Source organism: Homo sapiens, chromosome 15 (genome assembly GCF_000001405.40).
Source record: "Homo sapiens chromosome 15, GRCh38.p14 Primary Assembly".
Lineage (NCBI taxonomy): Eukaryota > Metazoa > Chordata > Mammalia > Primates > Hominidae > Homo > Homo sapiens.
This window is the reverse complement of record NC_000015.10, coordinates 23,616,266-23,688,354: the sequence shown is the minus strand read 5'-3', so window position 1 is coordinate 23,688,354 and position 72,089 is coordinate 23,616,266. Positions and strand designations below refer to the sequence as shown.

The window sequence follows — 72,089 nt, the reverse complement described above, 5'->3', positions numbered from 1 at the left end:
CCTGGTTTCAGATGCTCAGGCAATGACCCTTTTTTTCATGGAGAGCCTGTAGGAGTGACAGTTTTGTCTTTGCCCACTGGGAATCTGTTTTCCATACCTGGAAAACAGGGTTACCTATGTTTCCCCTGCTACCCTTTGGTCATCTCAGAGACACTACCAGATATTACCCATGGGACCTATTTTTTTTTTAAATCTCAGGAAAGACTTGGGTGTGGCTTCCAACGTGGAGGACTCAGTAGCTTCAGAGAGGGTCCTGAGAGAAGGTGAATTGAAGAATGAGGGTGCTGGGCAGAGGGAAAAGACATTATCATACAAGTTTGTGCTAAAAGATATAGCAATCCTTCTGCTATGGACTAAGTATGGAAAAAAATAAAATGGAATCAAAGTTACCCAAAGGAAGTGTAAAACCCAAATTTATGCCCGTTAAAGCATTAATGATGCTCTAAGTCCACTGCCTACTTAAAAAGTTCATAGTTCACATGGGTTGATAGGAAATTACGTTAACGACACACTGCATTTCCCCTTTTCTTATAGCCTATCTGATTTGGTAGGGAGTCGATCATTTTTTATTGGAATTTCTCAGGATTCCAACCTCAGACATCCACTTTACAGTTTACACATTTTCTTGGACAAGCCCGACTGTTCCTCTCACTGGTTCGCATAAAGCTCATGTTTACAAAGCCGCCCAGACCTTTCTCTGGGACTCTCATATTTAACTTAATTCTGGATATACCCAGGTAAGCGTTTCCCAAGAAACTTGACCCCAACATCCCAAAAACTTAAGGTATCTTTCCCTTAAACTGGCCCCTTCTCCAGTACGCATCCATCTCACTTCTCTCCTGCCCTAGATCTTCTCAGCCCAAACAGGAAACCCCGGGATCGCTCTCCCAGCAGGTGAAGCCTCGCCATGGACCCTCCCCGTCGGGGCCCCGCGCTGCCCCGCCCGCCCCCAGCCGCTGGCCAAGGCCGCGGTCGCGCAGGCGCAGTGCCGCGTCCCGCCGCCGCCCCGCCCTGCCCGTCGCTGCGGAAGGCGCCGCGCGCAGCAACGCGCACTTCCTCTCCAGGAATCCGCGGAGGGAGCGCAGGCTCGAAGAGCTCCTGGACGCAGAGGCCCTGCCCTTGCCAGACGGCGCAGACATGTCAGAACAAAGTAAGGATCTGAGCGACCCTAACTTTGCAGCCGAGGCCCCCAACTCCGAGGTGCACAGCAGCCCTGGGGTTTCGGAGGGGGTTCCTCCGTCCGCGACCCTGGCAGAGCCGCAGAGCCCTCCTCTAGGCCCGACGGCCGCTCCGCAGGCCGCGCCGCCTCCCCAGGCCCCGAACGACGAGGGCGACCCGAAGGCCCTGCAGCAGGCTGCGGAGGAGGGCCGCGCCCACCAGGCCCCGAGCGCGGCCCAGCCGGGCCCGGCACCGCCAGCCCCGGCGCAGCTGGTGCAGAAGGCGCACGAGCTCATGTGGTACGTGCTGGTCAAGGACCAGAAGAAGATGATCATCTGGTTTCCAGACATGGTGAAAGATGTCATCGGCAGCTACAAGAAGTGGTGCAGGAGCATCCTCCGGCGCACCAGCCTCATCCTCGCCCGGGTGTTCGGGCTGCACCTGAGGCTAACCAGCCTGCACACCATGGAGTTTGCGCTGGTCAAAGCGCTGGAGCCCGAGGAGCTGGACAGGGTGGCGCTGAGCAACCGCATGCCCATGACAGGCCTCCTGCTCATGATCCTGAGCCTCATCTACGTGAAGGGCCGCGGCGCCAGAGAGAGCGCCGTCTGGAACGTGCTGCGCATCCTGGGGCTGCGGCCCTGGAAGAAGCACTCCACCTTCGGGGACGTGCGGAAGCTCATCACTGAGGAGTTCGTCCAAATGAATTACCTGAAGTACCAGCGCGTCCCATACGTGGAGCCGCCCGAATACGAGTTCTTTTGGGGCTCCCGGGCCAGCCGCGAAATCACCAAGATGCAAATCATGGAGTTCCTGGCCAGGGTCTTTAAGAAAGACCCCCAGGCCTGGCCCTCCCGATACAGAGAAGCTCTGGAGGAGGCCAGAGCTCTGCGGGAGGCTAATCCCACTGCCCACTACCCTCGCAGCAGTGTCTCTGAGGACTAGCAAAGTCTGGAGGCAGATGAATGGTTTCTGACCCTCACCAGGGCTGTGGAAGGGTGGGGGTGGGTCATTATAGTATTCAGGATTTACAGTGCAGTATTCACGTGTAACTTTTAAGTTTTCAGTACAGTGCTTTTATACCTTTAATGCAATGTTGTATTCATTTGGGTACTATTGTGTAGTATTTAGGATGTATGCATGTTTGTTTATATGTAAGCTTGGTTGGTGCTTTCGCTTTTGTGCTACCTTTCTTGGATTTTTGTACCAGAGATGTGCTAAACTGATGAAATACATTGAGAAAGTTTCCATCTTATTCTTTTATATGGGACTGATGATGTGTGTTGGGGTAGACTGCTCCTGCAGAGTTTGGAAGAAGTCACCAGCAAAGCCGGCCTAACCAAGAAAAGTCAAGGCCCTTCATGACCTTGCTGGGCACAGAAAACACCCTCGTGGAGTACACTAATTTGAACTGGACTGGTCTCAGTGTGAGCACTTGGCACACTTTACTAAACACATATACAACCCCACCGTGAGTCAACTTTAAAGTAAACATTAAAGATTCTTGTGATACAATCATTTTTGGAAAAGTGTACTTTATCATTTTAACAAAGCAGTATGGTTGGGAATGAGACAATTCTCTATTTTACAGTGTATACAGATACAACTATTTCCCCTAATAGGGTGGGAAAAATCGCTACTCATGATTACTCCTAAATTTGTGAAGTTTATAGTTCTATTGTCTTTAAATGTAACTCATGTTTATTTCAAAAACATTCACAAATATAGAAAAGTATACAAAACAAAACAGTAAGATTGTCTGTAATCACATCATATGGGAATAAAAAACAAAAATAATTTCCTTCCCTTAAGTTTCTACATTTTATCAAAATTAATAGATGTCTTGTGACATCTATTAATATACATATAACATATTTATAATATAAAAGAGTGAGACATTGTGCTAAGCCCTAACATGTATTTTTCTCCTTTAATCCTTGCAACAGGCCTGTCAGGCAGGCACCTACTGCCTCTGCACCATGGAGGAAACACAGGAATAATGTAGGTAATGAACTTTCCATAGCTCATAAAGGTTAATAAGAGAAGGAGCTAGGACTTGAACTCAGAATGAATCCAGAGCCCACATTTGTCTCCACCTGCCTACGACTGCCCTATACCCCGTGGCTTTTAGGTTATTTATTTTTAAATTTATTTTTACATTTTATGTGGGAGCCTACAATCACATGGGTTCATGGGCCACACATACAAAAAGGCTAGGAATTTTATTTTTCTAATTCTCATGATATTTTGGAGAAAGCAATATCATTCTGATTGTGCAAATTAAGAAACTTACTTTTGGAGAGGTTAATTAACCTAACAAAGTGATATTCCTATTTAGCAGTGAAGCTAGGATTTGAAACAATCTCTCCTGAGGGTTGGAGGTGAAGGCACCTTCTCTGACAAACACACAAGACACCTGAGAGAGGGAGGTGGGTTGTCCATCAGGATGTCTGTGGCCTTGCAGCCCTTCAGTTGCGGTGAGCCACTAGGTAATCCTCAGAGGATGGGGTGGGCTGCGGGTGGGCATTAGGGGCAATGCCTGAAGAAAAATCTCACTGTGAATTTTTAGTCCTGCAAGGGGTAGCGGGGAGAAAGGGGGCTTTAATAAGACTAGAAGTCCTTTAAACTACAAAAGAGTGGGAAAGACCATTTGGCCAAAGCCAGAAACTTTTCTGTGGAAGATGGATAATGAAGAGGACACATGTCACATAACACCCCAAAGAAGTAAACTGGGAGTCCTATTAGGGTGAGGGAATTATAATTTGGAATTGCCAACACTTACTGGCATTACTTAACAGGTGGGGGCAGGTGCTGGAAATGCTTAGGAAGCCCCTGTTCATGCTGAGATGAAATCCATCCCGGTTTAAAAGCTTCCTGTGAAGATTTTCAAGGGGGTTCTGCAGAGAAAGGGGGACATTTCTGCAATCACCCAGGCAGGGGTGACCTGGCTTTGATGGCACCTCTTACACAAAACCAATGTGAGTGTCTCACCTGTTCAGAAGTGTTAGGATTGTTTGGAAATCTTACCTCCCCACAACCCATCGAAAAGTTTCTCCAGAATCAAAATAAACCTGCCCGTTATCATTTAAAATTGTGGGGATATCCAGGATGTTTCATTTCTGGAGTAGGACTGTGGGCTGTTGTTCCTGCCACACATGGTGCTGGTCATCTTCTCTAATGCCTTAATACTTCCCTCACTGCTGGATTGATGCCTTGCAGGAGCAGTAACCCCTGTGCGCTTCTTGCAGTCAAGCCCAGAAATCACCAGGCAAACAGTCTCCTTACATCCCCGTTTAACTCCTTATGTTGTGTCCACTTTCCTCTCTGCTGTCAGAGGCAGGGAGAACCACCCTTTCCAAAGCTGTCCCAAGCTCACTCACACAGGCACCCTAGCCAGGCCATAGAGGACCTAGCCCTTGCAGGAGAAACAGAATGTGAGAATGTGAGAATGTGAGAAAGGAGTAAGGCATGGGGCAGAGCGACTCGTCCCTAATGCTGCCTAGGAGGCAGCCAGACCTAGAGAAAGAGGCTTCCAGATGTGAAATGAGTTTACTTCATGACACCTGATCCTGCAGAGATAGCAGCTTGGGGCATGGGGAGAGAGAACCCAGCAGCTCTCTTGGGTTTTCATGCTGGGCTCTAAATAGAAAGACTGGAGGGTTTGTCAAATATTTACCAAAAGATTCACCTACAAGGTCCTGGGATAGGTCAATCAGGAAGGGGTCAGCTGGTCCTCAGTGTTGCAGTCCAACATGACAGTGTGCTGAAGCCCAGACTGCTGTGGGTGGGAGAGACTTTCCTAAATCCCCATAACATGTCAACTTTTACCTGCCAACTGGAACCTCATTTCTTCACAAACACCTGCAAACATATTTTGATTTGTTAATTTCATTTTATGAAAGGAAGGGAAAAGGGATCTTTATAAATTTAATATAAAATATAAAGACACCTGGTGTAAGTTGTCCTGAGAGGAAATAAATAACTTTAAGCAGTATCATTATTAAATAGAAATGTTTTAAGTGAACTTCTTATGCAGTTAAATATTTCCTCTGCTTGAAAACCCTTTTATGTCCTTCTCCAACCTGAGTCTTACCTGACCAACTCATGAACACTATTTCCTGGGAGAACACACTCCCTAACCTCTAAGCACAGCCATGTTCTAAATGCACCCAAAATACACCTGCTGTTTATAATTATGTGCCTTTTATTTCTCTCCTCCTGGATTGTTACATACTTAAGGGTTAGAATTGTCTTTATCCTGTTCATTATTTGCTTGACACTTGAGGTAAGGATGGGGCATAAGGGCTGCACTTGATACATATTTGTTATATAAGTTAAGTAACTCAACATATTAGAAAAGACCTACCCATCCACACAAGAAAACAAAACCATATGTGGCTGACAAAAATTAGCCAATTTAAAGGGCGCGGTGGCTCATGCCTGTAATCCCAGCACTTTGGGAGGCCGAGGCAGGCAGATCACGAGGTCAGGAGATGAGACCATCCTGGCTAACATGGTGAAACCCCGTCTCTACTGAAAATACAAAAAAATTAGCCGGACGTGGTTGCGGGTGCCTGTAGTCCCAGCTACTCGGGAGGCTGAGGCAGGAAAATAGTGTGAACCCGGGAGGCGGAGCTTGCAGTGAGCTGAGATCCCGCCACTGCACTCCAGCCTGGGGCGACAGAGCCAGACTCCATCTCAAAAAATAAATAATAATAATAATAATAAAATAGAGGTAACGTAGGACGGGCGCGATGGCTCATGTCTGTAATCTCACCACTTTGGGAGGCCGAGATGGGCGGATCACTTGAGGTCAGAAGTTCAAGGCGAGGCTGGACAACATGGTGAAACCCTGTCTCTACTAAAAACACAAAAATTAGCTGGGCGTGGTGGCACGTGCCTGTAGTACCAGCTACTCAGGAGGCTAAGGCAGGAGAATCCCTCGAACCCGGGAGGCGGAGGTTGCAGTGAGACGAGATCATGCCACTAAACTCTAGCCTGGGTGACAGAGCAAGACACCGTCTCCAAAAAAAAAAAAAAGCAAAGTGGAGGTAATGTAGATAAGTTGAAATTAGTGAAAGAAAAAAAAACAGAAGGCAGAAAAACAATGGAAGCAAAAACTTGTTTCAAGAATCACTGCTACAAACACTCTAACAAAATAACCCAATATCTAGTAGTTTTTTTAGAAAGGAAAAATAGTACAAAGAAACAACTTATTTCCTGACTTTTTAATGATCGCCATTCTAACTGGCGTGAGATGGTATCTCTTTTCTTTCTTTTTTTTTTATTTTTTATTTTTGAGACAGAGTCTCTCTCTGTCACCCAGGCTGGAGTGCGGTGGTGCGATCTCGGCTCACTGCAAGCTCCGCCTCCCGGGTTCACGCCATTCTCCTGCCTCAGCCTCCCCAGTAGCTGGGACCACAGGCGCTGCCACCGCGCCTGGCTAATTTTTTGTATTTTTAGTAGAGACGGGGTTTCACCGTGTTAGCCAGGATGGTCTCGATCTCCTGACCTAGTGATCCACCCGCCTTGGCCTCCCAAAGTGCTGGGATTACAGGCGTGAGCCACCGCGCCCGGCTGGTGTGAGATAGTATCTCATTGTGGTTTTGATTTGCATTTCTCTGATGACCAGTGATGATGAGCATGGGTGAAGCTGGAAGCCATCATTCTTTATATATATATATACATATATATATATTTTTTTTCATTATACTTTAAGTTCTAGGGTACATGTGCACAACGTGCAGGTTTGTTACATATGTATACATGTGCCATGTTGGTGTGCTGCACCCATTAACTCATCATTTACATTAGGTATATCTCCTAATGCTATCCCTCCCCCCTCCCCCCACCCCCAACAGGCCCCAGTGTGTGATGTTCCCCTTCCTGTGTCCAAGTGTTCTCATTGTTCAATTCCCACCTATGAGTGAGAACATGCGATGTTTGGTTTTTTGTCCTTGCAATAGTTTGCTGAGAATGATGGTTTCCAGCTTCATCCATGTCCCTACAAAAGACAGGACCTCATCCTTTTTTATGGCTGCATAGTATTCCATGGTGTATATGTGCCACATTTTCTTAATCCAGTCTATCATTGATGGACATTTGAGTTGGTTCCAAGTCTTTGCTATTGTGAATAGTGCTGCAATAAACATACATGTGCATGTGTCTTTACAGCAGCATGACTTATAATTCTTTGAGTATATACCCAGTAGTGGGATGGCTGGGTCAAATGGTATTTCTAGTTCTAGATCCCTGAGGAATTACCACACTGACTTCCACAATGGTTGAACTAGTTTACAGTCCCACCAACAGTGTAAAAGTGTTCTTATTTCTCCACATCCTCTCCAGCACCTGCCGTTTCCTGACTTTTTAATGATTGCCATTCTAACTGGTGTGAGATGGTATCTCATTGTTGTTTTGATTTGCATTTCTCTGATGGCCAGTGATGATGAGCATTTTTTCATGTGTCTCTTGGCTGCATAAATGTCTTCTTTTGAGAAGTGTCTGATCATATCCTTTGCCCACTTGTTGATGGGGTTGTTTGTTTTTTTCTTGTAAATTTGTTTGAGTTCTTTGTAGATTCTGGATATTAGCCCTTTGTCAGGTGAGTAGATTGCAAAAATTTTCTCCCATTCTGTAGGTTGCCTGTTCACTCTGATGGTAGTTTTTTTGCTGTGCAGAAGCTCTTTAGTTTAACTACATCCCATTTGCTAATTTTGGCTTTTGTTGCCATTGCTTTTGGTGTTTTAGACCTGAAGTCTTTGCCCATGCCTATATCCTGAATGGTATTGCCTAGGTTTTCTTCTAGAGTTTTTATGGTGTTAGGTCTAACATTTAAGTCTTTAATCCATCTTGAATTAATTTTTGTATAAGGTGTAAGGAAGGGATCCAGTTTCAGCTTTCTACATATGGCTAGCCTGTTTTCCCAGCACCACTTATTAAATAGGGAATCCTTTCCCCATTTCTTGTTTTTGTCAGGTTTGTCAAAGATCAGATGGTTGTAGATTGTGGTATTATTTCTGAGGGCTCTGTTCTGTTCCAGTGGTCTATATCTCTGTTTTGGTACAAGTACCATGCTGTTTTGGTTACTGTAGCCTTGTAGTATAGTTTGAAGTCAGGTAGCGTGATGCCTCCAGCTTTGTTCTCTTGGCTTAAGATTGACTTGGCAATGTGGGCTCTTTTTTGGTCCCATATGAACTTTAAAGTAGTTTTTTCCAGTTCTGTGAAGAAAGTCATTGGTAGCTTGATGGGGATGGCATTGAATCTGTAAATTACCTTGGGCAGTATAGCCATTTTCACGATATTGATTCTTCCTACCCATGAGCATGGAATGTTCTTCCATTTGTTTGTATCCTCTTTTATTTCATTGAGCAGTGGTTTGTAGTTCTCCTTGAAGAGGTCCTTCACATCCCTATAAGTTGGATTCCTAGATATTTTATTCTCTTTGAAGCAATTGTGAATGGGAGTTCACTCATGATTTGGCTCTCTGTTTGTCTGTTATTGGTGTATAAGAATGCTTGTGATTTCTGCACATTGATTTTGTATCCTGAGAATTTGCTGAAGTTGCTTATCAGCTTAAGGAGATTTTGGGCTGACAAAAACCACCTGATTATCTCAATAGATGCAGAAAAGGCCTTTGACAAAATTCAACAGCCCTTCATGCTAAAAACTCTCAAAAGTTAGGTATTGATGGGATGTATCTCAAAATAATAAGAGCTATTTATGACAAACCCAGAGCCAATATCATACTGAATGGGCAAAAACTGGAAGCATTCCCTTTGAAAACTGGCACAAGACAGGGATGCCCTCTCTCACCACTCTTATTCAATACAGTGTTGGAAGTTCTGGCCAGGGCAATCAGGCAGGAGACAGAAATAAAGGGTATTCAATTAGGAAAAGAGGAAGTCAAATTGTCCCTGTTTGCAGATGACATGATTGTATATCTAGAAAACCCATTGTCTTTTTTTTTTTCTTTGAGACGGAGTCTCACTCTGTCGCCCAGCCTGGAGTGAAGTGGCGCGATCTAGGCTCACTGCAAGATCTGTCTCCCGGGTTCATGCCATTCTCCTGCCTCAGCCTCCTGAGTAGCTGGGACTACAGGCGCCCGCAACCACGCCCAGCTAATTTTTTGTATTTTTAGTAGAGACGGGGTTTCACAGTGTTAGCCAGGATGGTCTCGATCTCCTGACTTCATGATCCGCCCGCCTTGGCCTCCAAAGTGCTGGGATTACAGGTATGAGCCACCGCGCCCGGCCTGGAAACCATCATTCCAAGCAAACTATCACAAAGATAGAAAACCAAACACCGCATGTTCTCACTCATAGGTGGGAGCTGAAGAATGAGAACACATGGACACAGGGCAGGGAACATCACACACCGAGGCCTGTCGAGAGGTGGGAGGCTGGTGGAGGGATAGCATTAGGAGAAATACCTAATGTAAATGATGAGTTGATGGGTGTAGCAAACCAACATGGCACATGTATACCTATGTAACAAACCTGCACGTTGTGCACATGTGCCCCTAGAACTTAAAGTATACAAAAGAAAAAAAGAAGCAACTTATTACTAGATAAATGGGCCAAGGACACAGAGAGGTCAGTGCCTTAATAGGAAACACAAACATCAAATGAGAAAATGAAAAACAAATACAATCTCACTGATTAAGTAAAGATACTTTGTGTATATGAATTGATCAAAGATACAATAAAAATGAATATCCTGTACTAGCAAGAGTGAATTGAAATTGGCATCCTTGGACCCTGCTATAGTTGTATAAATTACTACATGCTATTTTATGCATTCATTCAGAGTGCTTACTGAGTACCTAATATGCGGCAGATGCAGGGCTAGGAGTTAGGGATGCAAGAGTGAACAGAATAGACATTGTCCTGTGCTTGCCGAGCATTCACTGAATTGAAAGAAGCAGGTGAATAAAAATAATTACATTTCAGCGCAGTGAGTGCCATCCTAAGAGAAGTGTGGGGCCTAAAGAGGCACAAACAGGTGCACACGACTCAGACTGTCCTAGAGAGGTGAGGCATAAATTGGTTCTATAGGATGAGAAGCAATTAGCAACGTGAAAACGGTGTGTGGAAGGGTGAAGTTGGGAGGAGGCTCTCTTTGTGTCCCGGGATCTGCTGTGTGACCACACACACAAGCATACGGGGCTATATAATGAGTTTCTCAAAATAAATAGAGTAAAAAGGAGAAGGGAAATAAACAAATTTCAGAATTGGCTAGAGGCTAGGAAAAAAAAACATGCTGGCTGAAGATACAGTCAATTTCCTCAAGGATGTGACAAAGAAGAGGGCTCATATGAATCACATGAAAGGCTAACAGATTTAGAAGAAGCCATGCTGAAGGATAGCCTTCTTTTGAACAGACACCTTTGTTTTTTTATTGCTGCTGTTGTTGTCTGCTTTCTGATGAGGGGTCTAAAACATCCCTCCTTATCTCTTTATTTGCCCAATTATTCTTGGGTTCAGCTACTCAGGGTTTGGAGCCCTTAACTATATTACATATTTTCCCATATCTAAACGGTTTCATGTCTCTTCTATTAGCCCACCAACTTTATACTAAAAAATCTTTAAGATTCCTGTTTGCTGTATAAATTAGTTTGTTTATGTATTTATTCAATAGAGATTTCTTGAACTTCAACTATATGGCTGACTTGTGCTAGGAACTGGTACAATTTGGTGAATTAAACAAGATGGCTCTTGGCCTCAAGTAGTTTGTTTATAAACTTTTTTTTTTTTTTTTTTGAGATGGAGTCTGGCTCTGTTGCCCAGGCTGGAGTGCAGTGGCGCCATCTTGGCTCACTGCAAGCTCCACCTCCTGGGTTCATGCCATTCTCCTGCCTCAGCCTCCCCAGTAGCTGGGACTACAGGTGCCTGCCACCACGCCCGGCTAATTTTTTGTATTTTTAGTAGAGACAAGGTTTTGCCGTGTCAGCCAGGATGGTCTCAATCTCCTGACCTTGTGATCCACCCGCCTCGGCCTCCCAAAGTGCTGGGATTAAAGGAGTGAGCCACCACACCTGGCTTATTGATAAATTTTGCATTGATAGAGCACAACAAAGAGGTACAAATGAAACTTCAAATACAAATTATATGATTGGATAAGATATATGAAAAAAATGGGCCAGGCAGAGTGGCTCACATCTATAATACCAACACTTTGGGAGGCCAATATGTAAGAATTGCTTGAGGCCAGGAGTTCAAGCCCAACCTGGGCAACATAGCAAGACCCCATCTCTACAAAAAAAGTTTAATTTAAATAAATGACGTGGTTAAATTGATAGAGAATGGTTGAGAAGACAAACTAAGGCAGGAAGCCCAAGAAATAATTTTCTGAAAAGGTGAAATTTAAGCTGATAATTAATTGAAGGATAACAAGAGAGTTAGCAAAGATCAAAGGGAAGATCAAGATAAATCCAGGCATGTATGTATGTATATATAAATTACGCATGTATACATATATGTGTGTAATATATATACATATATATGCACATCATCCCATCTGGGCCTTCATATATATGTATATGTGTATAATATATACATATATATGCGCATAGATGTGTATAATATATACATATATATGCGCATAGATGTGTATAATATATACATATATATGCGCATAGATGTGTATAATATATACATATATGTGCGCATAGATGTGTATAATATATACATATATGTGCGCATAGATGTGTATAATATATACATATATGTGCGCATAGATGTGTATAATATATACATATATGTGCGCATAGATGTGTATAATATATACATATATGTGCGCATAGATGTGTATAATATATACATATATGTGCGCATAGATGTGTATAATATATACATATATGTGCGCATAGATGTGTATAGTATATACATATATGTGCGCATAGATGTGTATAGTATATACATATATGTGCACATATATATGCACATATATGTGTATAATAAGTACACATATATATGCACATATGTGTGTATAATATATACATATATATGCACATATGTGTGCATATATATACATATGTGCACATATGTGTGTAATATATACATATATGCACATATATGTGTGTAATATATACATATATGCACATATGTGTATTTTATATGCACGTATGTGTATTATATATACATATATGCACATATGTGTGTATAATATATACATATATGCACATATGTGTGTATAATATATACATATATGCACATATGTGTGTATAATATATACACATATATGCACATATGTGTGTATAATATATACATATATATGCACATATGTGTGTATAATATATATACATATATATGCACATATATGTGTATAATATATATACATATATATGAAGGGCCAGAGTGAATCACCTAGATTTTTCTGGTGGCCTTTACCATGAGAAATAGCATTATAAATGGGCTGAGCAGCATGTGACACCCAGTTGTCTTTTCTTGTCTGTCTCCACAGTTGAGGCTGCACAAGTTAAATATTTAACTTCTTGGTTTTTCAGCTGTGTTCCAGTCAAGAGATGTACAGAGAGGTTTATCTGTGCTTTTCCTTCCTACATCCTTTTTCTCTTTCAGGGAATGTATAAGGAAAGTCAGGAGCTATTGTTGCTCGTATGATGGCAGTATAAAAACAGCTAAAGAAATCATAGAGAGGTTGAGCCTGACATCTACAAACTGCTGGACAAATACCAATAGCCACCTACTTGTATCTATAGTTTTTGGCATGTAGAATAAAATCTCATTCTTTAAGCTATTGTCTTGTGGGTTTTTTGCTTGCTTTGTGCAGCTCAAAGCATCCCTAACTGGTAAAGTCTCCAAAAAATTCTTTTCTCGTCTCCCATTCTGTGTCTGGTACTCACATGAGGGTATTACTGACCATAGGTGGACCCCGATTAGGTTATGACAAGCAGAGTAATTCTATCTCCTTGCTGCAGTTCTTAGATCAGATATGAGAACTTAATCAGTTCTGGGCAATCAGGTCATGTAGATTAGAACTTCCATTCATTTCATGGCAATGTTCATGAGAATAGAATTAGGGCTTCTGGCTCTGAAGTTTGTACCACTTTGGCATTTAGAGTTATCTCAGAAAAATGTATAATTTTTTTAAAAATTCAGCTTGTTATTTATAAGCCAGTTTTGTTATTTGCTCAAGAAATCATACTAATAATGGTGGTGCTTTCTGGGGTTGCGAAGGGGAAAGAAAGGCTCAGAACCAGGAGAGAGAGGAAGGTATCAGGGCAGCCCTGTAGGCAATGGTAAGCAGGCAGATTGTATTTAAAGAGTAAATGGAAACCACTAACGACTTGCAGACTCATCTAATTGACATTAGGCTTTTAAAATATTGCCCTCCTTAGTATACTCAGAATGAATTGAGAAGGGAAAGCATCAAAGTTGAGAGTCTGCTAAGAGATGAAGATGATGTAGACATGATGAAGGAGGGTATATTTGTGGCTCAATTGAGGAATGGAGGATGGATAGGTAAGGGACATGGAAGATTAGATCTGGATTCTCAGGTTTCAGGCTTGAGCACTCGGTGAATAGTGTGATTTTTTTTTTTTTTTTGAGACAGAGTCTCGGTCTGTTGTCCAGGCTGGAGTGTAGTGGCACAATCATAGCTCATTGCAGCCTTGACCTCCTAGGCTCAAGTGATCATCCCATCTCAGCCTCCCAAGTAGTTGAGACTATAGAAGCACACCATCACACCTGGCTAATTTTTGTATTTTTTGTAAAGGCGGAGTCTCACCATGTTGCCCAGGCTGGTCTCGAACTCCTGGGCTCAAGCGATCCTCAGCCTCCCAAAGTGCTGGGATTATAGATGGTGAGCCACCGCACCTGGCCATAAGTGTGATTTGATGAAATGGAGAAGGGAGGTGAAAAACAGGTTTTGGATGAAAACAGTAAAGAGTTCATACAAACACTCAGTGACATGTCCTAAAAGAAATATGAGGTTCACAATTATTAAAGATGCCTAGCTCAAGATAGAGAATCATAGCCCTGCACTGGAGCAACCCATTTATCCAGAGTGAAAGCACAGAGTAACTAGAAGCGGATATTCTGGGAAACTAAGACATTACCACGTGTAGTATTGAAGGAAAAGCTGCTACGGAGACTAAAAACAGTACCTGGTTAAGAGATAGAAAGTAAGCCAGGAGAGTGATAGAGATGAGAATCAAAATAGCAGCATTTCAAGCCAAAGGAAGTGGCCAATAGTGTCAAACACTGTTGAGTTATTAGAAGTATTTGAGGGGTTTATTTGCATTTAGTAGGATCTTTGCTGATAAGAGAAGGGAATAAAGGAGATTAAGTTCAAAGGCATGACGCGTGTTCACCCTTCACTCAGGTGAGAGATAATGGTAACTTTAACTAGGGAATGAATAATGAAGATGGAGATTAATTGAAAAATTGAGAAATAATTGGGGGTTACATTGCCAAAAATGGATGATTGATGAAATGCTAGAAATAAAAACAGGGAGGAATCAGGTTTATGGCCAGGTTTCTGACATGCACAATTTTGTGTGTCGTATCAGTTACTGAGTTTGTGAGAAAAGAGAAAGCAGATTTACGTGGGAGGAGGATGAGTTCAGTTTTATATATTTTGAGTTTAACGTAAATGCCAGGCATCTAAACAGAGATGTCCATTTGATTAGGGATAAATGCATAAGAAAAGATGCAGATTAAAATGTCATGAACCTATGGATGGGAAGGGATGGATTTGCAAAGGTATTCTCTGCTTCACCTGAGCAGTTTAGGCAGGACAGACACTCTTCTGCTTAATCTCAGACACTTACACCAGCTATCCACACTTGATCTTAGCCAAAAGGCCGAGAAGCAATACACCAGCTATCCTCAGGTACTTACATTACTTTTTGTTCCTAAAGGCATATGAGTTTGGGAATCTCGGAGAGTGAGAGGGAAGAGGTGCAGGATGGAGCATTGAGGAGAACAAATATTACATGGAAAAGCAGAAAGATAACTCTCAAATAATATCAAGAAACAGTGGGAAGAGATTAGGAATAAGTGAGATTTAGAGAATGTAGTTTTAGAAATGCCAAAGGAGGGATTGGTCAGTTGTTAAATTTAGTTGAGGCATGAAGCAATAAAATAACTAAGAAGTGTTTACTGAAATTACTCATAAAGAGATTATTTTCATTTTATGAAGAACAATTTCAATGGGATAGTTGTCAACAGAAACCAAACTTCAGCGAATTAAGTATGGAGCAGGATGTGAATATAAATGATGTATATATTCAATGGTTGATGGAGAGATACCAGTATTGAAGACATGGCGAGATCTATATTATAAAATGGAGTTACTATACAGGATTGGGAATGCATCGTCCATAGGAATGAGACAGAAGTATGAAATGACTGATTGATGTATACCTGTTGTATCTGTGGCAGAAAGTTGATGGTGCTTCTATTTTCCCAGAGGAGTGTCAGGGAAAGTCAAAATTTAAGACAGAGAAGGAAAGTGATGAGAGAGAAAGACAGTCCCAGATGTGTCCCATAGAATGGAGAAGGCAGGGGATCTTCCCAGGAGAATCTCTCATGGGAGACTCCAGCAGATATTAGAAAATTTAATTTACCGATATGTACAAGGTACCACCACTGCATTTCTTATTTGTTCCACAAATGCAAGACTGTCTCAGTATATTCATCATATCTGTAATCTTAAGAAAAACCACATGATCATGTCAATGCATGCAGGAAAGGCATCTGACAAAATTCAACTCCCATTCATAACAAAAGCTCTCAGCAATCTAGGCACAGAAAAGAGCATTACCAACCTGGTAAAGCACATTATAAAAGAAACAACAACTACTACTATAGTTAACATTGCTTAGTGTGTTTAATGACCAAAAACTGGATGCTTCCCTCTAAGATTGGAGGGAAGGGTAGAGTATGCTGTCCACTCTTATCACTCCTTTTCCACTTGGTGATGAAAGTCCTAGCCAGTTCAATAAGACAGGAAAAGGAAGTAAAATGCTTACAGGCTGAAAATGAAGAAATAAAGCTACTTCTATTTGCAGATGGCATAATTGTCTATGTAGAGAATCTCAAATAATGTCCAAAAAACCATACCTGAATTAAGAAGAGACTTTAGCAATGTCACAAGATACGGGGTCAACACACAAAACCAATTACATTTCTATATACCAGCAATAACTCTTGGAAACAGAAATTTAAACATTTAAAACTCAGTACCATTTATAATAACTCAAAAATACTTATGAATACATACATCAAAACATATAGGATCTCTATTTTGAAAAGCTTATAAAGCACTGATTAGAAAATCAAAAAATACCTAAATAAATGGAGAGAAATATCATGTTCATAGATCAGAAGACTCAACATGGTAAACAGATCAAACAGACATGTAGGATTCATGCAATTTTTATCAAAATCCCAGCAGTTTATCTGGAATTGTCTTGATTTTGGCACCAGAAGTCCCACTTTCTAGGAATCCCCTCTGTGGGATGTGAAAAACCCCAAATTTTTGGCCATGAGTAAAGAAGATTGGAGAAAAAACTAGAAAACCCATATGGCATCACCCAAACAAGGGCTGTATGCATTTTACTGCCAAATGGAGACAGCACATATTATCTGTTTCTTGTAATTGCTGTCACTGTTTTTTTCCTGACCACTAATGCGTATAACCACGATTTGCAGTTCACAGTGATCAGTGAATTACTGTGAGCTGCAAATCGTGAATCATTCTAACTCTTGTGACTTAAATATGTAAATGAAGCATGTTGTAATCATGAGTGTTTGTCTGTATTTGACTTTAGCTGTGGATTAACTGTTCTACTTTGAATCAATTTTGTGCTAGTTCAGTTTTTAACTTTACAAACCTTGAGACCATATTTTCTAATAATTCAGATAGTAAAAACACAAACAATTACAATACCAATGCAGCAAGGCCCAGAAGGCTAAATGATTGTGTTATTTTAATGGTACATGAAGGACACAGACAACTGTATTACAAAGGTAAGTAAACAAAACAGAGCATATTGCACAATAGGCAGAAAAATAATGTGGGGCTGGGTATGGTAGAGGAGGTTACATGATCTGTGTGACTTTGCTAGGGCTGCCGTAACAAAGTACCATAGATTGGGTGGCTTAAGCAACAAAAATCTATCTCCTCACAGTTATGGAGGTTGGAAGTCCCAGATCAAGGTGTCAGTGGGTTGGTTCCTTCTGGGGGCAGTGAGAACATGATCTGTTCCTGGTCTCTTTGCTTGGCTTGTAGATGGTGCAGATGACTGTCTTCTTTTTGTGTCTTTTCATTATCATCCCTCTGTGTGAAGACTAAATTTTACCATTTAAGGATGATATAAGCACGTAATTCTAAAAGGAACAAAAGTTTCTTTTCTCTTTTTCTTTTCTTTTCTTTTATTTCTGTTATTTTTTGGATTTTTGGTCTCCTAAACAAACACTGATGTTCAGTTGAAAATGGCAGCCACTGAATTACCTTTGGTATACCAAACAAACCAGCACACATCATTATATCATTTTATTGATTTCTATTTGAAAATGAGTAAAGTTACATTACCTTTAAAATTATTCGAACATTCAGTGACATATCCTACAAGAGATATGAGGTTCACAGTTAATAAAGATGCCTAGCTCAAGACAGAGAATCATAGCCCTGCACTGGAGCAACCCATTTATCCAGAAAGTGCAGAGTAACTAGAAGTGGATATTCTGGAAAACTAAAACATTGTATTAGTTTTGGTATACAATACAAACCAGCACACATCATTATATCATTTTATTGATTTATGTTAACCTACAAGTTGCATTGAAAATGTCTTTCAACAAACAAAATGGGAAATTTTGATAATAGATACATTGGTTCTTTACAGTGTAGAGCTGACTCTGACAAGTCTTACTGTCAATCATGCTGCCTACAATACAGCAAGTGATGCGTCAAATAATGATAACCAAAAAAAAAATGCACTCCACATTTTAGACATGTTTATTTGAAAAATGGAGCTTTAAATTATCTTTTGGTTTCTATGAAACTTTTCATTAAACCACAGAAAACATGAAACAAAAGATTATTAACATCTTTTCCAAATCTGAACTAGAATTTGCTCATCTATATGCATATCTGGCAGACAGCACAAATGTAAATTTGCCAGACTCCATTCAGTCTATGAACTTCTTATCAAAGAAAAGATATTACCTACTAAATGCCTCACACACATTTAATATAGAACTGCTAAAAAGGGGCCTGGTGTGCTTACTTGTGATTTTAAGGCTTTCATAATTAAAATTTTTCACCACTTTTCAGTTTTCTTAAAACATACAGAAACAAGAATCATAACTTCGGCTTTATGGAAATGGAAGGAGATAGCATCCTTACACCTATGCCCACAAGACAGCTTGCATTGCGGCCAGCCGTAGAAAAGATACCAAAATGTTAGCCTGCCATAAAATCATGTTTTCAGAGTATGAAAGAAGAAGAATGTTCTCTAATCTGAAAGCAAATTAAGGATGAGAATAAAGAGAAGGGGAGAAAAATGCAACAGAAGTGAATATGCTTTTTTCCCAAAACTGTTGGTGATCTTTGAAGAGGTCATATGGAGCCTAGAAAATGATAAGCTGGCTGCATTTGAGTTACGTGATGTTGTGTTCTGGTTGCAACAAAAACTAATACAGCAAAAACAGGATGAACAAAAACCCTCATGTTTTAGGGAAATGATACTATTTCAGAACACGAGAAAAGGTCATCAGAAAAGATCAGCTAAGTTAAATAGAACTTTCTCTGAGATGGAGTCTGGCTCTGTCACCCAGGCTGGAGTGCAGTGGTGCGATCTCAGCTCACTGCAACCTCTGCCTCCCGGGTTCAAGCCATCCTCCTGCCTCAGCCTCCTGAGTAGCTAGGACTGCAGGCGTGCACCATCATGCCTGGCTAATTTTTGTATTTTTAGTAGAGATGGGGTTTCACCATGTGGGTCAGGCTGGTCTTGAACACCTGACCTCAAGCAATCTGCCTACGTCAGCCTCCCAAAGTGCTAGGATTACAGGCGTGAACCACCACACCAGGCCTGTTTTAAACAGAATTTTCTCAATTTCTTTTTAGAAATTGTAAATTATTTAGAATACAAATTTGATTTCACAACTTCAAATTACCTCTGTGCTTTGAAGCCATTTTCATGACAAAGAGGGTTAACTTATGATAGCATCCAATACACTTATGAATGTTCATAAATCATGGACTTTTTTACATGTCAGCAGCCTATATGATGGATCTCTAGATGCAAATGATCTCATTAACAAACAGATAGTCTACGAAAATAACCCTTTAAATACAAAGTGAGTGGTGTTTTTTTGAAAGCTGGACATGAATTTGGTCAAATTCAAAACTCTGCTGCTGCTGGTAAGTAAAATCCTAAATATCTTATGTCCAAACACTCTTTTTGTAAACATATTTAGCTATGTTTTTACATCAGACTTACCACTGGAATCAATGTAATGTGGACTTGATGAGAACAGAGCAGCAAGTCAAAGTGAATTATATGTTTGACTGTACTCAATTTTATCACCACATAAAATAAAAGAAAGATATCATGAAGGCTGTAGGCAGTATAGAGAAATATTACTAAAAAGGAAACAGAAGAAGAAAAAATATATATATCCCACTGTATCACTGGACAGAAATAAAAATGTCATTCTTACTTTTAAATTGAATATTAGAATATCCTATAGTCATTTTTAATTTACATTCTCCTCCTAAAAGTCATATGATTACATATTTTAAGAATAACTGAATATAGCCTACAATATATAAGTATGCAATTGGGAATTAAAATAAATTGCTGTAACAAGAAATATAAAACATTGTTATATTTTTCATATATATTACTTGTTTATTAATCCTATCATTAATTACTACTAATTAGCACTGTTAATTAGTCTTTGTTTTGTGTAAAAAATGTCAGGAGGCTGAGGCAAGAGGATCACTGGAGGCCAGGGGTTCAAGCCCAGCCTAGGCAACATAGTGAGACCCCATCTCTACAAAAAATTTTAAAATTAACTAAGTGTGGTGGCACATCTTTGTAGTCCCAGCTACTCCAGAGGCTGAGGTGGGCAGATCATGTGAGCCTGGGAGGTTGAGGATGCAGTGACCCATGATCGAGCTGCTGTACTCCAGCCTGGTGACAGAGTGAGAACCTGTCTCTAAAATAAATAAATAAATAAATAAATAAATGCAGTTCGTGTAACATAAAAATAAGTGATATAGAATAATAGATATTTTCAAAGAAACCTCTATTTTATATGTTATATTAAAGTAATAATGTGTATAATTATTATATGTTACATTATTATGATTTATTCTGTCTGGGTTAACTCTAAAAAGTTGGCCACCTTAGATATAGACAAGCTGATTCTAAAATTAATATTGAAAAGCAAAGGAACTAGAACAGCTAAAGAAAAAATAACTTGTAAAAAGTGAATTAAGTTAAAAAAGTGTGCTCTACCAATTTTAAGGCTTAAGGCACAATTCAGCAATCAAGACAGTGGTATTTAGCAGAGGGATAGACACATAGATCACTGGAGCAGAATAGATAACTCAGAATTAGAACCACACAAGTACAGCCAACTGATTTTTGACAAAGGTGCAAAAGTAATTCAATGGAAGGATAGCCTTTTCAACAAATGATGTTGGAGCAATTAGACATCAGCATGCACCAACAAACCCCCAAACCTTCAACATAAACCCCACACTTCATACAAAAATAAATTCAAAATGGATTACAGCTCTAAATGGAAAATGTGAATCTATAAAACTTTTAAAAGAAAACACAGGGGGGAAATTGTCATAAAATGGTGTTAGATGCAGAGATCTTAGGACACCAAAAGCATAATCCACCAAAGAAAGAACGGATCAATTTGACCTCAACAAGATTAAAAGCTATTATTCTCTCAAAGACACTGGGGTTTTTTTTGTTGTTGTTTTTTTTTTGGTTTGTTTCTTTTTCTTTTTGAGACGGCGTCTCGCTCTGTTGCCCAGGCTGGAGTGCTGTGGCACAATCTCGGCTCACTGCAAGCTCCGCCTCCCAGGTTCACACCATTCTCCTGCCTCAGCCTCCCAAGTAGCTGGGACTACAGGCGCCCGCCACCACGCCCCTCTAATTTTTTGCATCTTTAGTAGAGACGGGTTTTCACCGTGTTAGCCAGGATAGTCTCCATCTCCTGACCTCGTGATCTGCCCGCCTCAGCCTCCCAAAGTGCTGGGATTACAGGCATGAGCCACCACGCCCTGCCGAAGTCACTGTTAAGAGAATAAAAAGACACAGACTTGGGGAATGTATTTGCAAACCACAAGTCCACAGAAGGATTTATATCCAGAATATATAAACAACTCTCTAAACTCAACATTAAGAAAACAAACAATCCTATTAGAAAATAGTCAAAGATTGAACCAGTAGATGGAAGGCAAACACATAAACAACAAAAAAAAGATGGTCAACACCATTAGCCATTAGGAAAATGCAAACTAATGTCACAATAATGTATCACTATACACAGAAATGTAAAATATAATAAAATATGCTGTAAATTATGACAAAAGAAAATATACTGTCGGCTGGGCACGGTGGCTCACCCCTGTAATCCCAGGACTTTGGGAGGCCGAGGCGGGCGGATCGCGAGGTCAGGAGATTGAGATCATCCTGGCTAACACGGTGAAACCCCGTCTCTACTAAAAATACAAAAATTTAGCTGGGCGTGGTGGCGGGCGCCTGTAGTCCCAGCTACTCGGGAGGCTGAGGCAGGAGAATGGCGTGAACCCGGGAGGCGGAGCTTGCAGTGAGCCGAGATGGTGCCACTGCACTCCAGCCTGGGTGACAGAAGCGAGACTCCGTCTCAAAAAAAAAAAAAAATGAATAAATAAAAATAAAAAAGAAAGGAAATATACTGTCCATATCCAAGAGAGGATATGAAGTAAGTGGAACTCTCACATAGTGCCAGGGGAATGTACAAGCATACATACACCATTCTGCAAAATGGTTTAGCAGTTTCTTACAAAGTTATCACATCCTTAAGCGTAACCCAATTATTCTATTCTTGGTTATTTACTGTACAGAAATAAAGGCATATGTTCATACCAAAACTACGTTGCAATGACCTACAATTAGAAACAAGCCATATATTTTCCAACATGCAAATGGATAAACTGTGGTACATATATTCAATACAATATTACTCAGCAACAGAAAGGAACTAAATATTGTTACACATAGCAACTTGAATAAATCTGAAAGACCTTATATGTATTCAGAGCAAAAGAAATATCAAAGGGTTGCATACTCTACAATACCAATTTAATAACATTCTAGAAAAGACAAAATTATAGCATTGAATGTAACAGATAAGTGGTTTCCAAGATTAGTGGGCAGCTGTGACTGAAAAGGGGTAACAGAGAATTTCTTTGTGAGGATGGAACAGCTCTGTATCCTATGTTGATGGTTACACAAATCTATCCATGTAATATTTCATAGAACTATAAGCTCCCTCAGAAATGAGTGCATTTCAAAACTGGCAAAATCGGAACAAGGTCAGTAGTTTACTTAGTAGTATTATACCAATGTTAATTTCATAGTTTTGATTATTTTTACTATGCTTATGTAAGTTAGCATCACTGGAAGAAGCTAGACAAAACGGACATAGGAACTCTCCATACTATTTTTTCAACTTCCATGTAAGTCTAAAATTATTGCAAAATGAAAATTTAAAATAAACGAGTGCTAATAGTAGTGCCAGAGATAGAACTATATATTTTTTTTTCTTTTTTTTTTTTTTTGAGACGGAGTCTCGCTCTGTCGCCCAGGCTGGAGTAAAGTGGCGCGATCTCAGCTCACTACAAGCTCCACCTCCCAGGTTCACGCCATTCTCCTGCCTCAGCCTACTGATTAGCTGGGACTACAGGAGCCCGCCACCACGCCCGGCTAATTTTTGCATTTTTAGTGGAGACGGGGTTTCACCGTGTTAGCCAGGATGGTCTGCATCTCCTGACCTCGTGATCCGCCCGCCTCAGCCTCCCAAAGTGCTGGGATTACAGGTGTGAGCCACCACGCCCGGCTGAGATGGAGTCTTGCTCTGTCACCCAGGCTGGAGTGCAGTGGCGCGATCCCAGCTCACTGCAACCTCCGCCTCCCGGGTTCAAGGGATTCTCCTGCTTCAGCCTCCCGAGTAGCTGGGACTACAGGCGCACGCCACCATGTCCAGTTTATTTTTGTATTTTTAGTAGAGAGGGGGTTTCACCATGTTAGCCAGCATGGTCACAACCTCCTGACCTGATTCGCCCGCCTCGGCCTCCCAAAGTGCTGGGATTACAGGCATGAGCCATCGTGCCCGGCCAGAACTACATTTTTTAAATAATTATTTTTAAGGGAAAAGTATGGCATTCATCCTCTTGAATACATGATGTGCCAGATAATGTGAGAAAACTAAAATCCAACATTTTACAATAAGCAGATTATAAATGCTATGTCATAAAAAGAGAAAGGATGCACTTTTATAAGTCTGTAAAATCATAACTGTCTTCATGATATGATAGCATAGTAATTATCATATGAACCACAATGGCTCATGCTTACAAAACACTTAATATGTGATCCTTTCAACAAGCAAGAGTACGTGTTATTATTACCAGCATTTTATAGAGGAGGAAACTGAAAAACATAGATGTTAACTCATATTCTCTTGATCACTAGCTTGTTAATGACCTCACTGGGATTTTTCATCCAAGGTGGTCTGGCCCTAGAAACTGTACAGAATTTAGAAAATTATGTAAAATAAAATTCTGAAAGGTGTAAAGAGAACCCACTTGCAGGAGGAGAAAATAGCCACTCTCAGCATGTTGGTGTGTTTTCTTTTTGTGTGTGTGCTTTCATGCATTTATTGATTAATAAATAAAATAGTGACTGAAAATGTATGTGTGCCAATATTTGTTCTAGAAACATGCGCTACAGCACTGAATGAAGGATTCGAAGTCCCTGCCAGCATGGACCATAGAGTCTAGTGGGAGAAGATAGGTAATGCAAATTTTAAAAGTACAAGAAAACTTCAAGCCACAAGTCTTAGAGTAGAATAAGGGACTAACATTAACAGGGTTGTCAGGGAAGGCCTCTCTGAGGAGATGACCCTTGGGCAGAGCCCTGAAAGACACGAGGGAGTGAGCCACACGAATTTCTTCGTGAAGGAGTAAAGCATTTGGAACAGAGGACATTGCCTCTGCAATTGTCCAGGTGCTGGGACTGGATCCAAGGTCTGCAAGGAGACCCATGTGGATGGAATTGGGTGAGGGAGATGGAATGTAGCAGAGAGCTGCCCAGGGTCACGTCCTTCTCCCCAGCCGATATGGCTCATTCAGAAACTCTCTTTACACACCCATCAGCTTCCATTCCATGTTTATTTTATTACTTGTTTGTTTACTGAGGAATTCAATATTCCCTTATCCAGGCAGAACCGAATGTGCAGGTGATACTGCTCTGTCCACTCCCCTTCACCTTTCACCAGGCAAATTTCCTTGGGTGTACTTGGAAGATGCATTCTCATGGGCACCCCCGCTGGAACCTCATCCCAGCCCAGCCTTGAGGGAGCTCAGTAGAGCTGTTGTCAATGCTCATTCTCCATTCTTAGTAGACCCAGCAGAACAAGAGGAACCTCAACCCCAAAACCCTCCACATTGGTTCAAGAAGAAATTGAGGTCTCTCCAGGCTGTTAGTGAAGGGTGTGGCTGAACTCTGCCACCTTGTGACTGATTCCATTTCTCCCTTCCCATCAGATGCGTGGTTCTCCAGAAACTCTTGGGATGGGAATTTAGTTTTCAGGAGATGCTCATGACAGAACCAAAGAATGTGGGGATGAGAAGCCACAAAGAACTTTTCAACATATAGCTAAGCCCAAGGATGTCCTTAACAATGCAATGGAGGGCAGATAGTGAGAAGCAGGCCTGAGAATACTGTATATTTCAAGACTGTCTGAGAAGTAGGGTGGCAAAAAATAAATAAATAAATAAACAAGATTGGGTGTGGAAAGGAAGAGCTAAGGGGTTAAATCACACTTAAGAACTAAGGGGTTAAGTGGTATGCTCTATGCACCCTTCCTCCATGTAGCTCCTCTCAATTGCCTGTGACTTGCATATAACAAATCCCAAGCTCCAATGAGTCCAATATCTCCTTCCTTCATCTGTCCACTGGGGATCAAAACTTCTGCACATTTGTGTACTCCTAACTCATTGGGAAATGCATCTGCCAGACCCTAGTCAAATCTGCATCCTCTTCCCAACAGCACACTACAATCTACCCTCACTGTCCTCAAGCTCACCCTGTCCTATTTCATGAGGAAATCTAGACAACGTGAGAAGTCGCTTCAATGTTTTGTCCTTTTACTGTTCATAGGTGGTTCCTAGACGCAGTCTCTCTGCATTTGTGCATTTTATTAAGTAAAAATACAACTCTTCCACCACCACATCACATCTCCTTGTAGACAGCAACTTTCTCTCAGCTCATCCAAATATCCTTCCAATTGCTCCCTCTCTCCTTTGTAGACTCATGCCCTGAATATACTTAGTGATTTTCTGTACTGGCAGTAACAACAGTGCTCTTTGTCACACATTTCCTATTCTGTGCTGCCCTAAGCGTTTCACAACTTGGGGCACAGATATGTAGTTCCCAGACTGATAGTAGAGTGTAGCAGAGTTAATCAAAGTGTTTTTTACACTGAAATGAAGTGTAAATGAAGTTTTTTACACTGAAATGAAGTTTTTTACACTGGCACCTTTATTCTTTGACCCTGTCATATTTTGAAGTAGAATGTCCACTTTGGGTAAACTTTTAATATAAATCATCAGATGTCAAGGAAATTTCAGGGGTAAGCAGGGTCATTACAGTGGTATCTCCAGTTCTATTTCACAGTGATGAATCCTCTATGCCTTTTGGGGATTCTTTGGATAAAAGGTTTGGAAAGGACTTCTGGGTTGGAAGCTAAAAGTTCCACACTAATCATAAGATAAATATGGATAAAGCATAAAATTATCAGACAGCAAAGAGCCTTGTTGCTACTTTAATCCCTTCTGGATGTGATGCAGAAATAGGAATCTACTCACCATGGATGGCTCCATTGAGGAAATGGCCGAACTATTAACTAATTTATATTGACTGCGTGTTATTTAGCATGACAGATTAGAATTACAAGGAGTCTGAAGGAAGTTGAAATCCACCTGCCAAATCACTCCTTCAGGGCTTTCACTAACTGCATAAGAGGAGCACACCAATGGCTGAAAGCAGGGCTGGGGAGGTGAAGAGTCATGGACTCTTTACTCAACGCAAGGTAGTGGCTAGGGGAAGGCTGCCATGATACAGGACGCTGAGAAAGACCTTGTAGGGTGCACAGATGCTACCTAAGTGCAAGGTGGCAGCCCGTAGGGATTTTGTGCAGAAAAAGAGAACTGAAGCAATCCTCCCAGGGTGCACAAAAGCTTCCTTGAGTGCACATCAATGGGCCGACAAAGACTAGAGGCAGAGAATTAGGAAGAAGAATAATCTCCTAAGGCTACAGGACAAGCCAGGAAAAGAGCTGGAGAGTAAAGAAAACTCTCCATTGAACAATAACAACAACAACAACAAAACTAGCAAGTGGGTTTAAAGAAAAAAAATACAAGCAGGAGAAAGGAGAGGACAGCAAAACACAGAGACAGAGAGATTCCCTATATTCATAAAACATAAAACAAGCCGCTGGGGCTAATGCATACAGAGATATCTGAAGTCTCTCTGGTCTTAAATTTGAAGCTCCGCTTAAAGGAATGTCTTCCTCTCACCCTCAAACTATGTGAAATTCTCAGTGTGGAGCTGAATCTAAGTATACTTGCAAAAAAATATCTTATCTAACTCAACCGCGTATTAGATTGTTTCAGTCCCACGTATTATTGGTCTGATAGAAGAAAGCTTGCACTTTTTCTGGGAGTAAATATCACTTTCTTCAGTCTCTATTTGTTCATACACATTATCTCCTGATAAAAAATATTAAGAAATATAGGAAGAGGCAGAAAAATGTGAAGCATGAACAAGCAAGAAAACAACCAGTAGAAGAAGTCTTAGAGGTAATCTCAATGTGTGAATTGGCAAGGAAAAACTTTAAAAGAACTATGATAAATATGTTTAAGTATCTGGTGCAAAAGGTAGACAAGATACATGAGCAAATGAGGATTACGGCAAAAAGATAACTACAAAAAGGACAAACAGAAATGTTATTAAAGAAAAATACAACATCAAAATGACTAATTCATTCAATAGGCTTCATAGCAGACTGGATACAGCAGCAAGAGAGACAATCAGGGAACATGAAGGCAGAATGAAAAGCATCCAAATTGAAACACAAAGGAAGAGAGAGAGAAAGAGTGAAAGCACTGAAGAGCCATGAGGCAATTTAAAAATATAGTCATAACACATTTGTAATCGGAGGTACAGGACAATAGGAGAGAAAATAAGCGAGAAGAATTCTTTGCAGTGATAATGGCCATGGATTTTGTAAAAATGGTGAAATGTATTATCCTACCTACCCAATACGCTCAGTGAATCCCAGTCAGGATAAATACATAGAAACTCGCGCTTTTGCTTATTTTTGTCCAACTGCTGAAAATCAAAGATAAAATCTTAAAAGTAGCTGAATGGGAGAGAACATTACAATACAGTGAAACAAAGAATAATGATGTCTTATTGCAAGGAGACAATGACAAAACATCTTTGTTCATTTTCAAATTTATTTTACTTTTGAAATTGACAGATAAAATTGTATATGTTTATCCTACACAGCATACTGTTTTGTTTTGCAGTATATGTCTACATACGTAGATAACACTGTGGAATAGTTAAATCTAGCTAATAAAGAAATGCATTATCTCACATAGTTATCATTTTTGTGATGAGAACAGTTAATATCCACTCCGTTAACCATTTTTCAAGAAAACAATATATCACCATTAACTGTAGTCACCATTTTGTACAATAGATCTCTTGAACTTATTCCTCATATCTAACTGTAAATATGTATCCTTTGACCAACATATCCCTAACCCTCCCTTTCTTCTAGCCACTCTAGCCTCTGATAATCACCATTCTACTCTCTACTTCTATGTGATCTTTTTAAAATTCCACATGAGTGAAATCATACAGTATTTGTCTTTCTGTGTCTGCCTAATCCCATTTAACGCAATCTCCTCCAGATTCATCCATGTTGCTGCAAATCACAGGACTTCCTTCCTTTTATGGCTGAATAGTATTCAGCTGTGTATATAAACACATTTTATTTATCCATTTATCCATTGATGGACACTTAGGTTGATTCCATATCTTGGCTATTGTGAATAACACTGCAGTAAACATGGGAGTGCAGCTGTCTCCTTGACATCTTGATTATATTTTTAAACATACGCTTAGTAGTGGATTTACTAGATGATATGACAGTTCAATTTTTTAATTTTTGGAGAAACCTTCATACTATTTTCATTATGGCTATAATAATTTACATTCTCACCAAAAAAATGTAATGGTTTTCTTTTCTACACATCCCTGCCAACATTTGTTGGTTTTTTGTTTGTTTGTTTCTGCCGGGGTGCATAGTCTTTTTGATAATAGCCATTCTAACTGGAGTGAGATATTATTTCATTGTAATTTTGATTTGCATTTCCCTGATGGTTAATGATGTCAAGCACTTTTTCATATGCTTGTTGACCATTTGTATATCTTCTTTTGAGAAATATCTATGTATGTATGTTGCCCGTTTTTAAACCTGATTATTGGGATTTTTGCTATTCAATTGTTTGAGGTTTTTTTTTTTTTTTTTTTTTTTTTTTTTAGATGGAGTCTTGCTCTGTCACCCAGGCTGGAGTGCAGTGGTGCAATCTCAACTTACTGCAACCTCCGCCTCCCGGGTTCAAGCAATTCTGCTGCCTCAGCCTCACAAGTAGCTGGGATTATAGGTGTGTGCCACCATACCCGGATGATTTTTGTATTTTTTAGTAGAGATGGGGTTTCACCATGTTGGCCAGGCTGTTCTCGAACTCCTGGCCTCAAGTGATCTGCCCACCTTGGCCTCCCAAAGTGCTGGGATTACAAGCATGAGCCACCACACCAGCCTCTTTGAGGTTCTTATAAGTTCTGGATATTAACCTCTTGTCAGATATATAATTTGCAGATATTTTCTCCTGTTCTGTAGGTTGTCTCTTCAGTTTGTGGATTCTTTCCTTTGCTGTGCAGAAGCTTGTTAGTTTGATATAATCCCATTTATCTATTTTTGCTTTTGTTGCTTGTGCTTTTGAGGCTTATCCAAAAAATCAGTGCCCAAACCAATGTCATAGAGCTTTTCCCCTATGATTTCTTCTAGTAGTTTTATATTTCCAGGTCTTACGTTTAAGTATTTCATCCATATTAAGTCAATTTTTGTATTTGGTGAATGATAAGGGTCTAATTTCATTTATTTGCACAAGGATATCCAGTTCTTCCGACAACCTTTATTGAAGAGACTGCCCATTCCTCATTGTATATTTTGGTACCTTTGTTGAATATCAGTTGGCTCTAAATGAGTGGGTTAATTTGTGTGTTATTCATTCTGTTCCATTGGTCTATGTGTCTGGTTTAAGGAAAAATAGGATTGTCTGTTTATAATTCTATATCCAACAAAATTTCTTTACAAAATGAAAGTGAAATAAAGTCATCATCAGACAAAGACTGAGGGGATTTGTTTCATGCAGATCTACACTATGAGAAATGCTAAGGAAAGTTTTTCAGGCTGAAAGAAACTGAGAGGTGATGGAAACCTGGATATGCAGAAGGTATGAAGGGAGCCAGAAAGTACATGATGTGTGCATGTGTGTGTGTGTGTGTTTCTGTGTGTGTAATAAAACGTGCCACTAGTAGGCATTTACAATTATTTAATATGCATTATACGAGTATGAAGACATGTTATGTGCTTAGTCTAATTATCTTCTTAAAAGCACAGTATGAAAAACAGCTGAATCTTCCCTTCATTACACCCAACTGAATTTAAAGAATGAACAAGAAACTGCCAGAAAGAACACTGAGTACCCAGATATGAGTACAGAAACCCCACATGCCTTTCTTTCTGATTGTCTATTATACAAAGCCTCCATAGGATTACTGGGACACTTCCTCCAGACTAGTGAGTAGGATCTAGAGATAATCCACCACTGCCCTGCATCCACTGTACAAGATCATCCAGGTGAATAGAGTGCTGGGACCCAGTTTATCATTTCTTAATCCATTACCTCAATGAACATGGCCACTTTGCTTACTTCACTTCTGCTTTGGATGTTGCCACTTGAGTTTCCTTTTCATCAAGTAGCCAGGTGCTAGTCATTGCCCAGTGAATCTCCAGGTCTCTAGGCTTCTCCTAGAGATAGCTGAAATGGGTTCCTAGTCACTAATGCCTTTAATCAGATTTTCTCATATGGCAACCCACTTTTTGCCATATGCTAAAATATATCCCTCCATGAATCTTAATGTTGCATCTAGCCTGCCTCTCCTTCAAGACTTTGCAAAATGTCATATTCTCTGCAATGACTTCCTGTTTCTTTATCTCCATAGCTTTCATTACCTTATAGCATGTACTACAATGTGCTTGTTATACTTATTGTCTCTCTCCCTATACTAGAATATGAGCTCTCGAAGGGCTGAGATTTTTGCCTGTATGCTTCAATGATGTATTTCCAGAACCTACAGGACTGCTTGTTATATAGTAAGTGCTCAGTAAATTTTGCTTAATGAGAAGGTATATACAATGTACACACAATTATGTTTATATTAGTTTAATATATTTGATATAATATGCTTTACATATATTACATGCAAATATTTATATAATTAAAATTAAACACACACATATATATAATGCAGGTAGTCCTCATTTTGCGCAATAGTGTGTTGACTGCAACTCATGCGTGTTTTGCTTTGCAGAAGATCTCAGCTACCACAGAATTGTGCAAAGTAAGTTACACTTTTCCTGTGTGTGTAAATGTCAGTTAAATATTGTTTTGTTTAAAGCAAGGACTTCATAGACATAGATAGATAGATGATAGATAGATACATAGATGGATACACAGATAGATACATAGATATCTTCATATGTATATATACATATAATTTTTTAAAAGCTCACTGGCTATTTAAAGTAAAAGGAATAGCTACCTATTGTGGGGTTTTAAAGCAAATATAGATGTAAAATAAATGACAATGAGAACACAACAGTTGTAAGAAGTTTAACTGGAATTATACATTGTAAAGCTCTTATTAATGAAGTAGATAGTATTTTTGAGGTAGACAGCACTAAATTAAATATGTATATTATATAATGTGTAACCATTGAAAAAACAAATAAGATATAAACCAAAAGCCAATGCAGAAGATAAAATGGAATACTAAAATACTTAATTAGCCATAAATGTGAAACAAATGATAACACACAGATAAAAGAAGTACCAATACAGTCAACTTATACTCTACCCTATCAGTAATTACGTTAAATGTTCCATGAAAAATGGAAGACATTTCTAAAATAGATTTAAAAATTATAACCTCAGTGCGATGATTAAATTTATGTGTGAATTTGGCCCATGCAGTGCCCAGATATTTGGTTAAACATTATTTTGTGTGTTTCTGAAAGGATATTTCAGATGCCTAATGTCCTTTTAACTGAGACATCAGGTGTTTTCCTGTCTTTGGATTGGAACTGACATATTGACTTTTTTATGGTTATGAGCCTGCCAGCCTTTGGACTTAAACTACACCCTCAGCCTTCCAAGTTCTTAGCTCTTGGGCACATACTGGAACTAAACCAGTGGCTGTCCTAAGATTCCAGCTTGCTGAGTCTCACGGTGTAGATTTTGGGACTTGCCAGCCTCCATAATCACATGAGCCAATTCCTTATAATGTCTTTCTCTCCCTTTCTTTCATATATATATATATATAGAGAGAGAGAGAGTTTGGCAGGTTGATAGTTAAAAGGATGCAAATAAACAGAGGACATAATTACAAAGCTTAAGAAAGCTGGGGTGGCTCTGCTAGTATTAGACAAAGTAGACTTCAAAAGAAGGAGTATGAGCAGAACTAAGGGAGATATTTTGTGAGAATGAAGAACCAATTCACTAAAAAGACATAGTCACACATGTAATGTGTATGACCTAATAAAAGAGATAACACTAAGTTAAATTGCCAAACTAAGGAGGGAAAATAGATAAGTCTACAACTGTGTTTGGAAATGTTAACATACTTCTTTGAGTGATTGATAGAAGGACCAGATTTTAAAAATCAGTAAACATACTGAAGATGTGAACAGTATGTTCAACCAACTAGACCTAGGCGACATTTATAGATATATCTCACTACAGCAGAATGCATTTTCTTTTCAAGTGCTCACAGAATATTTTAAACAGACTCAATGCTGGGCATTAAACCAGGTTCTAATATAAAAATTATTCAAGCCGAATCGGGCATACTCTTATCATAATGGTATTATATTCATAATTAATATTATTAAAATTTGTATAAAATATCCTAATGTTTGGAAATTAAACCAAAAAATAAAAACAGCCCATGAGTCAAAGAAGAAATCACAGTAAAAATTATATTTTGAAATAACTGGCCGGGCGCGGTGGCTCACATCTGTAATCCAGCACTTTGGGAGGCCGACGCAGATGGATCACGAGGTCAAGAGATCGAGACCATCCTGGCCAACATGGTGAAACCCTGTCTCTACTAAAAATACAAAAATTAGCTGGGCATGGTGGCGGGTGCCTGTAGTCCCAGCTACTCAGGAGGCTGAGGCAAGAGAATCACTTGAACCCTGGAGGTGGAGGTTACAGTGAGCCAAGATTGCGCCACTGCACTCCAGCCTGGCAACAGAGTGAGACTCTGTCTCAAAAATAAATAAATAAATAAATAAATAAATTATTAAAAAATAACAAACCATAATGTGTAAGATGCTGCTATAATAGGGCTAAGAGATAACTTTATAGCTTTAAATATCTGTACTACAAAAGAGAATATATTTAAAATCAATGACATAAGCTTATACATTAAGAATGCAAAAAACAGGAATAAAATAAAAAGAAACTAGAAAAATGTACAGAATAGGCCAGGCGCAAGGTAGCTCATGCCTGTAATCCAGCACTTTGGGAGGCTGAGGCAGGCGGATCACGAGGTCAGGAGATCGAGACCATCCTGGCTAACACGGTGAAACCCCATCTCTAATATAAATACAAAAAAATTAGCCGGGTATGGTGGTGGTTGTCTGTAGTCCTAGCTACTCTGGAGGCCGAGGGAAGAGAATGGTGTGAACCCGGGAGGCAGAGCTTGCAGTGAGCCAAGATCGTGCCACTGCACTCCGGCCTGGGTGACAGAGCGAGACCCCATCTCAAAAAAAAAAAAAAAAGTAACCTGCACATGGATGTTTATAACAGGTTTGTTCGTAATGGACAAATCTTGGCAGCAACCAGGGTGTCCTTCATCAGGTGAATGGGTAAATAAACTTCGGTACATCCAGACAATGGAATATTATTGAGCATTGAAAAGAAATGAGCTATTAAGCTATAAAAATATATGGAAGTTAACTAAAATGCATGTTATTAAGTGAAAGAAGCCAGTCTGAAAAGGATACATACTATATGTGTCCAACTAGTTTACATTCCAGAAAAGATAAAACTATGGAGACAGCACAAAGATCAGTGGTTGCCAGGTATCTGCAGGGGAGGGGAGGGGATGAATAGGTAGAACATGGAGGATTTGGGAGCTAGGAAACTATCCCGTGTTATACTATAATGGTGGATGTATTACATTAGACATTTGTCAAAACACAGAATGTACAATACCAAGAGGAAACTTAATGTGAACTCCAGACTTTGGGTGATAATGACATGTCAATTGATGTTCATCAGCTGTGAGAAGCATACAATTTTGCTGGAGGACGTTGACATTGGGGCAGATCGTGTGTGTGCTGGGGGAACCAAGGGGTGTATGGAAACTTGCTGTAGTTTTGGCTTAATTCTGCTGTGAACCAAAAACTGCTCTACAAAATAAGGTCTATTTGATAAGAAGAAAAACATGAGTTACCAGGCCACAAAATTAGGAATATTAAATGTGTATTGCTAAGTGAAAGAAGCCAATCTGGAAGGCTACACATTTTATGATTCCCACTACATATGATATTCTGGAAAAGGCACAACTATGGAGAAGGTAAAAAAAATCAAAATTTGCCAGGGGTTTGGTAGGAGAAAGCACAGGTTTTTTAGGGCAGTAAAATTCTTCTATATAATAATGCAATGGTGGACACAGAAATCTGTTATCACACAATTGTGATAACCCATTTATCACACAATTGTGTGAAAACCCATAAAATGTATACATAAAGAGTGAATACTAATGTAAACTAGGGAGTTCAATTAATGATATTGGCTCGTTGACTGTAACAAATATACCGCTCTAACGCAAGACATTAAAAATAAGGGGCATTGCCAGGGGTAGGGGGACAGGGATGGTGGGAGAGGAGAGGGGATACATGAGAAGTCTCTGTACTTGCCTCTCATTTTTTCTGCAAACCTACAACTGCTTTAAAAAATAATCCATTAATTAAAAAGAAAAGACACAAACAAAACTCACAATAAATGACATACCATTTCTCATTTACTGAACTGCCTAAAATACTGAAATGCCTAAAATAAAAATGGCTGACTGACTGTATCAATTTTGCAATGATGTGGATCCATTGGAACCCTCATATTTGCTAATTGCAGTGTAAAACTGCAATCACCATTTCACATCCAGTTGAATAACAAAAATCAAAAAAGACTGACACTACAAAATTTTGCAAGGTTGTCAAGTACCTGGAATTCGTATGCATTCTTAATTCTTAACATTATTCTTATGTTAGAGTGTAAAATGGTCTAACCCAACTATGGAGAACTCTTACAGTTTCTTATAAACAGCCGTCTATCCTATGACCCAGACATTCAACTCCCAGGCATTTACCCAAGATAAATGGAAGCATATATTTACAAAAGGCTTGTAAAATAATTTGTAATGCAGCCTTTTTCTCATAATAGCATCAGATTTTAAATGTCTCACATGCCAACAGGTAACAGATAAATTATGGAGTTATAAATACAATGGAATACTTTTCAGCATAAAAAATAGCAAACTTCCAATACTTGCAACATATTTACATTAAAAAATGTTGAACAAAGGAATATTGACCTCTATCTGTGTGTCTTTCTCTCTCCCTCCCTCCCTCCCTCCTACGCTGATTCCATTTTATGAATTTTTAGAACAGGCAAAATAATCTAGGGTGAGAGAAATAAGGAAGTGTATGTTTTTGGAGATAGAATAATTGACTGGAAAAGGGTGCACGGTAATTTTGTTTGATAATAAAACTATTATTTATATTGTTTTGAGTGTTAATTACTCAGTGGCAAAGCTCATTAAATTGAATACTTTAGATCTGTGCATGTTGTTGCATGTTAATTATATCTAACATATTTTAAAAGGTTTTGGCAGCCCTGGTGTAATGGTAAGAGTGATGGGCTGGGCACAGTGGCTGATGCCTACGGTCCCAGCACTTTGGGAGGCCAAGGTTGGGGGCTCACTTAACCCCAGGAGTTTGAGGCCAGCCTGAGCAAAATAGTGAGACCCCATCGCTACGAAAAACAAACGAACAAAAATCACCTGCGTGTGGTATGGCCTGTCTGCAGTCTCGGCTACTCAGGAGGCTGATGCAGGAGAATGGCTTGAGCCCAGGAGTTTCAGACTGCCGTGAGCTATGATCATACCACTGCACTCCAGTCTGGGTGAGAGAGCAAGACCCTGCCTGGTGGTCAGCGGCAAAAAGAAAAAAAAAGAATGCAAGCTCTCACAACGAATAGATTGGGATTTAAATCTGAATTCTGATATGTATTGCTAGATCTTCTGAGCCTCAAATTCTTGCCATGTAAAATCAAGCCAAATACTTATGGATTTTGTGAGAAATCAATGAATAGAGTCTATTATACTCTGAGGATGGTATTTTATCAAATAATAAATTGTTGATAACTAGTAGTTACACTATTTTAATCCTTCCAATTCTTTTTTTTTCAAACCTCATACTTATGATATCTCCTATGCTTTTTAAATAATTTTTCTACTTAGACTGTCTATCTGGATCACATGAATCTTTCACAGCCTCAGGTTTGTTTTCTTTCTTTTCACTGCTACAATCAGCATCACAGCTCCCCTCACCCCATGTTCCAAGCAGAAGTGAGTATTTGATTATTTTCATCCTCTATGACCAATATGAGGTTTAAACAATGCGACAACACCTTATTGTACTAAAAAACCATATGAATATCCCTATATGACTAACAATAGATTCGTGAAATGTCCCTATGTGACTAACGATAGATTAGATTAATGTCCCTATGTGACTAACAATAGATGTAAATAGGACTTGCATCAGATTTTTCTCTGTAGTCTTATCTATAGCACAGTGCTGGGCATATAGTGAATGCTTAATAAAAGGTATTTCATAAATAAGTAATTTTAGAGTTTATGAAAATCATAACTGATTTTGTTACTCACTTATGAATATTTACACAAAGTCTAACAGCTACAGAAGATTGGAAGACAGGCAGTTCTGGTGCTAATCTTACCATTTCATTTTGTAGCTCCTTAGTGACCACTCAATGCGAGCTGGGGATACCAAGGTGAGCAAAACAGGCTCCCGTCTGCTCCTAGTTCCGCAATTTTCCTACTCCCATCACAATACTTCAGTTCTCCCTTCCCTGTTTTTAAAAATCATTTTGTATACTGCTGTTATATACTGACGTAAGCCATTAAAAGTCCTTTCTAATTAGGGAACAGAGGCCAACATTTCATGGATGTTTTGTATGTTTTTCCCTTTTGTTTTCTACTCACCTTGAATTTTCAAGCTGTTTCATATAAAAGTGAGGAAAGGGAATTTTGACAACACTTGGTTCAAAGGTGTTGAGGAGGAAGAACATATGCACAGAAAGGGAAAGAGGGCTTCAGGAAGCAGGAAGGTTTCACAGGAGTGATTTGGGAAGACCCAACACTTGTGGTCTAATGCCTCACTAGACTCAGGGCAATATTATGTTTTGCTGTGATTAAGGCAGTCAGTTTTCAAAAACGACCCGTATGTCCCTGTTTCCTCAGGTGAATTTTGCTCACAAGTAATTTGTAAATAGCTAGGGAGAGCCCCAGGAACAGCCTGGGTCTGAGAGCACTGACTATCTGAAATAAGCAGATGTTTCTTCCAGGGAGAATAAACTGGGTTTACCCTCTTTACTTGTTCCTATAGAATCAATGGATACATAATCTCTGATTTTTCCCTGCCGGTTAAAGAATGTTTCCAAGCAGTGGCAATAGTGCTGGTGTAGAAGTTATTCATCTTCCATTTCTAACTACTCCTACGCACCTGTTTTTTCCTTTGTATAATGCCTAATCTTTTCTTTCTGGCTTTGGTGTTGCCTCTTAACATAAACCGGACCTCTTTTCATAGAACAGATTCGGTGGGAGTTGACACTGTATGTCAGTGCTATTCACTGACCTCCAACATCAGTGAGAATAGCCAGACCCTAGTGGGAGCCATTCATTGTGTGGGATGACCAACAGCATGGTGGACGGCAGGACAAACCTGTCATAATTCCCGAAAATAAACGGTTAGTGGGAGAACTTAATCTCTGTGTAGTTTATACATTTGCATTAGAGTGGAAAAAAAGTATGCTTTAGAAATGCCCTAGGCTAAAAAATAAACTGATTTTTCCAAAGCCATCCATAGCCAGTAACAGCCATGTAGCAGAGTTGATAATAGCAGGTCCTGAGGGTTAGGCATTTAGAGTTTGTCCTTCTACAGTGTTTCCAAACCCCCATGAAACTGAGAAATCCTGTGTGGATCTGGGCCATTAACCCAAGGGAGAAACGAAAACCATGAAACACGGTAGTATCCATTCTGCAGAAGCTTTTTGTGTGCTGTGGTAGATGGCCTTCTCTGGGGATACACAGGAGTGATGTCCAGTAGTCCACCCTTATCCTTGGGGGATATATTCTGAGACCCCCCTGTGGAGGCCTGAAACTGGAAATAGTACTGAATCCTATATGTACTACGATGTTTTCAACTGATAGCCGAGACAGCTACTAAGTGAATAACAGGCGGGTAGCATATACAGCATGGATACACTAGACAAAGGGATAATTCATGCCCCAGGCAGGACGAAACAGAACAATTTCATAATACTACTCAGAATGGCATGCAATCTAAAGCTTATAAATTATTTCTGGAAATTTCCATTTAATTTTTTGGACTGCATTTGATTGCAGGTAACTGAAACCACACAATGTGAAACTGCAGGCACAGGAGTGCTACTGTATTCGCTACCTGCTCATTAACCACTTAGTAGCTGCTTCAGATATCAGATCTACCATCGGTTTCCCAGTGTTTGTGTTCAAGGAACCCTTGTTTTACTTAGTAATAGCCCCAAAATGTAAGAATAGTGATCCTGGCAATTTAGGTATGCCAAACGGAAGCTATGAAGTGCTTCCTTGAAGGAAAAAGGTGAAAGTTCTTGACTTAATAAGGAAAGAAAAAATCGCATGCTGAGATTGCTAAGATATATGGCAAAAACAAAACTATCTGTGAAATTGTGAAGAAGGAGAATGAAAGGGATACATGGTATATATAAGGTTTGGTGCTGTCTCCAGGTTCGGGCATCGAGAGTTTTGGAATGTATCCCCTGCAGGTAAGGTGGGGGGGGCTACTGTATCATCAAGCACCCTTAAAAATCTGACTGTTTTGAAAAGAGTTTCCTGGGAATAACAACATCCCTTAAGTGTCCAGAAAATCACTGAAACTTTACCCCCAAATTCTTCTATTATTGTTTAAGGCAATAATAACATTGGGAGTGTGTACATACCTTCTCTTGGGTCCATAAATTACCAAATTTGAGGACCCCTGGCTAAGGGTACCTGGGAAGGAGTGGGGTGTACCCTTCATCGTCCTCATCTGCCCCCTGGTGGCACGTTTTGTCACTCTGGACTCCTGCCGTAGGCTGCCAACAGCCTATTTAAACGAAACATCCTTGATATTTAGTGCTTTGTATATTTCCAGAAAGCTTTTCAATTACTGAGATTATCACTTCCTCTCACCATAAAGTTGTATAGCATTGCCCAATAATACTATTGTCATCTGCTTTATCTGTTAATACTTGATTTGTCTCATATTTAAACTGATTTTTGTCACGAGAAGTTTCCCCAGAAATTTTTTTATTCTTTGCCTGTTTTTCCTATATATCCAAATATATCAATTTTTGATCTATTTATATACCCATTTTGTTATCTTCAGGTGCGTTATTTGGTTTTCATTTTTTAAATTTCTTTCCCATTCTGCAGATGAAAAATACTGAGAAACCTACTCTGTTCCTGCATCCGAGCCATTCCACAGGCAGTTTTCCCATACTAAAAATGCTGTCTTCCACTGATGTGTGGCATGTCTCAGTTCCGTGACTTCTTTTCCTCTCTCTCTACTCGCTGCTGTCCCTTTTCTCCATGTGTCTCTAACATGCCTGTGTTCTTCAAGACCCAGTGCAACCACATTCCCTCCCACAACTCTATTTTCATGAGGAATAGCCAAGCAGGACTCCCAAGACATCATACAGGAGTGCCTACAGGGTATCTCTCCTTGGCAGTCCCACAGCACCGCAAATGCCCTGTGTCTGCCAATACTCATCAGCCTCTCTTCCCGTGTGCCTCTCCTGGGACCCTAAGAGAGTAACAGTCCCTGCAACTTCCCACTTTCTCCAGGCAGGGACTTGTGTGCCTTTTCCATGTCTTTGACTCCTTTATTCAATTATAATACAGGTATCTGTCTGCTATAACTCCTGGAACTCTCTTATGTAAATGCGCTTTTTTCATTCTCCGCCTCACATCTTAGCCCAGACCACACCATCTCCCCCCGCCGTCTTGGATACCTTCCATGTTTCCAGTGGTCTGCTCCCACTCCACACTGCAGTACAGTGATTTTTCTAAAACATGGATGGGTTCCTGTCACTCCCCTGTGAAAAGTCATCCATGTGGAGTCTGACTGGTCTGCATTTGGGGACTGGACAGAGTGAGAAGGGATCCTGTGTCAGCCAGGACTCCGGTAGACGCCCCTATGCAATATCCACTTGTGGTGGTCGGGGGCGGGGAAGGGGCGGGATTGAGCCCCCTTCCCCCCTCCTCCTTACTGCGGAAAGCTGCGGAGCGAGCAGCACTCACTTCCTATTCAGCATTCAGCAGGGAGGGAGCCTCTGAACAGCCACGTAGGCATTCTCTTCTCTCTGGAGGAAAAGGCCCAGCAGCTGTCCGAGGAAAAGACCCACCAGCTGTCAGCAAAGGGACATGTCGCAGCTAAGTAAGAATCTGGGTGACTCGAGTCCTCCGGCGGAGGCCCCGAAGCCGCCTGTCTATAGCCGCCCTACGGTTCTGATGCGGGCCCCGCCCGCTTCCTCCCGGGCTCCGCCAGTCCCTTGGGATCCACCTCCAATTGACTTGCAGGCTTCATTGGCCGCTTGGCAGGCACCTCAGCCTGCCTGGGAGGCCCCACAGGGCCAGCTGCCCGCCCCGGTGGTTCCGATGACCCAGCCTCCTGCCCTAGGGGGCCCGATAGTCCCGGCTCCCCCGCTGGGGGGCCCGATGGGTAAGCCTCCGACTCCCGGGGTCCTGATGGTGCATCCTCCACCTCCGGGAGCCCCGATGGCCCAGCCTCCGACCCCGGGAGTCCTGATGGTGCATCCTTCAGCTCCCGGAGCTCCCATGGCCCATCCTCCTCCTCCGGGGACCCCAATGTCCCACCCTCCCCCTCCGGGGACCCCAATGGCCCATCCTCCTCCTCCGGGGACCCCGATGGCCCATCCTCCTCCTCCGGGGACCCCGATGGTGCATCCTCCTCCTCCGGGGACCCCGATGGCTCATCCTCCCCCTCCGGGGACACCGATGGCTCATCCTCCCCCTCCGGGGACACCGATGGCTCATCCTCCACCTCCGGGGACACCGATGGCTCATCCTCCCCCTCCGGGTACACCGATGGCCCAGCCTCCAGCTCCGGGAGTCCTGATGGCCCAGCCTCTGACTCCGGGAGTCCTGATGGTCCAGCCTGCTGCTCCGGGAGCACCGATGGTCCAGCCGCCTCCAGCAGCCATGATGACCCAGCCTCAGCCTTCAGGAGCACCGATGGCCAAGCCTCCAGGTCCAGGAGTCCTGATGATTCATCCTCCAGGTGCGAGAGCTCCGATGACCCAGCCTCCAGCTTCAGGAGCACCGATGGCACAGCCGGCGGCCCCACCTGCACAGCCGATGGCCCCACCTGCACAGCCGATGGCTTCTTGGGCCCCGCAGGCTCAGCCTCTGATCCTGCAAATCCAGTCTCAAGTTATAAGGGCTCCTCCGCAGGTTCCCCAGGGCCCGCAGGCACCCCCAGCGCAGCTAGCCACACCCCCGGGCTGGCAGGCGACCTCGCCAGGATGGCAGGCCACGCAGCAAGGCTGGCAGGCCACTCCCCTGACTTGGCAGACCACGCAGGTCACCTGGCAGGCACCAGCCGTTACCTGGCAGGTGCCGCCGCCCATGCGCCAGGGGCCCCCGCCCATCCGCCCTGGCCCACCACCCATCCGCCCTGGCCCACCACCGGTGCGACAGGCCCCACCGCTGATCCGCCAGGCCCCACCGGTGATCCGCCAGGCCCCACCCGTGATCCGCCAGGCCCCACCCGTGATCCGCCAGGCCCCCGCTGTGATCCGCCAGGCCCCACCTGTGATCCGCCAGGCCCCACCTGTGATCCGCCAGGCTCCACCTGTGATCCGCCAGGCCCCGCCGCTGATCCGCCAGGCGCCGCCGCCCATCCGACCTGCCCCACAGGTCCTGGCCACCCAGCCACCGCTCTGGCAGGCCCTGCCACCCCCACCTCCACTGCGGCAGGCCCCGCAGGCTAGGCTGCCGGCCCCGCAGGTGCAGGCGGCGCCGCAGGTGCCTACGGCCCCACCTGCTACGCAGGTACCCGCGGCGCCGCCCGCTGGCCCGCAGGTGCCCCAGCCTGTGCTGCCGGCCCCGCTGTCTGCCCCACTGTCTGCCCCGCAGGCTGTGCACTGCCCTTCCATCATCTGGCAGGCCCCCAAAGGTCAGCCCCCGGTGCCACACGAGATTCCAACGTCAATGGAATTCCAGGAGGTGCAGCAGACACAGGCGCTGGCCTGGCAGGCCCAGAAGGCCCCCACTCACATCTGGCAGCCCCTGCCTGCCCAGGAGGCCCAGAGGCAGGCTCCCCCCTTGGTCCAGCTGGAGCAGCCCTTTCAGGGAGCCCCGCCCTCCCAAAAAGCCGTGCAAATCCAGCTACCCCCCCAGCAGGCCCAGGCATCGGGTCCGCAAGCGGAGGTGCCCACACTGCCGCTCCAGCCTTCCTGGCAGGCACCGCCTGCAGTCTTGCAGGCCCAGCCCGGACCCCCGGTAGCAGCGGCAAATTTTCCCCTGGGCTCCGCTAAATCATTGATGACTCCATCAGGAGAATGCAGGGCCTCTTCTATAGACCGCAGGGGCTCCTCTAAAGAGCGCAGGACCTCCTCGAAGGAGCGCAGGGCCCCTTCAAAAGACCGCATGATCTTTGCTGCCACCTTCTGTGCTCCCAAGGCAGTGTCAGCTGCGCGAGCACACCTGCCAGCTGCCTGGAAAAACCTGCCTGCCACACCGGAGACCTTTGCTCCCTCCTCAAGTGTCTTCCCAGCTACCTCCCAGTTTCAGCCTGCCTCTCTGAATGCCTTTAAAGGCCCCTCTGCTGCCTCAGAGACCCCAAAGTCACTGCCATATGCTCTGCAGGATCCCTTTGCCTGTGTAGAGGCCCTGCCTGCAGTTCCATGGGTCCCACAGCCCAATATGAATGCCTCAAAGGCATCGCAGGCAGTGCCCACCTTCCTGATGGCTACAGCAGCTGCCCCCCAGGCAACTGCCACCACTCAAGAGGCCTCCAAGACCTCCGTCGAGCCGCCACGCCGCTCCGGCAAGGCCACCCGGAAGAAGAAGCATCTGGAAGCCCAAGAGGACAGCCGTGGCCACACGCTAGCCTTTCATGACTGGCAGGGCCCAAGGCCCTGGGAGAATCTAAATCTGAGTGACTGGGAGGTCCAAAGCCCTATCCAGGTCTCGGGTGACTGGGAGCACCCAAACACCCCCCGTGGCCTGAGTGGTTGGGAGGGCCCTAGCACCTCCAGGATCCTGAGTGGCTGGGAAGGGCCCAGCGCATCCTGGGCCCTGAGTGCCTGGGAGGGCCCGAGCACCTCCAGGGCCCTGGGTCTCTCTGAAAGCCCAGGGAGCTCTCTGCCCGTAGTTGTGTCTGAGGTCGCAAGTGTCTCTCCGGGATCCAGTGCCACCCAGGATAATTCCAAGGTGGAGGCACAGCCCTTGTCTCCCTTGGATGAGAGGGCAAATGCGTTGGTGCAGTTCCTCTTAGTCAAGGACCAAGCCAAGGTGCCTGTCCAGCGCTCGGAGATGGTGAAAGTCATCCTCCGAGAGTATAAAGATGAGTGCTTAGATATCATCAACCGTGCCAACAATAAGCTGGAGTGTGCCTTTGGTTATCAATTGAAAGAAATTGATACCAAAAACCACGCCTATATTATCATCAACAAGCTGGGCTACCATACAGGGAATTTGGTGGCATCCTATTTAGACAGGCCCAAGTTTGGCCTTCTGATGGTGGTCTTGAGCCTCATCTTTATGAAAGGCAACTGTGTCAGGGAGGATCTGATCTTTAATTTTCTGTTCAAGTTAGGGTTGGATGTCCGGGAGACAAACGGTCTCTTTGGAAATACTAAGAAGCTCATCACCGAAGTGTTTGTCAGGCAGAAGTACCTAGAGTACAGGCGAATCCCTTACACTGAGCCCGCAGAGTATGAGTTCCTCTGGGGCCCTCGAGCATTCCTGGAAACCAGCAAGATGCTTGTCCTGAGGTTTTTGGCCAAGCTCCATAAGAAAGATCCACAGAGCTGGCCATTCCATTACCTTGAAGCGCTCGCAGAGTGTGAGTGGGAAGACACAGATGAGGATGAACCTGACACCGGTGACAGTGCCCACGGCCCCACCAGCAGGCCCCCTCCCCGCTAATAGGTGTAGCAGAGATCTCGCTCCTGTGTTTCCCTGGCCAGAGGCCACTGACAGGGTGGGGGGACATTTTTGTTCCTGGTGTTTGTGTTCCAGTTCCACGAGTGTACGTTTGGATTTTCAACTTGGTTTCGTATCTGCCAAAGCTTTGTACATTTTTTATGTGGTGTTGATTTCAATCGGCTACTGTTCTGTTCTGTATTTTGGCATCTGTGTTTTTAAGTGAGATCTGTGGTTCTCTGTTTTGTGTTTTAATTGTTATGTTTTGGTATCAGCTTTGTGCTGGCTTTGTGAAATGAATTGAGAAGCTATCCATCTCATTTCTGGTATAGTTCATGTAGCATTGTAATCGGTTGTTCTTTGAACGTTCAAATGACTCATCAGTAAAAACTGTCTACAGAGAAGTAAATATCTATATCTATATATATAAATATACTTTCAGCATAACAGAAGTGTTTGTCTTTATTCTAATTTTTACACTAGATGGTGGAAGCCAAGTTTTGCCGTATTCTCTGAATAGACATGAATAGCAAGACTACTCTCAGTTATAGTAAAAACCACGGTGATGGAATTGTTTTCCAAGGAGAGTACTCCATTCATCTTTATAAGGATGCAGTGATTTCAGTGGGTGGTTATACATAAGATTTCTCCAGGAGATTAATTAAAGCACACACGTTAGTGCCCAGCTGGTAACGTTGTTATTAGAAGCAGAAATGTCCTTAAGGGTATGTGGAGAAGAAGGGCCATCTGCCTGCAGGACTACAAATAACCAGGTGGTCCCGCTTCATGGAGAATTTGGCCAAAAGGGTATTTGTCAATCATGTGGCCCGTGGCGGGGTGTCCAGCAGTTCAAATTTGGGTTTCATCAACACACTGCTACCGGGATGGAAACGTGCTCCCTGCAGGATATCCAGGCTTATAACAGGGAAAAGGAAAAAACAGTCTTCATTTAATTAGAAACCCTGCAGATTGCCAGCAGTAGTGGCTGGGTTAGGGGAGGGCGTGGCAGGGTGCATTCCTATCAACATAGAGTTCTAGGGGAAGGTCCTGGGGGGAAGGGTCATTCTAACTTGTAGGGGAAGGCAGCCGGCAACGCCTGAAGTTGCTGAACAACCGCGGTCAGCCCTTGGCTATGAACCTGGTCTAGGCAGGAAAGGGACAAGGGAATGAACTGGCCTGAGTGTTTTGAGGAAGGATATTCAAGCACACACCAGGCTGGTGTACACAAAAGGACGTTCTTGTGGTCATACTCTCTTCCTGTGGACAGGGGACCATCAGCCCTACTTGCCACCGCATACTGTCTTATCAGAAGGAAGAAATCCAATCCCATATCCCGCTTCTAGGGTGAAGCCAAAGTCCCAGATGCGGTTAGTGGCGATGGTGGAATTCTCCTGCCACCTAGCGGCAGATTAGAGGTGCCACCGCAGCTGCCGCAGCAACAGCCCCTCCCACAGTGCTTAACTTCACAACCATGTATATACTTGGATTGCAGCTACTCCTTGCTTCACCACTTTTGCTCATAATTTTATCTATATCTGTGCCCAGAGATTCCTTCTTTTCTCTTATAGGCCAAGGTAGCATCTGTTTTCAAGTCCAATCCGCTCTTCACTCAACAATTTCTATCCTTGGTCCTGCAGCGCTGCCACTTAGGAAGCTGACTAGGAGAGGAGCCCACAAGATGCAGACTCTACTCCTAGCACCCGCAGAACTGAGCTTTCCAGGACGATGATCCCCGCCCCAGGACCTGCCAGGCCGCAGGAGCTCTTTCTCAAGTTGTCTAAGTGGTCAGGTAGTCCAAAAACTGGGAGGCAGTTTCCTATAAACTCCTTGGGTCAGAGAGTCCTGCGCATTTGTCCGCAAGCAATGTTTACTTATTTTTACAACAACAGCAAATGTCCATTGAAGGAGACAGCAATGCCCCAGCTGAGAACTGTCCCCAAAGGAGGTTTTGCTGGGCCAGTAAAGTGGCATATTGGTCTAGTATTTCTTGTTTGTGTTTAGTTTATTTATGATTGCTTATAAAGTTTTCTCCAGACCATTAACTCATGGCGTGCCTGAGCAAGATGCTCTTTGTGGAACAAAATTTGGGACTTTGTTCCAAATTTGGGACTTTGTCCCATCATGGGACTTTGGTGCCATACTTAAGGTGGGGGCTGGCTCTGCTCCATGGTAGAGAGGCTTACTTCCCAGCTGCAAACCTCACTCTCACACGTGACATATATCTAATGGCCTTCTTTAAGTAATGCCAAGGACTTAAAGCCTAAATTTGTTTATATTGTAATGAGATATAAATTGCAACAATGAAAAATGTGTTCATTACCAATGAGTAAACTAGTTAGATATTCAACTGAAAAGTTTAAGAAAGTGCAGCTAACATGACAGTGAAAAGCAGAAAACAAAGACCAGGAATATAGAAAAATACAGGTTAAAAAACAGCGGGAACTGGCCGGGGGTGCGGTGGCTCACGCCTGTAATCCCAGCACTTTGGGAGGCCGAAGAGGGTGGATCACAAGGTCAAGAGATCAAGACAACCCTGGCTGACAAGGTGAAACCCCATCTCTACTAAAAATACAAAAATTAGCCGGGTGTGGTGGCGGGCGGGCACCTGTAGTCCCAGCTACTCGGGAGGCTGAAGCAGGAGAATGGCATGAATCATGGAGGTGGAGCTTGCAGTGAGCCGAGATCGCACCACTGCACTCTAGCCTGGGCAATAGAGTGAGACTCTGTCTCAAAAAAAACAAAAACAAAAACAAAAACAAACAAACAAACAAAACAGTGGGAACGAATTCAAATCCCACTTATTTGAAAGTGCTAAAATGTAGAAAATGTAGAAAATGTAACACAAATCTCTTTTACTATAAAATTGAGCAAAAAGCCCAAACCTAGTAATAGGCAAAATGTATCACAGGAAAAAAATGGCAAATAACTGTTGAAACTGTTACACCTCACTAATAAAGATAGAAATATTAAATCTGTATTCCAGTTTTCATTTATTAAATTGTCATAGAATAAACTAAAACCCCATGTAATGTCCAATGTCAATGATATTGTTATGAAACTGGAACCATTATACACAACCAGTGAAAGTATAAGTTATTACAATTTGCCTGGAAATCAATGCAGCCAACTCTGTCTTCAAAAGGCTTTAACATGGTAATACTATTTTACCTAGAAATTCTTCATTTGGGAATATGTTGAATGAGAACAATCCACAGAGAAGGCAAAGACTTCTTCATAGAGAAAGCTGTTCATGAACATATGGGAAATTTATCAGGGTGTGAGCAGGCCCCCCTCCCCAATATAAACCTACAGTGTCAAGGGAGTACAGTGAGTTTCTGCTGAAAAAACCACAGGCTTCCTCAGAAAACAACTTGTAGTTTGTTTCAACACACAGAAAATGAAAGACTCAGCATCCACCATTATGGGCTGTAGAGAAGTCATTGCACTCTGTGCCTGAAAATTTTAAAACTAGGTGCTAGCACACTCTCCAAAGCCATAAATGACCTCAGTAAAATATATGATTTCTAGTGAAGAAAAACTATAGTTCTCAAAGTGATGAAATTCAATGTGCTCCTATGTCGAGTGTTCAACTATAAGCAAGTTAATATTTTAGGATATTTGTCTTAAGAAGATGATCTGAATTTTGGAATAATTTTACTCAAAGACATTACTCCTGAGAGCAACAGAGAAAAGGACCGGTTGTTTCTCAAAGCCACCAGTGAATCAACCTTGTCAGCAAACGAGAGTTAAGGATTGTGGCTGCAATTGACAGAGGACTTTCAAGATTAAGGGGCCGGGGCCCTGTGGCCGCAGTAATATCCATTTTACTGGGCATGTAGCCTATATTATTGATTTGCCCTCAGAGTTATAGGCACCCCCAGAACTCAGCAATTCACCCCGATGGTCATGATACTTGAAAGGATACATCATTCTTGCACTCCTGCCCCTAGCTGCCGGGGCTGGAAGCCTGGGTCCCTTTTTCTCTCTGATTTGATCGGTTGTCAGGTCTTGCCCGTTTTGCCAATTTGTATGTCAGTGTTTTTTCTCCTCTCCATCCCTGTGGACACGGCACCCTGCCAGAACTTGGCAGTTTCCTTTTTCATGGTCTCTGCCTTCAGTACTGCCCCTTAATCAAACCTCCACATTGGCTGCACAGGGGCCTCTGTGCCGCCGCCACACAGCTGTGCACACCTCATAATGCCTCTCCCTGCCTAAAGCATTTCAAGGCCTTCAGTGTTCCTTAGAGTAAGGTGCAGCAACCCTCAGCTCACCTTCCACACGTGAGGGTCCAGGAGCGGCTGGTTAGAGTAGGTTTACCTACAGAGAAATCTACAGACCATGCCAGGGGTCCCTCTGTGGGACAGCTCAAAGAATTCCTCGGATTCTGAATTGAAAGCCTAAGCAGACCACCAGGAGGGTCCTAAAGGGAAAAAGGCCTTGATATACAGGGCCCAAGCTACATTTTCCTGTGTGCAAGCAAATTTGTTCTTTCGGATCTCCCAGAGGGTTCCATTGTGAATTCCACCAAGGGATATATACAACACTACTAGCACAGTAAGTAGTACAATCCTCTAATCTGTCGAGATTCTGAAAGTTGTACCTGCCTCTTTTTAAGAGATGACACTTACGAGGAGCCTTCTTCATTATCAGCTTCCTCCTACTCTTATTAGTGACGCTAAATAGATCATCCTGGCTGTGTCAGCGGCATGCGCTTCTCTGTGCAAATGGTCTGGTTCTGCAAGCTGCCCATTCACCTCCCAATGAGACTTGCTTTCTGTGCTATCCCTTGTTCTGAGTGAATTCAGCTTGTGAGCTGCTGTTAACAGAAGCAATCACCACAGAACATTTTCTAGACCCAGGAGACTTCCTGGAGCTTCTCTCCAATGGCTCAGAATCTTCCCCTGAAACAGCCAGCTGGATGGGGCCACAAAGCTGTGGAATCAAAATATTGGCCTTGTAACAAGCTTCTGCGAGAAAGCCTCAAAAACATTCTGTTTTGAAATAATCATAGATTCACAGGAAATAGCAAAAACTGTGCAGGGTAGTCTCATATACCCTTAACCTAGTTTCCCCCAGTGTTTATATCCTGTATAGCTGTAGTACAACATCAAGGACGTGGACACTGTACCATCTGCACGTTCAGCTCAACTCAATGCCATCTTATCACGTGTGTAGATAGTGTAACTAGCACTGCAATCAAGATGCAGCACTCTTCCACCACCACCAAGATTTCTCCCACGCTACTCCTTTACAGCTGTGTCCATCTCTTTCCCCCACATCCTTAACCTCTGGCAATCACTACTCTGATCTTCATCTCCATAACTTTGTAATTTCAAGAATGTGCTCTAAAAGCATTAATACCTTTGAGACTGGCGTCTTTCACTGAGTATCATGCCCTCGACATCCATCCACACTTTTGTATCAGTCATTCATTTTTTGATGCTAATAAAATATTTACTGTTTTGTGGGATTGGCTATTTCCATTTTTTAGCTACTGCAAAGTTGCTAGGAACATTTAAGCGCAGGTTTTTCTAAGGACACACATTTTCATTTGTCTGTGGCAAATGCCCATGGCCATAATTGCTGTATCATTTGATAGGTCTATGGTTACTTATTCAAAGAGCCTTTCAAACTATTTTCCAGAGGGACTGTAACATTTTACATTTCCACCAGCAATGTATGAGAACAAATTTCTTTCTTTTTTTTTCTTTTCTTTTTTTTTTTTTTTTTCTTTTTTTGAGATGGAGTCTCACTCTGTCGCCCAGGCTGGAGTGCAGTGGCGCCATCTCAGCTCACTGCAAGCTCCACCTCCCGGGCTCACGCCATTCTCCTGCCTCAGCCTCCCGAGTAGCTGGGACCACAGGCTCCCGCCACCTCGCCCAGCTAATTTTTTGTATTTTTAGTAGAGACGGGGTTTCACCGTGTTAGCCAGGATGGTCTCGATTTCCTGACCTCGTGATCCGCCCGCCTCGGCCTCCCAAAGTGCTGGGATTACAGGCGTGAGCCACCGCGTCTGGCCCCAGAAATCCAATTTCTCTGCAACCTCACCAGCAATTGATATAATCTTTTTGTTGTTGTTGTTAATTCGGCTGTCCTAATAGGTGTGTGGTGATATGGCATTGTGGTCTTAATTTACATTCCTCTTATGGCTGGAGTTGTCGAACATCTTTCTGTCGGCTTCTCATTTCTATATCCTCATTGATAAAATGGCTTAGTTTTTCTAAGTGACTTTTTTTTTTTTTTTTTTTTGATGGAGTCTTGCTCTGTCGCCCAGGATGGAGTGCGGTGGTGCCATCTTGGTTCACTGCAAGCTCCACCTCGTGGGTTCAAGCGATTCTCATGCCTCAGCCACCAGAGTAGCTGGGACCACGGGCGCACACCACTATGCCTGGCTAATTTTTTGTGTTTTTAGTAGAGATGGGGTTTCACCATGTTGGCCAGACTGGTCTCGAATTCCTGGCCTCAAGTGATCTGCCCGCCTCAGCCTCCCAAAGTGCTGAGATTACAGGCATGAGCCACGGTGCCCAGGCTCTAAGTGAGTTTTTTTAAAAATGTATTGGGCTTTGAGAATGATTTCTATATTCCGGATATGAGTCCTTTATTATATATGCATTTTGCAAGTCTTTTCCCCAGTGTTGAGTGTGGCTTTCGTTATCATAACCGGGCCTTTCACACAGCAAAAGTTTTAAATTTCGATGAAGTCTGATTGATTTTGTTTTTCTTTTATGGGTCATGATCATGGTGTCATATATATGTAAGTACTCTTCATCAGACCCCAGGTGCCGAAGATTTTCTGTTATGTTTTCTTCTAAAAATGTAATCGTTTTATGTTCTGTATTTAAATCTATGATCGATTTTGAGCTAATTTTGAATAAGGCGTAAAGTTTAGGCTGAGATTCTTTCTTTGCTGTGTGTGTGTGTTTGTGTTTGTGTTTTGTTTTGTTTTGTTTTTGCCTTTGGATGTCCAGTGGTTTCATTAACATTTTAACATTTGTTAAAAATACTATATACTATCCTTTCAACATTGAATATTTTCTTTTGCACATTTGTAAAAATTCAGTTAGCCCTATTTACGTGTGCTATTTCTGAGTTCTGAATTCTATATTCTGTCCCATTTGCTTGATAAGATAGGTATTTAAAAGATAGATATAGATATGTGTATTATACAGAGATATATCCCTCCACCAATGCCATACTGTCGTGATTATTGCAGTCATATAATAAGTCTTAAAATTGAGTATAGGGATTCTTCCCATATTCTTTTTTCAAAATTATGTTTAGCTATTCTAGATCTTTTGATTTTTCACATAAATTTTAAAATAAGCTTGCATATATTTACAAAATGTCTTGGTGGAATTTTGATAGGAATTGAGTTAAACTTGTATATTAAGTGGGGGAGAACTGACATTTACTGCATTGAATCTTCCAATCCATAACCACAGTATATCGCTCCATTTATTTGGATCTTTTTTGGTTTCTTTCATCAGCACTTGTATTTTTCAGCATACATGTCCTATACATGCTTATTAAGTTTATAAGTATTTAAAAATAAATAAGGTTTATTTTTGAGTGATTGTATATTATATTATATTATATTATATTATATTATATTATATTATATTATGTTTTTTGAAATGGAGTTCCAGTTTTGTCACCCAGGCTGGAGTGCAGTGGCACGATCTCTGCTCACTGCAACCTCTGCCTCCCAGGTTCAAGCAATTCTTCTACCTCAGCCTCCTGAGTAGCTGGGATTACAGACGCCTGCCACCACGCCCGGCTAATTTTTTTGTATTTTTAGTAGAGATGGGGTTTCACCACATTGGGCAGGCTGGTTTCGAACTCCTGACTTCAGGTGATCCGCCTGCCTGGGCCTCCCAAAGTGCTGGGATTACAGGTGTGAGCCACCATGCCTGGCCCTATATTATATTATAAGTTTTAGTTTCCACCTGTTCAACTCAAAACTCAAAATGGTTGAGTTTTGTATGTTGATCTTGTAGCTTGCACCTTGCTGAACTCACATATTAGTTCTAGGAGTTTTCATATATCCTTTGGGATTTTCTTTGCAGACCATTGTGTCATCTGCAAATAGAGACAGTTTTATTTCTTCCTTTCATATTTGTATCCTTCTTTTTTTTTTGAGACGAAGTCTTGGTCTGTCACCCAGGCTGGAGTGCAGTGATGCGATCTTGGCTCACTGCAAGCTCCGCCTCCCAGGTTCACCCCATTCTCCTGCCTCAGCCTCCCGAGTAGCTGGGACTACGGGCACCTGCCACCACGCCCGGTTCATTTTTTTTTGTATTTTTAGTGGAGATGGGGTTTCACCATGTTAGTCGGGATGATCTCGATCTCCTGACCTCGTGATCCACCTGCCTCGGCCTCCCAAAGCGCTGGGATTACAGGCGTGAGCCACCGCGCCCGGCCTCCCTTGGGATTTTCTTTGCAGACCATTGTGTCGTCTACAAATAGAGACAGTTTTATTTCTTCCTTTCCTATTTGTATAATTTTAAAGTAAAAAGTCCCTTATTATGCTGGATTTCCAGTGATATGTTGAATAGGAGTGGTGAGAGCAGATATGAATTCCTTGCTCCTGACGTTAGGAAGAAAACATTCAGTTTTTTGCTATGAAGTATAATGTTAGCTGTAGGTTTTGTGTAGGTACCCTATATCAAGTTGAGGAAGTTCCCTTCTATTTCTATTTTTCTTAGAGTTTTTTTTCTTTTTGTCATGAATGGGTATGAAGTTTTGTCAAATGTATTTTCTGCATTGATTGCTATGATGATGTGATATTTTTCTTTTTAGCTAGTCAATATGGTGGATTATTTTCATTTATCTTTTAGCATTGAATCAGCCTTCTATTTCTAGAATAAACACAATTTGATCATTTTATATGTATGTAATTGCTGAATTCTCTTTACTAATATTTTGTTAGGATTTTTACATCCATATTCATGAAGAATGTTTGTTCATAGTTTGGCTTTTTTGGATTGTTTTTGTCTGATTTTGGTATCTGGGCACTATTTATTTTATAAAATAAATTGTTCCCTTCTTTTCTGTTTTCTGAAAGAGATTGTGTAAAGTTGGTGCTAATTCCTTTTTAAACATTTGGTAGAATTCGCCAGTGAAACCATCTGGGCATGGAGATTTCTGTTCTTCGGAAAGCATGTGTATAATTTCTCAATGAAGCACATTTGCATCATTTCAGCATTTGTTTCTGATGACTTTCGTTTCTCATTCCAGTTGAGATTTTTGTGGTTCTTGGTGTGAAGAGTGACTTTTTATTGTATCCTAAATATTTTGGGTGTTGTGTTATGAGACTTTGGATCTAATTAAATTCTTCTCTTTCAATAGACTTTCCTTTTTAAGAGACTGTATGAGTGGGAAATAAGGACCCCACCTCAGTACCGCCTGGTAGGAACATAAGTCCGGGACCCCCAGGTGGTCTCCATGGACACCCAGTGAGCGGGAGGCCGTGCTCTCCAGCACAGAGCTGGGGTAAAAGTTCAGCTTCTGCACTCTGCCTTTGCTGACACCACCCTGTTCAGAGGGGAAGAGGCCCCTTTTCATTGCTCGCCTGTGAACTCCAAGGACAGAAAATGGGGAGGGAGGCCTCATTAGCATGGGAAGGCTTCTCACTTGCCACCCCTTAACAGCACCCCAGCAGGGAAGGTGCAGGAAGGTAAAAGTTCAAGCTCCCCAGGTTGTCTCCGTCGGCACCACACTGTGGCAGCTTGTTACTGCCTGGTGAACGTCGAAGTCCCAGATTCTCACCCTGACACCACACCAGCAGGGGAGGGCTACCTCAGTATCACCAGGCCAGGCTGGAAGTCTAGGCTCTCCCCTCTGTCCTGCTGAGTGGGTCGAGGGTGGGGCCACAAGTTTTCCTACGGGCGTTTGTCTCCAGTAGGGAAACTAGCCTCCGAAAGTTTTCTGTCTTGCTAGCTTTCTCCTTTCATGGTCTTTTGGCTAGTGATTGCAGGTTATTCAGGGGCCTTTTGTGTGTGGTCTCATAGGAGGGGATATTCATGGATTGGGAAGAAGACAATTTTAAGTGTGCCCGGAACAGAGTGAGTATCAGAGTTGAATAGGCTAGGATAAGGCAGCAGGTGTAAAAATCCAGAAAGCCGGCTGGGTGCGGTGGCTCACGCCTGTAATCCCAGCACTTTGGGAGGCCGAGGCGCGTGGATCACAAAGTCAGGAGATCAGACCATCCTGGCCAACACAGTGAAACCCCGTCTCTACTAAAAATGCAAAAAAAGTAGCCGGGCGTGGTGGCAGGCGCCTGTAGTCCCAGCTACCCGGGAGGCTGAGGCAGGAGAATGGCGTGAACCCGGGAGGCGGAGCTTGCAGTGAGCCGAGATCACGCCACTGCACTCCAGCCTGGGCAACAGAGCGAGACTCCGTCTCAAAAAAAAAAAAAAAAAATCCAGAAAGCCAAAATCTGCCTACAAAATGCCCATTATCAGTCCAATCTACCTGACGCCTTTTCTACTGAGCTTAATCTGCCTCCCCATGCATTTCCGTAAAGTAGGCAATGACAGCTATTATCATTACTTAGGCTTTTCTCTTTTGGATAGCTGCTTTATCCAACCTCCTATTCTCCAATTCACAATTGAATTGGAAACAGCGTGATCATCGGTAGAGAGTGTATTGGGGAAAAATATTCCATGCAGATATTGGATAAACAATTTTAAAATTTATTTTGCTGGTACTCAGACACCCATGCTTGTCAATTTTATGTTAGGAGACCAAACTTTTTTATCATTTAGGCAGAATCCAACTCCATCCTTCCCCATACCCCATTAATGAGTAATGCATTGGCCAGGCTTGGTGGCTCACGCCTGTAATCCCAGCACTTTGGGAGGCCGAGGCAGGTGGACCACTTGAGGTCAGGAGTTCGAGACCAGCCTGGTCAACATGGCGAAACCTTGTCTCTACTAAAAGTACAAAAATTAGCCCAGTGTGGTGACAAGCGCCTGTACACCCAGCTACTTGAGAGGCTGAGGCAGGAGAATCACTGGAACCCAGTAAACGGAGGTTGCAGTGAGCTGAGATGGCGCCACACGCCGCTGTACTCCCGTCTGGGCAATAGAGCAAGACTCTGTCTCAAAAAAAAAAAAAAAAAAAGCATTAAGTGTGTGTAGCATTCTCTATTGCTTCCCATTTCCACTCTTCCCACTTGATCCAGTCTCCTTCTTTGCTGATAGAGACTTGATTTGTAAGGATGTTTACTCTCCAATTTATTCATTAATCATAAATCCCTTCCTTCATCCAGGGTCAGCTTAATCATAATAAATTCAAGTATCACCCTCCATTCATGCACATGTGGCAAAATCTAGTCGGAAGGGTTTGTGGATATTTTCCTCCATAATAAAAGCATTGTTTTAAAAAGAGACGGCCAGGCATGGTGGCTCACGCCTGTAATCCCAGCACTTTGGGAGGCCGAGATGGGCAGATCACCTGAAGTCAAGTCAGGAGTTCGAGACCAGTCTGGCCAACATGGTGAAATCTCGTCTCTACTAAAAATACAAAAAATTTTCCAAGCGTGGTAGCAGATGCCTATAACCTCAGCTACTGGGGAGGCTGAGGCAGGAAAATCGCTTGAACCTGAAAGGCGGAGGTTGCAGCGAGCCGAGATTGTGCCAGCCACTACACTCCAGCCTGGGTGACAGAGCGAGACTCCACTAAAAAAAAAAGAGAGAGAGATTTGAAAATAGTTTGTCTTCAGCACTGACGCTCTAATATCTGCATGGGATTCCGGGAACTGCCCTAGTAAGCACACAGTCGTGAAAGAAACATCACCAAAAATCTCAGGAACAAAGGCAGAAACCACCCATGGCTTCAGTGATCCGGTTGAGCCACTGTATCAAGAAATCCTGGAATGGCCTACCTGTAGGGCATTTAAAAAGTAATTTTAGTTGGGTTGTATTTTACTTATAGCTACAAGCATCTGAATTGATCCCAAGCATTCCGCAGTCTGATTTGGGCAACAAGTTACGTGTTTCTCCTCCAAGTAGCCATAGATTCCTGGTTTCATGCACCAGCACCGCTTCTTTGACTTTTGGTAGAGTCCCCAGGTCAGGTGGGTGCTGGGGAGGCTCCAAGTAACCTCAAGACAAACATGAGATGGAATACCTCATCTCCCTAGTCAATTTTACTCAAATAGAAATTTTTTGAATGCAAAATACCGTGCAGAAACATATTACAATAACCAACGACCATAAATTACAATGAAACTTGATTCACTTCTGAATCACTATTTACTTTCAGCCCTTGTTTTCTTACATGGTATTTGGGACTCAGAGGCTTCATGGTTGCAGCAGGTGTAAGCATGCACACAGGATTTTTTTTAAACCCATCAGGGAACTAAGGTTACAGGGCAACCTGCCACCCTGAAATCCAGAGAGAAGGTTACTCCAGGGAGATACAGCATGTAAGACACAGAGAAAAAGCCACTGGGCACCCTAGGCTGGAGGAAGCCCTAAGAGCTCGCTTTAGACAGGAATACCGAAATCTCATCCCATCTTGGGGGAGGGAAGTGCACCCAGTCCAGCGTCACTCCAGCCTTCTTGTGTCATAAACTTGATGACCTAGATGAAATGAGGCAATTCTTTGAAAGACACCAACTGCCAAAACTCACTCAAGGAGAAATAGCTACCTAAAACACCAGCCCCCGATGCTTTCACTGGTGAATTCTACCAAATATATATATATATTTTTTTGAGATGGAGTCTCTCTGTGTCGCCCAGGCTGGAGTGCAGTGGCGCGATCTCGGCTCACTGCAAGCTCCGCCTCCCGGGTTCATGCCATTCTTCTGCCTCAGCCTCCCGAGTAGCTGGGACTACAGGCGCCTGCCACCATGCCCGGCTAATTTTTTGTATTTATTTTTATTAGAGACGGGGTTTCACTGTGTTAGCCAGGATGGTCTCGATCTCCTGACCTCGTGATCCACCCACCTCGGCCTCCCAAAGTGCTGGGATTACAGGCGTGAGCCACCACAACCCAGCCTCTACCAAATTTTTAAAAAGAAATAGTACAAATTAACACTTTTTTTTCTGGAAAGTTTGAGGTTGGAATACTGCTTAACTCATTTTATGAAGCTAGCATATTCATATGAACACTACCTGATTCATTTATGAAGCTAGCATTAACCAAAACCAGATAAAGACATTACCAAAAAAGGAGACTATGGAGAAATACCTCTGATTAATTGAGACACAAATCTCCCTAACATATTTTAACAAATCATATCCAGCAATATATAAGAGGAACAATATAATGTGACCAAATGGGGTTCATTCCAGGAAGGCAAGGCTGATTCAACATTTATAAATACTGATGTATATAATTTATCCTATTAACAGTATAAATAAGAAAAAATATGATCATGTCAATAGATGTAGAAGATATATTCAACAAAATTCAACACCCATTCATGATATACAGTCTTGAAAACTAGAAATAGCAGGGATCTTCCTTAACCTAATAAAGGGTTTATATGAAAAGTTTGCAGCTAATTTTATTCTAAATGACTAGAGAAAGAATGCTTTCCCTCTAAAATCAAGACCGCATGACATTGGTGAAAGAGTAGCCACATAGATCAATGGAGTAGAATAGAAAACTCATTAATGAATGAACACAAATATTGTCAATGGATTTGTGGCAAAGGTGCAAAGGCAATTCAGTGGTGAAAGAATACTTTTTTAACAAATGATGGTGGAAAAATTGGATGTCCGTATTCAAAAAGTGAACTTTGACACAGATCTCACATCTTACACAAAAAGTGACTCAAAGTGGATTATAGAACTAAATATAAAATGCAAAAGTACAAAACTCTTAGAGGAAAATATGGGATAAATTTTCATGGCTTTGAGTTTGTTGACAAATTTTTAGATATGATAAAAAATACAACCCACAAAAAAATTGATAAATTGGACTTTATTAAAATTATGTTTCCCTCTGTGAAATTAACTCTTGAGGGAATGAAGAAACAAGCTTCAACCTTGGAGGATATATTTGCACGTCACATATCTGATAAAGGACCTGTATCCAAAATACACAAAGAACTCTTACAATTCAGCAAATAAAAACAAATAACCAAACTCATAAATAAGCAAAAGAATACCTTATATAACATGTTCAAGACACCTGTAGATAGTGTACAGCAAGTCCTTGTTTTAGACTTTTTTCTTCATTATATTATTCACTATTTATACAATTCCCAAATAGGAGTGTCTAGGAGCTTTTCTCATGAAAAAGAGGGAAGTGATCTAAAATTACGAAACTGAAGCCTGAGACTAAGATTACACATTTTACACACATGCATATCACTATTTTTCATTCTAAAATGAGTGTTTTTCTATATCAGAGAAATTATATTCAATTCCATTTTGTAGGACTCTATAGCAGAGCCTCTCCGATATGAACCTGTTTAATTTGTATAATGTTGATAATTATTTTCCATTCACAATAACAACAACAAAGGCTTTTTACACTATATAGTTTTCAGCAACAAACTGCAGTCACTTCAGTGTCTAGCTCCGAGGTCTATGAAGTAGAGTTTATCGGGCCATCTAGTGGCCACTAGATCAACCAACAGTTTTTTGTATTTTCTGTTACTGTGAACAACTACAGGCTTCACTAAATTTACACTAAGTCTAAAAAAGCTAAAACTAGACCTCCCTGCAGACTGTCTACAACTGTCCTGAACATAACATAATTCATGACCCATATGTTTTGCTAATGTAACAATTGTATTGTATCTTTGTGGTATTGCACCTTACACGGGGCACCAGTTGAGGTATGGCGTCTTACCAGAGGGCATTAGCTGCGGGGGTTTGCCCGCAGACCCTGACCCAAAAGACGGATGAATAAAACGTACATTGACATACAGATACTTTGTTTCGCCAGTCCAGCTGAGCGTCCGACTGCCTGCACACCAGGAGAGGTTTGTCACTGCGGCTGGTCCTGAGCAGCTTGCACTTCAGGCATTTATTTAGTATACAATGAACAACAGAAGCTTTGAGTAAACACACTTGAGGATAATTAACATGGTTAAGAAAGTAGTTTTACAAATGATTAAAACTTAGGTACTACGGTTTAAAGTAAATACCATTAGGGGGCAATTTCCCTAGTTGACCTCCCCGCCCCTACCCCCACCCACAACCACCCAGAGGGCCATTTGGCTTAAAGATTAGTTAATGGAGGTAGGGTAAACAGAAGTAACTGGGGAATCCTCTATTGTTCCTAGTATTTACCCTATGACCTAGTGCTCTAAGGTAAGAACCGGCTGCCTTTAGCCTGTTCAATTATTACAAGCTATTTAAGCTTTTGGCCTTTCAAAAGATTTGTGATTATTTCCTATAACTTTCCCTAATATTCCCTTTAATATTTTTGCCATTATCCTAAGTGACTCACAACAGATCTTAATATAATTATTACATAAATGTATAATCCATATTTTTTAGACCTGATTAATTGAATGATTCAGTGGGATATATCAATTTTTCCTCTTTCCATTGTAATAAATCTTGTTTAAGTCACTAACATGTCTTGCCTGGAAGATTATTATCTCCTAACTGGTCCCTTGTCATCCTCTCTGGATTCTTAAAATTCATTCAACAAAGAGTAACTCAATCTTTTAAAGACCTGTGTATCATAGTAAGATCATGGATTTTCTCTGCTTAAAATTTTCCAATGAGGTTTCATCACAATTATAATGAAATGTGAACTCCTTTTCACTGTTTACACAGTCCTGTGGGATCTGGTCTCCACACTCCTCTTAAACTTCATTTCCTACCACTCTCCTCTCCATTCACTAGAAACCAGCTATATTATTTTTTGTCGTCGTTGTGTGTTGTTTCTTAAACACATTCTCCCAGACTTTGGGCTTTGGGTGTGTTGTTTGTCTAACTGGAATAATTGGTGCCCACATACCTACATGGGTTGCTTCTTCTCTAAAACCATGGGTGGTTGCAGACCAAATACCATGTCCTCAAAAATGTATTCCTTCTTAGTTACTCAGAAATTAAACACCAGCTGCAATCAAAGAAACTCGCAAATCTCAGTGGCTTAGTTATATATTACATTATATTAATCATGTAAACTTCAGTATGGGTAAAGGGGAGTGAAGACTGAGAAGTTCTGTTCCATGAACCATTCAAGGACTCACTCGGGCACCGATCCTTTTATGACTTGGCTCTCTTCCTGGTTCTCAGAATCCATGCCGTTCACCTGTCAGAGAAAGTAAAAGAGTGTGGAGGATTATGTCAGAGATTTTTATAAACTGTATTTGGGAGTGGAGTACTTTATTTCTACCTATATTAGTTGGAATTCAGTCACATGACCTCAACTAACTGCAGCTAGGGATGGTATATGTGGGGCAGCTGTGTGCCCAAGAGAAAACAGGATTTGATGCGATCACAGCGTTCTCCTCTGCCATGGTAGCCCTTGTGTTTATCAAATATCCACTTTACACTTCCTTTTAAATGTTGAACACACTCTCCCTAGAGGAGACAATCCAAAATTCACCTACGTATTGAATCCAGCTCAAAGTTCAGGATTTCAGAATTATACTCAGCCTTCTCCACCAAGTTCTGCCGTGGTTTGTCAAGGTCAGGGACCCAGGAACTAAAAAGATAAGTTATGTTTCAAACAGCCAATAGGGGGAAGCAAAAAATAACCATAATGAGAATTCTCGTTTGGAAACGAAAAGGAGGCACATTACCGTTATGGACTCACAGGAATTACGGAATCTTGCTGGTACTTGATGATGTGTCTGTGAAGCAAGTGGGAATTAGTATTCCAGAAGAGCAAATACATGGGATAGAATTTTAGTTGCCACCTTTTCAGGTAAGATGGGATAGAAATGGAGTCCCTGAAATAAGAAGTATGTTTCTGTACATTTCAATACTGAACCAAGAAAGGACATGTGGCTTGATGATACGTTGAAATATTTATCTGGGTGTTTCACATTTTTCCTCTCCCTCTTCCCATGTGTACTCTGAGGGTCAGACCACTTGCAGACATGAGTCACCTACTTTGAAGGAGCAACCAGAACTCTGACTCCAAAGAGTAAAACTTGATAACGGAAAAGACAGTGAAAAGAAATATTCTGTTTCACACTTACAGAGTTAGTTTTAAAATGGTCCTAAGAGGTGAAGAGAACATGCTGATGGAAGAAAGAACGGAATGGATAAAATTTGATCTCGAGAGGTGAGGTTAAAGCTGAGGTTGATGGTAGGATACAAATGGATGTTCTTTTACAGCACAAATCATTTTTATAGCAGGATCCTGACTCAGTGCTCAGGTCTGTTTCTCCTGGAACTTTCTCTTGGGAGAAGTCAACCCATCAGCCATTGAGCATCTTATGCTTATCTGTCCTTCCTTGTTTGTATCCAATGATTCTGGACACTTGTAGATAATTCTAGGACCAAGGGTGAGTTATTTGAATACAGTGGGAGATGATAGCAGAATAAGCACCTAGTCACAGTCAGTTTAGAATGACTCTTATAGAAAGTAGACTCTGATTCAGCATGAAGAAAAATCTATAAAGCAAATGGAAAACAAAAAAGGGGCAGGGTTGCTATTCTTCTTTCAGATAAAACAGTCTTTAAAACAGCAATGATCATGAAACACAAAGAAGGGCATTACATAATAATAAAGAGTTCAATTCAATGAGAAGATTTAATTGTCCTAAATATATATGCAACCAACACTGGAACATCCAGATTAAAAAAACATTTTGTTAGAGACCTGAGAAGACAATTAGATATCCATACAATAATAATGGGAGATGTCAACGCCCCACTGACAGTATTAGATAGATTATAGAAGCAGAAAACTCACAAAGTTATTCAGGACCTAAAACTCGACACTTGGCCAAATAGACCTAACATAACAACAACAGAATATACATTTTTCTCAGCTGCCCATGGCATATACACTCTATAATCACTCACACACTCAGCCACAAAGCAATTCGCAACAAATTCAAAATAAATGAAATCATCCCAACCACATGGTCAGACACAGTACGGTAAAAATAGAAATCAATACCAAGAAGATCTCTCAAAATCACACGATTACATGGAAATTAAAAAATCTACTACTGAATTTGGGTAAACAATAAAATTATGGCAAAAATCAAGACATTTTTTGAAACTAATGAAAACACAGATACAACATACCAGAATATCTGGGACACAGCTAAACAGTGTGAAGAGGAAAGTTTACAGCATTAAATGACTACATGTAAAAGTTAGAAATACCTCAAATTAACAAACTAAAATCACACCTAAAGGAACTAGAAAAGCAAGAGCGAACTGATGACAAGGGTAACAGAAGAAAATAAATAACCCAAATCAGAGCTGACCTGAATGAAATGTAGATGAGAAAAACCATGTAAAACATATCAAAGAAACCAAAAGCATGTTCGTTAAAATAATAAATAAGATTGGTAGACTGCTAGCTAGACAAAGAAAGTAAAAAGATCCGAATAAACACAATAAGAAATGACAAAGAGGACATTACTACTAATCCCAAAGAAATACAAAAAGTCCTCAGAGGCTATTATGAACACCTTTATGTACACAAACTAGAAAACCTAGAGGAAATGGTTAAATTCCTGGAATTGAATCTGGAAGAAATTGAAAACCTGAACATACCAATAATAAGTTTCAAAATTGAATCAGTAATTTAAAAAATACCAACCCCAAAAAGTCCTGGACCAGAGAGATTCACAGCTGAATTGTATCAGACATATAAAGAGATTCAGTAGTATCAATACTACTGAAACTATTCCAAAAAATAGAGGAGGAGGGACTCCTCCCTAACTCATTCTGTGATGCCAGCATTATTCTGATATCAAAACCTGGTAGAGACACAATGAAAAAAGAAAACTTCAGGCCAATATCCCTGATAAACATAGATGTAAAAATCCTCAACAAAATATAAGCAAAATGAATCCAGCAGCACATCAAAAGGATAATCCACCACAATCAAGTAGGCTTTATTCTTGGGGTGCCAAGTTGGTTCAACAGATGCAAATTTTAAAAAATGTGATTAATCACATAACCAACTAGAAACAAAAAACACATGATTATTTCAACAGATGTAGAAAAGACTCTCACTAAAATTCAACATCCCTTTATGTTAAAAGCCCTCAATCAACTAAGCATCGAAGGAACATACCTCAAAATAATAAGAACCATCTGTGACAAACCCACAGCCAACATCATACTGAATGGGCAAAAGCTGGAAGCATTCCCCTTGAGAACTGGAACAAAACAAGGATGCCCACTCTCACCATTTCTATTCAACATAGTACTGGAAGTCCCAGCTAGAGCAATGAGGAAAGAGAAAGCAATAAAAGGCTCCAAATAAGAAGAAAAGAAGTCAAACTATCTCTCTTCACAGATTGTATGATTCTATACCTAAGGAAACGCCATGTTATCTGTCCAAAGCTTCCTAGGTCTCATAAACAACTTAAACAAAGTTTTAGGATACAAAATCAATGTACAAAAATCAGTAGTATTTTTATATACCAATAACATCCAATCTGAGAGCCAAATCAACAACACAATCCCCTTCACATTAGACATACAAAAAATATAATATATATAGAAATCCAGCTAACCAGGGAGGTGAAAGACCTTTACAACACGAATTAAAAAACACTGCTGAAAGAAATCAGAGACAACACAAATGGAAAAACATTTCATGCTCATGGATAGGAAGAATCAATATTGTTAAAATGGCCATACTACCCAAAACAATTTATAGATTCAATGCTTTTCCTATCCAACTACCGAGGACATTTTTCACAGAATTAGAAAAAAACTATTCCAAAATTCATATGGAACAGAAAAGAGCCCAAATAGCCAAGGCAATCCCAAGCAAAAAGTACAAAGCTAGAGGCATCACTCTACCCAACTTCAAACTATACTGCAAGGCTACAGTAACCAAAACATCATGGTACTGACACAAAAACAGATACAAAGATCAACAGAACAGGTTAGGGAATCCAGAAATAAAGCCATATACTTATTTTTACAAATGTGAGAAAATATTTACAAAATATGCATCCAACAAAGGCCCAATATCCAGAGTCTATAAGGAACTTAAGCAAATCAACATGTTAAAAACAATCTCATTTAAAAATGCTGAAAGAACATGAACAGACATTTCTCAAAATAAGACATACACGTGGCCAGCAAGGATATGAAAAACTGCTCAACATCACTAATCATCAAAGAAATACAAATTAAAACATCAATGACATACTATCTCATACCAGTCAGAATGGCTATTATTAAAAAGTAAAAAAAACAAACAAACAAAAAAAAGCACATGTTGATGATGTTGCAGAGAAAAAGGATGGCTATTGAGGATATAAATTAGTTCAGCCATTGTGGAAAGCAGTTTGAAGATTTCTCAAAAAGCTTAAAACAGAACTACCATTGGATCCAGCAATCCCATTACTGAGTATATACCCAAAAGAATATAAATTTTTTTACCATAAAGGCATATGCATGTGTATGTTCATCATAACACTATTCACAATACAAAGACATGGAATCAACCTAGATGTCCATCAACTGTGGACTGGATAAAGAAAATGTGGTACATATACACCATGGAATACTATGCAGCCATAAAAAAGAACAAGATAATGCCCTTTGCAGCAACATGGATGGAGCTGGAAGTCATTATCCTAAGCAAACTAACACAGCAGCAGAAAACCTCATGTTCTCAATTATAAGTGGTAGCTAAACATTTAGTACATATGGACACAAAAAAAGGAACAATAGACATCAGGACCCACTTAAAAGTGGAGGGTGAGAGGAGGGTGAGAATTGAAAAACTACCTATCAGTTACTATGCTCATTAATTGGATGTCAAAGTAATCTGTACACCAAACCCCTGTTACACATAATTTACCCATTCAACAAACCTGCACATGTACCCCTTGAACCTAAAATAAAAGTTGGAAAGAAAAAAAAAAGGACCCTCTGATTCAGGAAAGGGGTGCATACATGGTCCATGCTATATAGGACATGCCATAACTGTTGGAGTTCTCTGATATGTAGTTGTCTTTCCTACTAGGCTATAAGCTCTATGATGGCAAAAGTAGTGTCTCCTTTCCTCATTATTTATTCCTCAGCTCTTAGTGCAGTGCCTGACTTATAGTAAGTTCTCAATAAAATGTGTTGAATAAATGAATAACTTTCCAGTAGCCATTTATTGCTCAACTCAATGAGAGTCAGGCATCAAAGCCTGTACATTTTCTGTGTTTGTACCAGGTCGGAGACAAATGTTTATGAAACATAGATGAAGTCCCTAGAACCTTCTTCAGAAATAATGAATTGTGTTAAGGTTTTTGTGCCCCAGATCTTCAAGTTGACCATAAAGATTCCACCGTGTCTAACAATTAACCCAACTTCACCATCTAGGATAGACCATTTGGTGGTTAGAGGGTGGTGGGTATCGATTCTTGGCAACCAAAGCCTAAAGTTTATGCCTCAACTGAGCTTTGAGGGAGCAAATTACATGATATAGACTTATGTACTATGCCTTCATCCTTTGTATTGGCAGCAATCCTTAGATAAGCGAGATGGCTTTTAAGTGAAAAGTCACCTAAGGACATGAATAGCATAAGGTACATGGTGAGCAAAACGACTTGATCTACGTATTTTGGAGTTCCCGGACTAGTAGGGGTGGGAAGGAAGACAGAGTAATAGGTAGGTAGACAATATAATGCAATCATAATATGATATAAGTTTAATGATACTGAAAGTACAATGGATTATAGAATCACAAATCAGCAATAGTTAATCAGTTTAAGAAGGTTAGGAAATGCTATCCAGCAGAAATGTCACTAAAATTGAAACTTGGCCAAATGAGTGTTAAAATACTGGGGATCAGATGTTCCAAACAGGAGAGCATGGATGAAGGCCCAGAGAAGAGAGAGATCATAGGGCATGGGTGGGAAGAAATGGGGGCGAGGAGAAGGCAGGGAAAGATCAAGAATGATAGGAATGATGTACTTCGGTGAAAGTATGGTGCATTTAAAGAACTGCGATAAGATCATTGTTGCTAAAGCTTCATGTGTGCTTGCATTCGTGTGTGTGCATACACGTGCGTATTCATGAGAAGGGGTTGGATATAGACAACAGTACATCTGGAAACACGAAGAAATAATACAATGAAAGAGAACATGCATTATAGTAATAGGTTTGGCCTTTGTTCATTCTAATAGCAACAGGAAGCCTCTGAAGGTTTTAATCAAATTTGCTTTTTGGGAGAGATAAAATAACAACCTTCTCTTCATTCTCCTTAAGTCGTTCCATCTTTTAGTGCTCCTTTTGTCTGGTTAAAAACTCTAGGGCTTAAGTGTAATTGATTTGGAAAAATCACCAATGAGTGTCAGTGTCATTTGGGGGCTTTGAAAGTAACCAAGAGCTTGCATGCATAGCTTCGTTAAGACCATTCGCACTAGGCTGGGTTGCCTTTGATGCCTTTGTATGGGTTCAGATTCTTAGAAAGAGAACTATCTATGGTTCATAAAGGAGACCCTTTCCTTCACTATGCTTAGGGTGAAAGTGCATCCCTCCCCTTCCCTTCCAGAGTCAGCAGACAATTAGGAAAACAAATTAACCATTCTCTCCACCAACCGCTAAATCAGCTTAAACTGAGCTGAAGCAAAAGTGACTAAGAAGCAGTGGTCATAAGAGGTGGTATAAAAGCCACTTGGTGACCAGAATCCCATTATGCAACAAGGCGAAGTGGGGGCAGACAAGGAGAGGGCAGGCACCCTGGATATAGCATTTTGAGGGAGGTGACTGTGGCAAGGGACAGAGAAAATGCGAGTTACAAGATGATGAAACCATCCCATGAGACTGCCTCTCAGATATGGGACGTGGGAGTGTGCTAATGAGACTGAAACGCACAACCCATAGTTTCTGTCCCAGATTCCAAATTTTACATCTCTTTGTGGTAACTGGCAGAACTCTACAGAAAATCGAAGTAGAAATATTCTTTGTGGTTTATTAGCTATTTGGTTTGTAGAGGGAAGGTGAGACATTATCAGTACCTGTAATGGGAATGGTGAGCTCCACTCCATGGCTGTTGCATGGCAGGAGGCTACATCCAAAACATGTCCTTCTGGGCAGAGAGAAGGCAGGCACCCTGGATACAGCATTTCAAGGGAGATGACTGTGGCAAGGGACACTGGTTACTTTTCCACCTGGATAACTGTAAGCCTACTCCAAAACATTCTATTCCTACATTCCCAGGACAGAGGGTCCTTCTCCTTAGGTTACAAAGATCATCCTGACTTGGGTAAAGTGAATGAATTGTGGTGGGGATAATTAAGACGGCAGGGGAGCCAGACGCAAGCTGTTGCAACAATCCAGTAGTGAGCAGAAGCCGGCTAAACGAAGACAGTGGCAGTGGGGTGGAGAAAAAAGGCAGAATTGGAGAATTCAAGAAGTCAGAACTTGCTAATTACCTTGCACTCCAGGTCAAGGCTGACATAGGGAAATGATGATAGAGCCAAGGTTTCTGGCTTGAGGAACTGGATGAGGAATGGATGTTTTTAAGTGGAAAAGTGAAGAAAGACAGGGAGATCTTGAGATGGCAGAGAAGGGATAAATTCCATTTGTGATATTGACATTTGCATTGCATATCCAGGAAATAATGTCACACAGGTAGATGTGGTTGTCTTTTGTTGTTGTTATTTGTTTGTTTATTGCTTCATTCCGGACAGTATTTTAGGTGTTCCAGAAAGCATTCATACATATGGTTGTGGATTTAGCTCCAAATGTGAGTGGATAGAAAAATATGGGAGTCAGCACAGACAGTGGATGAAACCCTGCATGGGACTGAGACGCTGAAGGCTGAGTAGATGGACAAGAAACAAGCCAAGGATGAGGACTCTAGAAAGCATCCCAGTCCAGGCAGGCAGTGGAAGAAAGACCTACAACAGAGAAAATTCGAAAACAAGATTCAAAAGAACCACAGAGGCACTGGGAAAACGTGATGGTAAGGAATCCAGGCAGAGAGACAATCAAGCACTGCACACAGATTTAGATGGTGATAGAAAGTCATGAATCGGGTTTAGCAGAAATAAGGTACTAGAAGGGGAATTTGATAAGAGTGATATAAGAAAAAGAAAACATGAAGAAATGGAAGCGAGGGTCTAGAAATTAATTCTAAATAGGGGACTGGTAGAGGGTAATCGAGGGAAATAGATGGAAGACAAGCAGAAGTGAGTGCGTGTGTGTGAAAAAGAATGTGTGTGTTTGTATGTGTTTGTGTTTGTGTGTGTAAAATTGTGTTCGCTTGTGTGCAAGTGTGTTCACACATGTTTGTGTGTATAGGTTTAAATTTGTGCGTTTGTGTGTATGCATGTGTCAATATGTGTGTTTGTGTTTGTTGGTGTGTATTTAAGTGTGTGTGACTTGTGACTGTGTATCTGTGTACACGTGTGAGTGTGTATAACTGTGTATGTACACATGTTAATGTGTTTGTATGTGAAACTGTGTGCACTTGTATGTGTTCTTGTGTGTTTCAGTGTTTTGTGTTTGTGAGTTGTGGCTTATGTGTTTGTGTGACTGTGTGACTTCTGGTGTGTCTCTGAAAGGGTGTTTTTCATATGTACAGTGAATGTGTATTTTGTGTGTGTTTGTGTGTACATGAGTATGTATATGTGTGTGAGTGTGTGAAAGTATGTAACTATGTGTGTGATTATGCTTTTGTGTGTGTATGTATTCATGTTAATATGTGTTGTGTGTGAAAGTGTGAGCACTTTGTGGTCCTGTGTGTGTCTATGTTTCTGTGTGTGTGTTCGTGTTTTGTATGAATGTGTGTGGCTGTGAATTTTTGTCTGTGTGTGAAATAGTGTTTTGTGTGAGTGTACACGTGTGCCAAAGTGTATTTATGTTTATGTGATTGTGTGTAACTGTGTGTGACTATGTGTGTGTAAGTGCACATGTACTAATGTGTGTGTTTCTGGGTAAAAGTGTGCACTTGTTTGTGTGTTAGTTTGTGTTTGTGTGTGAATGTGTGTTAGTGTGTTGGTGTATGTGACTGGGTGACGGTGTGAAAGGGTGTTATCTGCATGTACACTGCATGGATTGGTGTGTTTGCGTGTGAATGTTTTTGTGTGTGGTGTGCTTTTGTGTTTGTGTGTATGTATGTGAGTGTATGTTTGAGTGTTCGTGTGTCTGTGTGTCTGTGTGAAAGGGTATCTGTGTGTTTGTATGTGAATGTGTTTCTATGTGGTGTGTTTTTGTATTTGTGTTTGTGTATGCAAGTGTTTCTGTGTCAGTGTGTACACGTAAGTGAGTGTGTGTTTCTGTGTACATGTGTTTTTGTGTGAGGGTGTGTCTCTGTTCACATAGGCACTTGGAGTAAATATAGAGGTCACCTGCTTGAATCTTGCTCTACCACTCATCAGTGACATTGTAGCATTGGAGACTTTTTTTTCACTTAATTTTTTGTTTTAATTTTAGGTCCAGGGTTATTAATATATGTGCAGGTTTGTTATATAGATAAGCTCATGTCACAAGCGTTTGTTGTACAGATTATTTCATAGTCCAGGTACTAAGCCTAGTGTCCAAAAGTTATTTATTTATTTATTTATTTTTGTTTATTTATTTTTTGAGATGGAGTCTCCCTCTGTCACCCAGGCTGGAGTGCAGCGGCGCGATCTCACCTCACTGCAAACTCTGCCTCCCGGGTTCAGGCCATTCTCCTGCCTCAGCCTCCCGAGTAGCTGGGACTACAGGCGTCTACCACCACACCTGGTTAATTTTTTGTATTTTTAGTAGAGACGGGGTTTCACCATGTTAGCCAGGATGGTCTCGATTTCCTGACCTCGTGATCCGCCCACCTAGGCCTCCCAAAGTGCTGGGATTACAAGCGTGAGCCACCGTGCCCTGCCCAAAAGTTATTTTTTCTGATCCCCTCCCTCCTGTCACCTTCCCCCCTCAAGTAGGCCCCAGTCTCTGCTGTTCCCCTCTTTCTGTCCATGTGTCCTCATAATTTAGCTCTTACTTATAAGTGAGAACATGTGGTACTTGGCTTTCTGTTTCTGCATTAGTTCGCAAAGGATGGTGGCCTCCAACTCCATCCATATTCCTGCAATAGTCATGATCTTGTTCTTTTTTATAGCTGTGTAGTATTCCATGGTGTATATGTACCACATTTTCTTTATTGGAGACTTAAACTTATTCACAATTATGTCATAAATAAAATTAATCTGACAATAGCTACCTCACTATGATGATTTTAAAAGTTATAGCCAGCCGGGCGCAGTGGTTCACACCCGTAATCCCAGCACTTTGGGAGGTGATGCGGAGGGATCACGAGGTCAGGAGATTGAGACCATCCTGGTTAACATGGTGAAACCCCGTCTCCACTAAAAATACAAAAATTTAACCAGGTGTGGTGGCAGGCGCCTGTAGTCCCAGCTACTCGGGAGGTGGATGCAGGAGAGGGGCGTGAACCCGGGAGGCGGAGGTTGCAGTGAGCGGAGATCGCGCCTCTGCACTCCAGCCTGAGCAACAGAGAGAGACTCCATCTTAAAAAACAAACAAACAAAAAAAACAGTTATTGCCTAGAGTTTCTAAAATTCTACTGCATTTTTGTGTTCTTTCAAGTCTGCTAAAATTAAGAACTTCCTACAATTTCCAGGCAAGATCTTTGTTAAGATTCTTTGAAATAACTGAGAACTATTTCAGGAAAGCAAGGGTTAGGGGCCATAGAAGAGGGCTTTATTCTCCTTGATTCTCTTCAAAATGCAGTGCCACACAACTCATTCATTCAAGTACTCATTTATTAAGTAAATATTTATATATTTTATGCTGTGTTCTGGGAACGACTCCGGGAGATTTGATATATAAAATGATCAAAACATAAAAAGTAGTACCTGCATGGAGCTTACATTCTATTAGAAAAGCCAAAAAATTAGCAATATAGATAAACCTATAAATTATATAATACTTTAGAAAGTAATAATGCACTATAGAAAAAGAAAAAGCTAGATCAAGGCAAAGTAGATCAAAGTTTCCAGGAAGAGCTGCAATTTTATGTGGAACGGCCAGGGAAGGCTTGAATGAGATCAAATCATTTCAACAACGACCCCAGGATGGTGAGGTCATTAACAATATGCACCGTGCAGAGGGAAAGCCAGTGTACACGCCCGAAGGCTGAAGAATGTCCGGTGTTCAAAGAACAACAGAAGGCCATCGTGACTGAAGTGCTTTTAAAGAGGAAGAGGTGGTAGGAGATGAGGTCAGTATGTGGTAATAAAGCATTGCAAGGATTTTAGCTTTGAGATTGAGAGCTGTTGGAAGGTTTGACCAGAGGAGTCGTAAGACTTGGGTTTTGAAATAATCGCTATGCTTGCCCCACTGATGATAGACTGTAACAGCACGATAGTGGAAGCAGGGAAATTTCTTTCTTTCTTTCTTTCTTTTTTTTTTTTTTTTTTTTGAGACAGAGTCTGGCTCTGTCGCCCAGGCTGGAGTAAAGTGGCGCGATTTTGGTTCACTGCAAGCTCCGCCTCCCGGGTTCACGCCATTCTCCTGCTTCAGCCTCCGGAGTAGCTGGGACTACAGGATCCCGCCACCAAGCCCGGCTAATTTTTTTTGTATTTTTAGTAGAGACGGGGTTTCACCGTGTTAGCCAGGATGGTCTCGATCTCATGACCTCGTGATCCGCCCGTCTC

General features: G+C 41.6%; 2 protein-coding genes and 1 long non-coding RNA gene across 3 annotated transcripts, besides 2 other annotated features; 2 read left to right on the top strand and 1 right to left on the bottom strand.

The window, feature by feature from the left end:
- Nucleotides 1,050-2,955, top strand: NDN (necdin, MAGE family member). The gene has a single exon (NM_002487.3). The coding sequence runs from the start codon at nt 1,138-1,140 to the stop codon at nt 2,101-2,103; it is 966 nt and encodes a 321-aa protein (NP_002478.1). The 5' UTR covers nt 1,050-1,137; the 3' UTR covers nt 2,104-2,955.
- MAGEL2 (MAGE family member L2) lies at nt 40,488-44,806 on the top strand. Its single transcript, NM_019066.5, has one exon. The coding sequence runs from the start codon at nt 40,613-40,615 to the stop codon at nt 44,360-44,362; it is 3,750 nt and encodes a 1,249-aa protein (NP_061939.3). The 5' UTR covers nt 40,488-40,612; the 3' UTR covers nt 44,363-44,806.
- Nucleotides 41,201-42,045: an enhancer, noted in NCBI's record as "H3K4me1 hESC enhancer chr15:23891457-23892301 (GRCh37/hg19 assembly coordinates)". NCBI's record gives its function as "activates a minimal SCP1, AML or CMV promoter by ChIP-STARR-seq in naive H9 embryonic stem cells {active_cell/tissue: H9 hESC(naive)}" and the evidence as "EXISTENCE:reporter gene assay evidence [ECO:0000049][PMID:30033119]".
- LOC124903576 (uncharacterized) lies at nt 58,280-60,729 on the bottom strand. Its single transcript, XR_007064789.1, has 2 exons — nt 59,238-60,729; nt 58,280-58,399 (listed from the first exon to the last, which is right to left on the bottom strand). It is a non-coding gene; the product is annotated as an uncharacterized LOC124903576 (long non-coding RNA).
- Nucleotides 59,041-59,562: an enhancer, noted in NCBI's record as "NANOG hESC enhancer chr15:23873940-23874461 (GRCh37/hg19 assembly coordinates)". NCBI's record gives its function as "activates a minimal SCP1, AML or CMV promoter by ChIP-STARR-seq in naive H9 embryonic stem cells {active_cell/tissue: H9 hESC(naive)}" and the evidence as "EXISTENCE:reporter gene assay evidence [ECO:0000049][PMID:30033119]".

Excerpts from the sequence above, each read along its gene's own strand:
- NDN (NM_002487.3), top strand. The coding sequence starts at position 1,138 with ATGTCAGAACAAAGTAAGGATCTGAGCGACCCTAACTTTGCAGCCGAG.
- MAGEL2 (NM_019066.5), top strand. The coding sequence starts at position 40,613 with ATGTCGCAGCTAAGTAAGAATCTGGGTGACTCGAGTCCTCCGGCGGAG.